The sequence below is a fragment of the Ascaphus truei genome, chromosome 3 (genome assembly GCF_040206685.1).
Source record: "Ascaphus truei isolate aAscTru1 chromosome 3, aAscTru1.hap1, whole genome shotgun sequence".
Lineage (NCBI taxonomy): Eukaryota > Metazoa > Chordata > Amphibia > Anura > Ascaphidae > Ascaphus > Ascaphus truei.
In genome coordinates, this window is record NC_134485.1 from 238,405,527 (window position 1) to 238,477,615 (window position 72,089).

A 72,089-nucleotide genomic window follows, 5' to 3' on the forward strand; every position below is an offset into this window, starting at 1 on the left:
TTGTAAAATATGCCAGTGTTTGCAAATGATTTTTTTTATATCATTTGCATCTTTATTGTAAGGCGTAAGGAATGACATACTGTAGTTAGTTGCATTGTTAGTTGTTTTATCTTTGGTTTTATCCAACAAGAAATTTTGTAGCTCTTCCTCAATCCCTTTCCAGATGAATATCACGTCATCAATGAATCTATGCCAGGAGACGAGATTTGCACCGGGATCATGGGGGGGTATAAACTCCTCCTCCCAAATCCCCATGAAGATGTTAGCATAACTCGGTGCAAATTTCGTCCCCATGGCAGTGCCGCATTTTTGAAGATAAAATTCATTATTGAACCAAAAGAAATTTTTTTCTAAAATAAAACCAATGGATTTGAGTAAAAAATCTACCTGTTCTTTTTTAATTTCTATATCCCTCTCTAGGATTTTCTTAACTGACTCTATCCCATCACAGTGATTGATTGAAGTATACAAAGCTTTCACATCCGCTGTAACTAAAATGTATTCCTCCTCCCATTTTATGTCACCTAAAATTCTTATAATATCAGTAGTATCTTTAATATAGGATTTAAAATCTGGGACATATTTGGATAAAAAACGGTCGATGTATTGGGATAGGTTACTAGTCAGCGAGTCAATACCCGATATAATGGGCCTACCGGGGGGATTTAAAATGTCTTTATGTATCTTAGGTAGGAAGTAAAACAATGGTAGCATAGGATTTTCCTTACATAAAAATTTAAATTCATTATCATTTAAAATTCCTGAGTTTTTCCCTTCTAATAAAAGTTCCTTTAGTTGTATAAAAAAGGGATTAGTGGGGTTGTGTTTAAGGATCTGATAGGTCTTCTTATCACTTAAGATCCTATTGGCTTCTTGTACATATTTAGACCGATCCATAACCACAACTCCACCTCCACTTGTCAGCTGGTTTTATAATTAATTCTTCATTTTTTATAAGACTTTCAAGAGCATCTCTCTCATTTCTGGTCATGTTGTTTTTAAAAGAATCTCGATTGGCTGTGATCTTATTAAAATCTGCTAAAATCATCTGATAAAAAACTTCTAAAAAGTGTCCTTTATTATGGCTTGGGTAAAATGTGGATCTTAATTTTAAATCAGTGTGTTTAAAAGTATCATGGTTACGATTTAATGGTAATAATTTATCGGAATTTCTTAAATCAGTGTTGGCTGATGACTGGTGTAAAAAGTGCCTTTGAATGGTCAGTTTTCTTAAAAATAGGTTAGCGTCTATAAATAGTTGAAAATTGTTTGACCTAACGCTTGGTGCAAAAGTTAGACCTTTTGAAATGACACTTTTTTGAGTCTCTTCTAATTGCACAGAACTCAAGTTAAAAATGTTGTCATACTTTATTGGTATAACATTCTTTAATAGGTTTCGTCTTCCTCTTCTTCCTCCTCTTTTTCCTCTATCCTTCTTTTTTTCTGGCTTTTGTTCGTGTCTAGTGTCTCTAAGGGAGCGAATCTGTTTGAAGTTTCCCAAAGGTCTAGAAACTGGCCTGACTCTAAAAAAGGGGTTTGGGTTAATGGTTTAGCTAATTCTTTTGATATCTCTCTACATTGCTTAAAAACATTTTCCCTATGTGGAATGTGGTTAGATGATGTTTCGTTATCAGAATTTTTGTGATGTTTAGTCGTATGCTTTTGTGGTATTTGTATCCTATCTTTCGGTATTGCTCCAGTTTTGGATACATGATCCCTATGTGAGGTTTCTGTATGGATATTTCTTGGATCTTTGCGTTTATCGCTACCTTTATTTGTGGCCCAATTTTTTATGTTCCCGTTAGCGTAATCTTCCTCATCGCGTTCGTATTTTCTATCCTTGTTTTCCTTTAAAGTATTTTCTAGATTTTCTAATCTTTTTTGCAGCGTTCTATCGTTTCCCCTAAAAACAGGATGGCCCATTAGGGGTTCAATAGTTTCCTTAATGGTGTTTATCTCTTCATCCATAATGGCCATTTTTTTCCTGTGCTGCAATGTTATAAGTTTCATCAATTCAGATGATGCATGATCCACAATGCCTTCCCAGGCTTTCATGAATACAGTATCATCTAAATCAAATGAAGGGCGCTTTTTAATTCTCAAACCTCTGGGGATTATTTTATTTGTTAAATATTTATTCAGATATAGCATATCAAACCATTTCCTGGTATCTTTGAACAAAAGGGCTTCTAATTTTGTGAATTCTCTATTTAGAATCTCCCTCTCACTTCTTGGAACTGATTCCATTCTCTGAGCAGAGAGATTTAGGGCATTGTTTCTTAGCTGTCTTCTAGTGAAGACATTTGAACCTGAATGTTCCATATTAGGTAGCAGTGGATGCAGCCTCTAGTCTTAGAACTAACAAGTATTTGACAGTGGGTGGGGGAGTGGGGAATGTGGATGGCATATTTTACATAATGACCCCGTTCTTAGGGGCCATATTCCTGAGAAACCCAAAATCCTTTTCAAAAGAGCCCCAAATCTCAAAAATAAACTGGCACCAACTACTTTTAAAACCAAAAAAGAAGGCACTGCTAATACTTGGTTGGACAAACCAATAGGTTTTTATGGCTGTTATTCATGCACGGCATGTAAATACAAATCAAAGGACAAGTTTAATTTTACCTCAAAAACAACAGGGGAGACTTTTATTGTAGAAAGTTATATAAACTGCAAATCGGATTACGTAATATATCTATTGCAATGCCCATGCGGGTTACAGTATATTGGTCGCACATCTAGACCAATACGTACCCGCATATTGGAACATGTGGGCAACATCAAGAAAGGTCTCATCAGCCACAACCTATCTAAACATTTTTTAAATTTTCACAACTCTGACCCGAAATTCCTATTCTATATGGGTATAGAACAAGTTAATAAACACTGGCGGGGGGCAATAGGTTAAATAGTCTGGCCAGAAGAGAAACATACTGGATCCACAAAATGCAGACTATGTCCCCCCTAGGTCTAAATGTAGATATTGATATTGGTGCTTTTTTAGTTTAGCTTAAATTTTACAGTCCATTTTAACTGTCCTTTCAATTTATGAGTCTATTATATCTTATTTTATTTTTAGTGTGTTTATTCTCCCTTTGTATAGACAAATATATTTTATTTATTGTAATCTTTATTAAGGTTTTTTATAATATTAGGTTAGAAATTTTATAATGTATGATTGAATATTAATTATGTCTTTCCTCTCTCCTCTTCCTCCATTTACCTCTCTACCTCCATACACATCAAGTGTATTCTTAGCAATAATATTTATGAGCATTTTAGTGGGTATATACTATTTTTAATATATACAACACAAATACCCATATATCATGTTGGTGAAAAAACTATTTTTAAAAAATTATTTTCATATGTAGCAAGTTTAATAAAGATTATTTAACCATGTATAAATGTATGTATTCACCCTATGGGCTTTGGACCTCGCGCTATGTGTGAGCGCTGAGGGGGTTAAAATTAAACACAACTTCTTTCTAACTAATTGATGGGCCTATATATTACACAAGAGCACACCCATACAATCATACTCCTGACGAAGCAGTGTGCGAAACGCGTAGAGTTAGAGTTTGGAGAGAATTTGCTCACTGAAGGACTGGCAATCTACTGCTGACACCAGACCCATTTTGGCTTCCTGCCCTCACCTGTGACGCGAAACCGGAAGTGACGCGACGGCAGAGACTGATGCGGAACTACACTGTGAGGTGTAAGTGAAAGGAAGCACCGGGCAGCAGCCTTACACTTCACCACCCTTCTATCGGCGGTTCTCTCCACCACCCATTGAATTTATGGAAAATGTGAGTTTCCTTAATATTTGTGACTAATACATATTTATAGTTTATACAGTATGCACTATTTGTGGTCTCTTTCACTTGCATATCATCCACTCCACTGAGAGACATCCTGACCCCAGCTACACAAAGGGCTCTAGTCAGAGAGAGATGGATCTCTGACATGCAGTAATACAATACGATTTTTGTGAGTTCATTTCATTTATTGATTATCTTTTTAGCAGTGATCTACCATCTGCACTATATATATTTTTATTTTTTCACATATCTTGAAATTATCCTGCGCTCCTCCTCAACCCCAAGAAAAGAAAATTCTACATCCTGGGACTTGGAACTGTCCCACTAGAGGAAGCTGAGCTGCACTTGCACACTTTTATTTTTATTATCACTTTGTGGTGTAAGGTTTATTGTGTGTATCTAAGGTGTTTCACTTATTACACCAATCAAATAGTAATTGGGAAGCACCCAGTCCATCCACATTCCCCACTCCCCCACCCACTGTCACATATTAATGAAATCCGTAGTATTCTTGATGTACAGGTAGCTGGGCATTTGGATCACTAGAGGCTGTAAATGGAAATCCACAAATTGTGATAGGGGGTGGCATAGGGATCCCCTTGCTGAGATAATTGGCCTCCCCGGTGGTGAAGTGATCGATTTGTGGATCTTCGGTAAGATATATAAAATAGGTATTACCAGATGTGGTTGTGTAAGAAAGGTAGCCGTTTCTTCTGTGATACAACTGTTGTTAATACCCAACTGGATCACCGAATCCACTTCCCATTTGTAGGTAGAGGTGGGGTTGCCATTCAGCATTTTGTACTGTTCAGTGACATTCCGTTGTCTCAGCACCTCAGTATGTTATTGGCTGTAGTCCATGACGCCTATGCCACCCCCCTTATCAGCAGCTTTAATTATAATGTTCTTATTGTCGCGTAATGCTCTGAGTGCCTGCTGTTCAGCTGTAGTGAAGTTAGTAAAACTCCTCTTATACTGTCTCACTTGTTTCCTAGTGTCAGATTCCACCAAACCGATAAAGGTCGAAATATTAAAGTTGTACACTTGTGGATCGAACGTACTGACCTGTCGGAAAGGATGCTTGATTGGTTCCTCCATGGTTGGAGTCTGTGTGTTCTCTGTACTCCTCCCGAAGAAGTCTTTTGAACCTAATTGGCGATAAAGTCTGTATAAGTCGACTTCCCAACCAAAGGGGTCCTTTGTTTGCGTCGGCACAAAGGACAAACCTTTACTCAATACACTTCTTTCAGTCGCCGTTAGCGAGTGTGAAGAGATGTTAAAGATCACTTCCTCTGTGCGCGCCCCTTTGGCACACCCCTGTTCTTGGATTCTCTTCGTAGAAACCTTGTTCCTCCCACCACCTCTCCGGACCGGTAGCCACCGCCGAGGTTTGGTAATGGTGGTTTCGGGTGGGGTATCGTGCCTTGTCCTAAAAACGTCCCAGTAGGGGGGGCGTCCTGACCATCCGAATGGTCAGTATCGCTGGTGTTGTATGCACTGCCCGTTGCCGCTGCCCATCGAGCCCTAAAGATGTTCCTCCTGGAGTCTGTTCTCCCACTTGTGGGCTCTCCGATGCCCAAAAGCCAATTATAGATCCGACGTACCTTGTAATCAGTGTTCACCTGTTTTCATTTGTCCCTTTTGTACTTGAAAAGGCTCTCCCTGTATAGATCAACAGCCATCTGTATTTTATCTAACCAATTGGTCTCAGTGTCAGCTACCAAGGTTTGTTCGTGTCTGTTCTCAATGACAGCAATCTCTTTCTTGATTTTGGTAAGTTCCTTTGTCGCCTGTTCAATGTCCAAAATCATCAAGTCGAACGAACATTTATTTGAAATGCTTATCCAGCGCTTACAAAAGTCTGGATCGCTGCGACCAATTGTGGGTTGGTTCTTAATTCTAAAACCCCTGGGTAGCTGCTTTTCTCGATGATAATGTGACAGGGTCGCGCCGTGAAGAAAATAATCAACCTCCTTCTTCTTAAGTTTCAGGAGGTCATTAAAAACATCAGAAGCTTTCTCGGGTCCAAAAATATCCTCCACAAGATCAATGTATCTGATATTGGTGACTTCCGTTTCACTGTAAATTAATGTATCCGATATGGATGAAAAGATACCGGCAACGTCTGGAAACTCTTTCATAGCCCAAAGTCTCTAAATAAAAAGTGAATATATCTTAAGACGTAAGAGTTGGTAACCATGCGGTAATCACAACCGCAGAGGAACTATAAGCTGGGTGCTCAATTCTTAAAAATAGACAAAGATAGGAACAATTGGCACTCGACAAGTGTATTATGGTAGGTGCTATTTATATATATATATACAGTGTTCGACAAACCTATACATTTGCTCGCCCCGGGCGAGTGGATTTAACCCCCGGGCGAGTAAATATTGGCCCAAGCAGCACACGTTTGGTACTAGGTGGCGAGTATATTTTTTTGTGTGGGGAGTAGATTTTTTGGTGATTTGTCAACCACTGTATATATACGCACCTGTGGCAGGACGGCCTGTAGCCGAGGTCAGGGAACAGTCCACACGTGTAGTTTCAGGATAAATGAAAACGTTCAGTGGCTTTATTTCTCCACAGCAACATAACATGCGGGTACACTGTCCCTTTAAGCAAATAAATCCTGCTCCACGTTGGGAGAAAATGGACTAACACAGCAGTCCTAGCTAGCAGGCTGGCTGGCTAAATCATACCCAAACCGTAAGAGTCTTTTTAAGCAGTCATGCAAACAAATGAAAGAAATCTTACTTTGGCTGCAGTAAGTAGTGTGCTGTATCCTTCTGGCTAGCAGCACATCTATCCATGTGCTCTCATCTGAGACAGGCAGCTACTGCTGGTAACAAGATCCTTATCTACCTTGCTGGCTCTCAGGTGTCAGCTTACATCATGATTAGCTAGCTTCCACCTGAGTTAACCCTTATGAGTGCTGGATGAAGCACTCAGACATATGTATCCCAGGCATAACTGATAGGGGTTGACTTCACACTGTCACATACCTCCCCTGTTTGTGTGTGGCTAGTGTCCCACACGGCTGAAGCCCGACCCTCCACTCCTTCTCTTGACAAAAAATCAGCATTTCCATGGTCTTTTCCAGGTCTATGCTGAATATCAAAAGAGAAGGGTTGGAGGGCCATATACCACCTGGTCAACCTTGGATTTGTGTCCTTCATGGTGTTTAACCACTTCAAGGGCGCATGGTCAGTGACCAGGGTGAAGTGTACTCCGGCGACATAATGTCTCAAGGCCTCAATTGCCCATTTTACAGCGATGCACTCCTTCTCAATAACGGAATACCTCACTTCCCTTGGGAACAGCTTCCGGCTGATGAACAGTATGGGGTGTTCAACACCATCAAATTGCTGAGACAGCACTGCTCCCAGTCCTACCTCTGAGGCATCCGTCTGGATGATGAAGGGCTCTTTAAAATCTGGGCTCCGAAGAGCGGGGCCCTCTGACAGGCACTTTTTTTAGCATGTCAAAGGCGTCTTGGCACTCCCAAGACCTTTTAACTTGGGTCGGGGCACTCTTTTTTGTCAGATCTGTTAGGGGTGCAGATATTTCTGAAAAATTGGGGATAAACCGCCGGTAATACCCTGCTAACCCCAAAAGGGAGAGGACCTGTGTCTTTGTCTGTGGGGTGGGGACTTCCTTTATGGCGGCCACCTTGCTAGCTAGTGGCCTTACTATCCCTCCCCAATGGCATAGCCAAAGTACTTTGTAGTGGATTTACCCAGGGCACATTTTTTTGGATTTACAGTGAGCCCTGCTTCTCTTAAGGACGTTAGGACTGCCCTTAACCTTTTTATATGAGACTGCCAGTGTCTGCTATAGATGACAATGTCATCCAAGTAGGCCGCGGCATATGCCCTATGGGGTCGTAGTACCTTGTCCATTAACCTTTGGAATGTGGCTGGAGCCCCATGTAACCCAAATGGCATAGTGACGAATTGGTATAACCCGAGAGGGGTGGCGAAAGCAGTTTTGCATTTGGATTCTTCCGCTAGAGGTATCTGCAAATATCCTTTCGTGAGATCTAGGGTAGAGATATACTCTGCTTTCCCAAGCGAGTCAAGCAATTCATCCACCCTAGGCATTGGATATGAATCAAATCTGGATACAGCATTTCGCAGATCCACGCAAAACCTCACCTTCCCATCTGGTTTAGGGACCAACACGATAGGGCTACACCATTCGCTGTGGGACTCCTCGATCACACCCAATTCCAACATGTCTATTATCTCCCTCTCTACCAGGTCTTTTCGGCCCTCTGGCAATCTATAGGGACGGGACCGTACTTTTACGCCAGGTTCTGTCTCAATCCTATGGGACACTAAATTAGTCTGCCCTGGCAGCTCTGAAAAAACATCTGGGAACTGGTCACATAATTCTAGTAGGTCTGACCTTTGTTCCGTTGTTAACTGCCCTCCCATGGGAACCTGATGGTCATTGTACGTACTACCCTTTGGAAGCTGCGGACCCAAATCCGTCTCTCCTTCCCGAGGGTGGATGAACAGTGATCTCATCGTTTTCCAGGGTTTCAGGAGGTTCACGTGGTAGATTTGTTTACCCTTCCTGGACCCTGGTTGAGAGATCTCATAGTTCACCTCCCCGGTGTGGCGGAGAACTTGGAAAGGACCCTGCCACTTCGCAAGGAGTTTACTCTCTGATGTCGGTAGTAGTAGCATCACTTGGTCCCCAGGTTGGAAGATCCTCAAGCGAGCATTTTGGTTGTACTGCCTCTCTTGACGTTCTTGGGCAGATTTGAGGTTTTCCTTAGCAAACCGACCTATCATGTCTAGGCGGTTTCTAAGGTCTATGACATACTGAAGGGTATTCTTGGAGGGGGAAGGCTCCTCCTCCCAGGATTCCTTCAGTAGGTCGAGAATACCCCGAGGTTGGCGTCCATATAGGAGCTCAAACGGGGAGAAGCCTGTGGATGATTGGGGAACTTCTCGTACCGCAAACAACAGGAAAGGGAGAAGTTCATCCCAAGCTCGCTTTTCAGTGTCCACAAACTTCCTAAGCATAGTTTTTAAAATACGGTTAAATCTCTCTACCAATCCATCAGTCTGAGGATGGTAGACTGAGGTCCGGACGGATTTTACCTCCAATAACTTTAGGACATCCTGCATTAACTTTGCCATGAAATTTGTTCCCTGGTCAGTTAACATTACTTGGGGAAGTCCTACCCTAGAGAACAGTTCTAACAGCCTGTGAGCAACCTCTTTAGCCGTGGCTGATCTCAGAGGGAAGGCCTCAGGATATCTGGTGGCATAATCTAAAACAACGAGTATAAATTTATGTCCCTTCGCAGAGGGTTCTAAAGGTCCGACCAGATCTACCCCAATTCTCTCGAATGGGACGGCTACCAAGGGCAGAGGAACCAAGGGAGCCGGCTTCTGTCCTTTTTGGCTTGGTAACTGGCATTCAGGACATGTCTCACATAGTTTCATGATGTCACCATGTATGCCTGGCCAGTAAAACCGGGACGAGATGCGGTCCGTGGTTTTATCTCTGCCCAAATGACCACCCCATGGGAGAGTATGGGCTAGGGTGAACACCGTTTTAATCAACCCTTTAGGGACTAGCATCTGTCGAATGACCTCCCCTGTTTGTGTAACCTTATTCACACGATATAGAATGTCATTCAACAGTTCAAAATGTGGAAACACTTTTACACCCTGTTCATCCATTATCTTGTTGTTGACCTGTACCACCTTCTTATATTGTCTAGCCAGAACTGGGTCCTTCCTCTGCCGCTGACGGAAGTCAAGAAGATCCAGGTCTGGCAAAATTCCCGTATCTATCTGTTCCCCACCCTGGTCATCCCCGGCCATGACCTGCAGTCCTTTGGGCTGACTAATGTTACCAAGAGTCCCAGCCTTTCTTAACCAGTCCTCTTTTTCCGCACGTCTCTGTTTACGTGTCTTTGGGACATGGTGTCTACGGGGAAAAATCTCTGGGGAAAAAGGGAACAAGTCTCCGGGCTTCTCCGGTACCAGAGAAGTAGGCTCCGTAGGAGTAGGGGCCAACAATGTTTCGAGGTAGGGCCAGTCTCGGCCAAGTAGAACAGGAGCAGGTAGCCAGGGAGCAACTTCCACTAGTAGGCTAGCCTCTTGATCCTGGATACGCAGTAGAAAGTTCGCCGTCGGGTATCTCTTTGTATAAGGATACACTCGATATTCCAAGGAGAGTCATAAGATAGTCTATTGCTTGGAATTAGGCCCTCTAGGATCAGGGTTTTTCCAGAGCCCGAGTCCAGCATGGTGTTTACTTTTGTCCCCTCCAGAGATGCTGGGACTAACCATGGATTGTGGTCCCCTCGGAGACAAGCTGTGGCAGTGGTTCTGCCATACAGTATGAACAGTCCATCTCATCATCTCCTGAATCCGCAACCTCGGTCGTCAGCGGAAGCTCTCGACGGGGCTCGGTGTTTGGACCTCTCCGCTGTTGGATGGGGTCCTCCCTTTTGGTTGGTGGGGTTATCCTCTCCACCGGGTGGGTGACAGGAGTCCAGGTTCTCGGGGAATACTGTGGGTGGCGGCCTCCCTTGAGTGATCCAGTGGCCTCGGACCCAGGACGGGCGTCTCTGCGGGAGTTTGTACCAGGAACCCTCTGAGATGGGAAAGGGTCTTCCGATCGGGTTGACTGGATCTCCCGAGCTGGTGGGTTGTAGACCCCTCGATTGTCTGCTCTCCTGCCTCTAGCTTCACCGGAAGCAACTTGTTTTTGCACCGGCCGTTCCCAGCTATCCTGTTGGGTGTCGTCACCCAGGAAGTTTTCCACCAAGCGGACCGCTGATCCAGGGAAAATGCAGCGTGTCTTTTTACCCAGGACCGGGAGGAGGGGGGCAGTATCTGTATGAACTACTCGAGCACAAACTGTTCAAGGATCTCTGCCTTGTCATGTTTTTCCGGTTGTATCCACCTGGTACATAAGTCTACTAAGCGGTGGGCTACGACCCGGGGTCTGTCTCTGTTTGTATATTTGACTGTCCAGAACCGCCGTCGGTAGGTCTCTGGAGTGAGGCCTAGGCGATCCAGAATAGCAGCCTTTAGTTGCTGATAGTCAATGGCCTCGTCTGCTAGAAGAGCCTGTAGGCTGCCTGAGCTTCCCCTATGAGGAGTGGAGCCAGAGTCGTTACCCAGCGATCAACTGTCCAGCCGTGGGCCGTGGCTACCCTTTCAAAAGTGATGAGAAATGCCTCTGGGTCTTCGTTTGGCTTCATTTTATGCAGCATCACCGGTGGGTTATTTGGAATCCCTGATCTGCCTGGGGCTGGGCCTTCGGCCAGCAATTGGAGTAGCTTTTCCTCTCGCCGGGCCTGTCGCTCATCTTGCTGGGCCTGTCGCTCATCTTGCTGGGCCTGTCGCTCAGATTGCTGGGCCTGTTGCTCAGCTTGTTTCTCTGCTAGCTGGAGCTGTTGCTCAAGGAACTGAGAAAAAATTGTCTTCATTTTTTTTCCCCTTCTGTGTGTGTGTGTGTGGCCCTTCAGATACAGGGCCCGTCCAACATCCCACTTCTGACACCACCTGTGGCAGGACGGCCTGTAGCCGAGGTCAGGGAACAGTCCACACGTGTAGTTTCAGGATAAATGAAAACGTTCAGTGGCTTTATTTCTCCACAGCAACATAACATGCGGGTACACTGTCCCTTTAAGCAAATAAATCCTGCTCCACGTTGGGAGAAAATGGACTAACACAGCAGTCCTAGCTAGCAGGCTGGCTGGCTAAACCATACCCAAACCGTAAGAGTCTTTTTAAGCAGTCATGCAAACAAATGAAAGAAATCTTACTTTGGCTGCAGTAAGTAGTGTGCTGTATCCTTCTGGCTAGCAGCACATCTATCCATGTGCTCTCATCTGAGACAGGCAGCTACTGCTGGTAACAAGATCCTTATCTACCTTGCTGGCTCTCAGGTGTCAGCTTACACCACGATTAGCTAGCTTCCACCTGAGTTAACCCTTATGAGTGCTGGATGAAGCACTCAGACATATGTTTCCCAGGCATAACTGATAGGGGTTGACTTCACACTGTCACAGCACCCAAGAACGGAAAACATTTGAGCTTAGAATGATAAGATTTTGACACCAAAACAAGTGGACTTAATGCAGTTTATGACACTCTATCATAATTTGTTGTAATGGTGCTCCCTGCCATTGTGCCATCCCATACCTTCACCCCCACCCCCTCCCCTTCCAGCATCCTCTTCCCAGTCTGTGCTGCTGTGGATGTACAGCCCTCATCCCCAATTCTCACCTTCCTTATCTCAGTTTTAACACCCTTCCAGTGCCTGGAATTCTTTATTCTTCCTTTTTTTTCTTCTTTTCCAATCCCTGTCTAAGTCATAGATTCCTTTGTTAATCAGTATTGCTGACCTGAAAAAGAGAGTAAAACTCTCGAAAGCTTGCCCCATGACATAAATTGTTAGTCCAAATAAAAAGGTATCACCAAATACTGAAGAAGTCATTTACGCTGCACTATCTATATGTATATATATATTCCTAACTCACTGCTTATTTTTTAAATTCCCCTCTACTCTACTTCTTGTGTAAAATAATCCATTTGCCATTAGATACAGAGAGTATATTTCTACCATGCCCGAACAAAGAACAGCAGTGAAGTCTCATGCCTAGTTCACACGAAGCACATGCAAGAAGCTGGGATACATTGTCTTACCGGAAGGCTTACAAGTAAAGAGCACCGATGACGGGTGATCTGACAGCCCTTGTGTATTCAGTGCTGCCGACCAGGTGAATCCCTGTACTGGAGTGTGAAATGCAAGCAATGTGACCAGTGATTTCTGATGGCAGTAAAAGAGGGCCAGAGAGCTGACCAGACAATACTGGGGTTGTGGTAAAGCCTTATATCAGTATACCCAAAGGGATTAGGGGATCAGAGTAGTTGTGGTTCTGAACATGCTCGCTATCCTATGAGAGGGGCCCAGGGGCCCCTACAAGATGGCTAAGGTGAAGTAATTTAAGAGCCCAAGCACTCCAGAGCACTATTGAGCAGCTGTTCAATGAGCAGTTGACATGGACAATCAAGCATTACAGACTATCACAAATATAGCTGCCTAATGTAAGGAGCCATGAGTCTCGCTACCCTCGGCGCGCTTCCTGCTTACCTCAGCCCTCTGTTGGGTACTCCGCTCCGCTTCCCCTGCCTCCTGCGGCGCGTCACCTGGGTCATCTACCAGTCGCCGGTCTATGGGCGTGAGTTACGCGCGTCTTCTGTTCTCCTGACTTAGCTTACCTACTATGATCTGCTCCTCTCCATCCCGACCTCGGCAAAGTACCTCGACGATCCTCTCCTCTCCAATATTGACCTCGGCAATGTACCACGATGATCCGCCTCTCTCCAATCAAGACCACGGCTAAGTACCTCCTATGATCCGCTACTCTCCAACACCGATCTCAGCAAGTATTACTGACCTTCCAGACCTCTCCTACCCCGACCCGGCTACCTCGACCAATCTACACCACAGACGAGCCCACGCGGCTGTGGGTTAGTGTAATATCAAATCCCCACCTCGTTCTTGTGGCCACGCCTTGTTTGTGGTGAGCACTCCATTACACCTAAGTTCTGCCTGAAAGGGAGAATGGGTTCACTCACTCGACTGCATTCAATTGCGTTGGTGCCCGAAAATCAGCCCACAGCAGAGAGATGAATATATTAGGTGTGTCCTTGAAATTTAAGGAAGAGCCAGCACTCCAGAGGTCTGGAGTGCCGGATCTTCATTGAAATTCAAGGACACACCAAACATGTTCTGCCTGAAACAGTTGATGTCACTTTCCAGGTATTATGGAGCTATCCGATGTGGACGTCCAGACGTACAGTACCAAGACACTCAAGACTCATTGCAGAGGATTTTCTAGGAGGACATAGGGGATCTCCACTTTAGTGCAGCAGGAGGGATGCATACTGCAGACAAACTATTAGTAGAGTAGGCCACGGAGGTCTCACCACATGCAGGCTATGCCAAGAAGGAAGCTAACTGTTACGCATCTGGCATGAAGAGTTTGGATGTCCGCCAGAGTTGGCTAACAAAGGAAGATCTTCTTGAGTGGAGATAGACCCGACTTCTATTCCTCCCGGAATGGACGTGCTACGGTATGACAGAGTAGGAGAAGGAGGCCCGGATCAACACTATGCTAGATTATCTACCGTCAGGGCCGCCAACAGAAATCATGGGGCCAAGGACAAATGAAAGGAGCTGCCCCCCCCCCCCACAACCCGTAGCGCAAATACCATGAAAAAAATGTTTTTTAGTGCTCAACTTTTACTTAACTGTTTTCTTGTTATTGTTAATACGGAAAAAAACATTACAATGCAATCGGTTTATTTTAATATTTTCAACAAAAGGAAAAGATATCCAATGCTACATCCAATGTGACAAAAGGCCTGAGGGGATTCAGTTTGGGCTTGGGGGTTGGAGTTAAATATGGGCCTGGGGGGGTTAAATATGAGCCTGGGGGGGGGGGTTAAATATGGGCCTGGGATACATTTATATATATATATATATATAATATATATATACAGTGGTTGACAAATCACCAAAAAATCTACTCGCCATACAAAAAAATCTACTCGCCTCCTAGTACCAAACATGTGCTGCTTGGGCCAATATTTACTCGACCGGGGATTAAATCCACTCGCCCGGGGCGAGCAAATGTATAGGTTTGTCGAACACTGTATATATATATATATATGTAAGGGGGTCACCCCCGGTTCCCCTGATTTTCCTTTGCCCCCTGCCATACCCCTGTGGCAGTGGGGGAAGGGGACGGCGACTTCTCCCGGCGGGCACCGCCCTCTTGGTTTTGGCGCGAGCTTCGCCAATGCGCAGTAAAGATCGCACACGCGGTCCCCATAGAAAAGAGCTTTGCCAAGGACTACAATTCCCAGCAGCCTCTGGGGACTGCACTTTCACCCTGGTCACAGGCAGCATTGAAGCCAATAGAGCTGGCAGATTCTCATGCTGCAGAGTTGCAACAATGTTGTGTGCAGACAGGGTTTTTGTCAGTTGGAGCACGTTGGGCAGTCAGAGACTGGAGCAGCCCAGGGAAGGAGGTAGGGTACAGGAGTCAGGGACTCCCTGTACTAGGCCAGCACCCCCAGGGCCCGAGATAGCTCAGCTCCCCAGTAAGGTGAGTGTTGCCAGGGGCAGCCCTCATGTTAGGGACCCTGCCACTTACATTAGTGGGAGCTGGGAAAGAAAGGTTACAGAGAGTTGGAGTCAGGGAGCTGTGAGGGAAGGAAGGGTGCGGGGAGCGAGTGCAGCTCCTGCCCCATATAGGTACCTACACCCCAGGTAGGCCCCAACTCCCCACTAGTTTAGGGGGTAAATGCTTAGGGAGGCCCAAGATAGGGACGCTGCCCTTAGTGTAGAGTGCTGCCTTGTCAGAGGCACGGCTGTTAGTGCTGTGAGGTCTGACAGGCAGACACCTTGTTGCGCAGCACGTTGGCTGCAGCATCCAGTGAGCTACAGCTTGCTGCTGAAGGCGCTGGGACTCGTTAGGTCTTAGAAAGTACAGTCAAGGCTGGGAAGAGTTAGGGGAGTGGGGCAGGTTATTAACCCCGGTAGGCCTCTAGGAGTTTTCCCCAAAGCCACTTTAGGTTGCGGTACCACAGGGACAGGCCCTAGGTTAGGGTTCCTGTCACGTTAGTACCAAGTGTTAGTTAGGGACTCAGCGGACGCTGCGGTTCCTGTAAAGCGGTTCGGACCCACGTTGGGGTCCGCAGAGACTATTCCAGAGGGAGACCGCCCTGGCGGTCTGCGTACAAAGGAGTTCGGTTGGAGGATCAGACGGATTCATCACACGTCTGACCCTTTGCGAAGCCAGTTGCTGATCCGAGTACCGGAGTGCTCGGCAGGTACCATACAGTCATAAGTGCACCAACGGGCCCTTAGTTTAATAGTGACTGCGCAGTCACCCATTGACTCTGTCTGCAAGAGTGCGGGACATTGGGTGTTCTTTGGACACTGGGTGGGATCACCTGGTGTTGGGGAAGCGTCCTGCTGGACGTCGCAGTTAGTGTCTCCTCGTGAGAGGGACACCGGTTATGTGATACCTGTCATGATGTGTTATATTCTGTTCTAACCTAAGTAAATAGTATTAGTTATTATATATCTGTGTATGAGTATTGATTGTTGTGATTGTCCTGCGAGGAACCACTCCCCCTCTGGTGGGAGCCATCGCAGGTGGAGGCGCTGAATTGAGTAAGTGGTTACCCCTAGTATAATTGCCCCAGGTTCCCCGTGGCAGAAGCTCAGCCCTCCTGCGAGCCAACAGGTAATGCACCACACCTATGGTAACACCGTATGTTCCTTGCACCCACATCAGATCTGCGATGGGGGGGGGGGAATACCCGTTACATATATATATATATAACAATACATATAAAACCCACCCAAATACATATAAAAAATACCCTAATGCATCTTAAAAAAGACCCCAATGCATTTAAAAAAGACCCCAATACCCAATACATCTACAAAAGACCCCAATACATTTAAAAAAAGAGAGCAATCCATTAAAAAAATAAAACAATACATATAAAAAACTCTTCTCAATACATATAAAAATACCCCAAGCCCTCCAATACATATAAAAATACTCCCAAGCCCCTCAATACATATAAAAATACCCCAAGCCCCCCAATACATATAAAAATACCTCCAACCCCCCAAATACATATAAAAATACCCCCAAGCCCCCCAAAACATATAAAAAATACATCCTCAATACAAATACAAATCAGACTTACCTTGTGGATGGTCTCAAGTCAGGCCCGGTGGCTGCAGGAGGGCCAGTGGCTTTGGGGGGGCATTAGTACGGGGGGGGGGCATTAGTACGGAGGGGGCCATTGATGCGGGGAGAGGGGGCGATGGCTGCAAGGGGGGGGCATTGCTATGGAGGGGGCTGGTGGCTGCTGTTGCTGCAGGAGGAATGGTGGCATGCGAAGGGGGGGGCGGTGGCTGCTGTTGCTGCGGGAGGGCCGAATATTTAATGGACATGGTAGAACGGACAGGTAAGAGGGGATGGTAATATCTCAATGAACAACAGTATGATGGTTCCTGACAGCATCATGTCATCATGTGGTGACATGATTGAAATTAATAATGGGTCTTGTAATAAAATGTTTGTGAATAATATGTGTATATACAGTATGCACAGCTTACACTATCTAACCCTTGTGGCTGCCTTATGAAGTGCTGTTAAGTGGTTTATATATGTTTTTGTTAACTTGAAGCAGCATTGCCTCTTGCCTTTTTTTAAAATATTTTAATTCTCAGGCTTTGTGTACCATATCCTGTCCTCCGCAAAATAATGACGGGTTTGTCTTTTTTCTTACCCCACCTTCTCTCTCTCTCTTCCCTCTTCTCTCTCTCCCTCTCTCTCCTTCCCCTCCGTCTCCTCCCTGCTCTACACTCCCCCCCATTTCCACTTTCTCTCACTCCCCCAATTTCCCTGGTATTTGTTTGAATGTTGCGGCCCTGTGACCACGGCTAATAAATGGGTTTTGTAGTACTTTGCAGTAACGATAGGCAGTGCTAGTGTGTCTTTAACCGAAATTCAATGCACAGTATTTTGAGGCTATTGCGACAGTAATAAACGTTTTGTACTGTTCTGTGAAAATTAACCAATCCCTTATACCCATACACTCTTTCAATGCTAGGAAACTTCAGAGAACAGACAGTTATAAATTATGAAATATGTATGTAGCCACGCCACCTTTGGCTACTAACCTGACCTACTCCTGACAGTAAGTCCTGGTACAATCAGGCAGCCAGTAGCCAATATGGGTTTTCCCCACTCACTGGAGCTGCACTTGAGTGACAGTGGGAGGCGGTTACATTCAGCCTGAGCATGTCCAATCATGGAACAGACCTTGTGCCCTCCTCCTAGCTGTACTTAAGGGCAGTGCCAACCCAAATTCGGCAGTGCCTCTACCTACTTGAGAGAAGCAGGTCACACAGCCAAGAGCCCGACTATTGGGCCTTCTCTGGTCCTCTTCCCCTAGTGGGAGAGTGAGTGTGTACCGTACTTTTGCCCCTGCTAGAGGGGCAGGGAAGAGCTGGGACTGCTGCGGGTGCCCTTGTCCTGTAGCGAAGGTCCAGGAACCACCCTTCAGTGAGTAGCTGACAGTTGTTGCATTGAGCAGAACCCTGCCGTGTACTGTGCTGCAAAGAGTGAGAGAATAAACTGTTCCTGTTGTTATACTCCCGCCTAGTGTGTGATCTTTTACTGGGGGAGAGGTGATAGTTCTACTATAGGTGATCATCTTCACCTATCTGGAGCCTACAGCAGATGGATGTGCTGCACTGCTAGAGAACCACATGGGTAATATACCCCAGAAACATGATCCTGTGTCCACACTACCATCAGCGTACAGCTCAGCCCTCCTGCTATCAGCAGGTATCCTGCACCACGCGACCAGTAATGGCAGAATCTCCCAGAGGGCGGGGGAAACACTGTTACATGTATTAAAGTAAAGTAGAGAAATGACAATGACTTTGGAAAAATAACACAATTTTCCACCAAAATATTTTTCTCACTCTCTCTCGAGAAGAAACCGAAGCATTAATGAAACTGTGATACACTGCAGCACATGTACGCACTATGTAAACTGTTTGCAACGCATATGCGATCCATTGACTCTGTGCGCGTGCCTGGTGCAGGTATATGCCAATTGAATGGAATGCATACATTACCTTACCTCTGTCTGGCTGGATGTGGTTTCTATATGAAGAAGGTGTTGACACCATCTGTATCTGCAAAACAAGGATTAATACAATGGCAAAAAAAAATGCACACACCCTGACTAAATTAAACCAAAAACTGAATTTATTAAAACATTTCATATTTTCATCAGTCAGTTTAGTCACTAATTACTCCAGCCCACAGTCCTCAGATGCCACAATAGTCTATTAATTGTGTCTGTAATGTTCTTCAATTCTGCAGTAGTGTACTTATGCTGCTTCCCAAGTTCATCTACAATAGCTCTTCTCAAATTGTCCATTATAGCTTCTTACCAGGTGAGCCATCAAAGTTCACATGTCTGGCCTACACTGCATAACGTTGAAAAGGCACATGATGTTGGAATCTTAATTCTGCAAATTTATGTGGCTGTCCCCTGCAACATGTAGCATATATTGGTAAAGTTTTTCTGGGTATTATGGAAAGAGGGATGACATCTACTGGATCCCCACTGAATGGGATACAGATGCATTTATGCCTTTGTTGTTGAGGTGCCACAGGTGTGTTTGGGAAATAGGCACAGGTAACGGATCTGGGATGCCACTTCCTTACAGGTCATCATTCTCAGTAGCATGAGGGGGTGGGGGGGTCATAGACACAATGTTATCGTCGATGAATGGTCAGGACAGTTTGTTTGGGCTATATGGGATTCACTTTGTATTAGACACTACATGATTACTTCTATTCTGTGGGTTACAGGAACCTCAGCCAGCGTAACGGCAATTCCTCCTGTGTTGCTATCTAATAATGTTAATACAGACAAAAACCTGTCAACATCACAAAAACACACACCTACATACATGGCCAATGAGAAAGTTATTAACAGACACCTCAATCGCCCAAATGAACTTATTGGACTGGTAGCAGCCCCCACTTATCAAAAAGAACACCGGGTCCATTTCCACCCTATACAGGGTTGGCCTGTGGTGGTAACGGAAACAAATTTAGACCCATAAGGCAGTAAGCACCTTGAGAAAAGTACACTGCACTACTCCAGACTGTGCCTATGTGGCTTAAATGGGGGGGTGCCCTTTCGCAAGTAACTACGCTTGGGTCTGTAGCGGCCTCCGTCGTGGAGCACTGGGGAAAGGGGCCCCACCTTGCTGGCAGTGGTCAATTCTTGCCTGGGCAGGGCTGCGTCTGTTTCGGGTGAAGAGGCTTTGGTCACGCTGCCTGGCTCCTCGGTGGGCCCGGCTGACGCGGGAAAAAGTTTTTGATGGTTGTTTAACAATGTGACTTTGAGGGGGTAACCAGGCTCAATTATAAAGGTTAAGCCCACTTGGTTACTCCTGATCTGTGTTTTGGGGTCCTAGAGTGTCAGCTCTTTGACCCGGCTGTCGAATATGCATCGCAGTGACTGCGTAAATTATGGCGATAGAGATTTTTTGTGTTTTTACCTTTCCAGGGGTGCCAGCAAGCTGGAATTGCTAGGCTATGAGTTTCAGGGTGGGTTTGACGGAGACAGTCTTTACAGATTGTGGCTATGTGTGGGTTCCTGAGTTACAGGATACCCCAATGATGTACCCAGGAATCAGGTAAGATTCTCGGATACATTGAAGCACAATGCTCCGGTCAATCTCCTACCTTGAAAACGTTCTTGCGACTCACCACTAGGATTCCTGCTGCAGCACAGTCCGGAAAGATAAATGGGACTTAAGGGGTTAATGTATCCCTACAACATACCCTGGGTCCCTAGTGTAAAGGTGGGATGCCTGATATGCCCAGGTCACCCTGTATCCAGTATAGGAGTTCAGAGGATACTCCAGCTAAGTTACAAAGCTGAGAGGTTTTGGTAAAATAACAGGTCAGGTTTTTACAGAGTGTCAGGGATAAGGCTAGTGAGTATAAAGTAAAGATTCTCATTCTATCACTCACACCAGAACATACTTAGTTATTTTAGCCAAGTAAAAGCATATTTTATTAAAGTGTACATTTAATACAGGTATATCCTGAAGCTAGAGTAACGTGTTGAGGTATGAATAGCTTCAGTTAGCTTTAACTCATGTCTTCCCTCTTCCAAAGCATGACAAGTCCTTAATGTCTTTCTTAACTTTATTGCAGGAGTAGAAAACACAGGAACTTGTAGGTGTAGTGTAGGCAGAGAGTGCTTCTCTATGTGGGATGCTTCTATGAGGTTAGACTATGGTAAGAGAGAAAGGCCTTACCAGGGGTGGATGCAGACAGGACTGTACTCACTGTGATCTAGGGTAGAAAAGGAAGTGAGGAGCAGTGTGGGTAAGGGAATAGCCTTGGGACAGACTATCTTAGACAAACAGAAGGGGGGGCAGACTAGCCCATTCTGGAGAGAAAGGCTGGGGCTGCTATGGCAACTCACAGAATGTCTGAGGGAACTACAACATGTAGCATGTCTTTGTTGCATTTTACATGCAGCGTTGCTGCTGGGACAGGGGAAACTGACAGTCAGTTAAACAAGGGAGAAATGGATCCCATAACTAAAGGAAAGACAAAGGAATATGGAATCTAGTTCCAGGACACTCCCCGTCTGGTATCTGGAGATACCACTATTTTAGGTGTATGTGGAACATATGTGCAATGCAACATAAAAAGAATAACATCACATTCTCAAACAATGCAAGAGTTCATGTCCACATAGCGATGTGACACCGGCCGGTATCACTGGTATCAAGGTCCCATGGCCAAGGTTCTTTGGCAAAGGATGCAGGGTGGATACACAGCTCCAGGTTTGCTGGTTGCACCACAATGTCTTTGTGTAAAAGTCTCTGGCACTGTTTTATTTTAGCCTTGTAAGAGAACAGTCTTTTTGTCTCTGTAGTTTTGCCCACAGAGTGCACCCCCTTGTAGGTATGCCAGTCGTGGTAGCCTGTCGCTCTATCACCTGGCGTTTGGCAAAAGGAGATGGCTTTTGGCTCCTTGCGGAAGCGGAACAACACTCCTGGAAGACTGGTTGTCGTGTCTAGTCCAGTAGAGAGGGCGTCGTTCAGGGGGACTCCCTGGAGCTGAGCGCTTGGGCTGAACACTATCCGGATTTGATCGGGTTCCTGAGAGTGGTCGGCCCCAGATGATTGGAGGTACCAGCATTCTTCACCTTCCTTCATTAGAGGTGCTGGCTTTGCATGGCCGGTAAGGAATATTTTCTGGATGAAGGCCACAAAGTTGTTTTTGGTCTCCGGTTCCCTTTGTAGGTCGCCGAGGTGCGAAATGAACCTAGAGATGGCATGTTCTCCACTGTTCAGGAGGCGTCTTTTTGGTGAACAGAATGGTAGCGGGTTCACCCAGCTGCCCGGTCCGTCTTTAACGAGCTCCTTGACTGTTAACCTCGGGAATCCTCTATCTTCCCTCAATGGTGTTTGTTTGTCGTCGTTCCTTGTCGTCTGGAACGCTGTGCACCGTAGGTCGGCGGTGCTTTTCTCTTGTACGAGAACATCTCCACGTAATTTGGTGAAACGCCTTTGTGTCTCTTTGTTGACTGCCCTCAGGAGGTTGTTCTCTCCCTGGACATGACGAAGAACAGTCTCTTTTGTCCTTGTAAATCCTTTTGGGAAATGTCTCTGCAACGGTCTCCCCTTACGTGTGTGAACGAACAGTCCTTTTGACACTGTGGCTTCACCTGTAGGGCGCAGTCTTATTGCGGTTATGCCAGCCGTGACAGCTGGCTGCTTTATCGCTGGATACTCTGTGGAGAGGAACGACTGTACGTCCTAGACGTGCTATTGCTCGCGAGAGGATCGTTCGATTGTTTATTATATTTTGGATGACCCCTTTGTCGGTCACCTTTGGGAGGTTACTTTCTTCCTTTGGTGGAGTCGACTCGTCATCTTTGGTTATCTGAACCGCTAAGCATCTTAGGCCATTGTCACATCCCTCCGATGCAAGGATGTTTTTGTTGACCTCAGGGCTATGACCTTGTCTTTTCTCTTCACTTGGCCCTTCGGTCACTTGGGGATAGCCAAGACATGGTTCAGAGAGAGATGTGTGTCCACATTCTGTTACTACCATTCTGCGGGCGTCCACATAGTCTCGTCCGTGCTCTTTGTCGGTGCACGCGTTGCCCACTATCACCCATCCTAGGTCAAGTCTTTGGGCGTATGGCGCGCTGTGGGGTCCGTTAAGCTGTTTACGGACTTTATGTACCCTCATGATGTCCCTACCGAGCAGTAGCAAGATCTTGGCGCCTTGTTCTACCGGCAGGATGTAGTTGGCTATTCCTCTGATGTGCGGGTAATGGCGTGCCATGTCCGGTGTGGGAATCTCGTCCCTGTTTGTGGCCATGTGGCTGCACTCGATGAGTGTGGGGAGAGCTATCTTCACTCTGTTATCCACTGAATGTATGACGTAACCGCTTGCTCTTCTCCCTGTTGACTCAGTTGACCCTGCACAGGTTCTGAGGGTGTAGGGTGAGGCATTGTTCTGTAAGTTGAATATGTTGAAGAACTCCGTCTTCGCCAATGATCTGTTGATTTGGTCGTCGAGGATTGCATACATCCGAATAGCCTTCTCAGGTTGTCCCTGGGGGTGCACTGCGACAAGGCATATTTTGGAGCAGGACATTTTGTCACCTTCTTTTCCGCAAACCTCAGTGCGCTGAGATGTGACAGATGTTGGCTCTCCTTCTCCTTCCTCCCCGCCATGCTCCGCTACAGAGGATGGGTTGTTGAGTTGGTGGGGTGTCAATGCCTCTGGGTGTAACGATGTCACGTGCTTGTCACGTTCGCACACCGTACATTTGATTTCTTCTTTACAGTCTTTGAATAAATGAGTTGTGGAAGCACAACATTTGAAACAAGCTCCCCATTCCCTGAGTAAGTTCTTTCGCTCCTCTATGGGTTTCATTCTGAATCCGATACACTCGTTAAGCGGATGCGGCCTTCTGTGTATAGGGCATTCATTGTTAAGGTCCCTTGGTTTCTTGTCTCCGGCGATCGACCGATCGGGAGTAGTTTGGGTCGTGGGAGGCACGTTCGTCCTGCGGACCGAGATGGGTGTCTGGGTGTTACCGTATCTCGCCACTGGTCTCTCTGTCCTCAGGCTGCTTGCACTGTGTGTGGTTTGCGCACCTAAGAAGAAGCTGGGGTCGTTCCTTGTCCTGGCTGCTTCGCGAATGAAGCTCAAGAAAACTGAGAATGGGGGGTAGACGACTTGTTTCTCCCTTTTGTATTTGGAGCCTTGTGAAATCCACCTTTCTTGGAGGTTGAAGGGTAGCTTCTCCAGGATGGGTCTTACTCCACGAGCTGAGTCTAGGACGTTGAGACCTATTAAGGAATGGTCTTTCCTTGCGAACTCCAGTTCTTGCAGCAGGTCTCCAAGATCTCGTAACTTCGAGTAGTCTTTGGTTGTGATTTTGGGGAAGCTTTCGACTCTTTTGAAGAGCGAATCCTCGACTGCTTCGGGGCTGCCGTAGGATTCTTCCAGTCTTTCCCACACTAGGTCAAGACCTACTTGGGGTTGGTGCGCGTTTGCTGCCCGCAGTCTATTCGCGTACTCTCTGGATTCGTTCCCCAGGAACTTGAATAGCAGGTTGAGCTCATCCCTTGCTGAGAAGTCCAAGCTCTTTATTGCGTCTTTGAACGTGAACTTCCACGTCTGGTAGTTCTCAGGGCGGTCGTCGAAGCAGATGAGCCCTGCTTGCACCAGGTCGCGCCGGATCATATACTTGGCTATGTCTGTCAGGCCTGAGGCATCGGCGTGCTTGTCCCGTTCTGAGGTAGTTGCTGGGAGGGTCCGTACGGTAGCCTCTTCCTTGGCGTGGACGCGTGATGACTGCTGGTCGGTGTGAGGGGCTGCGTTTCCCCGTGTGGGTGTACATGGATGGCGAGCCCGTTGTAGTGCATCCGTGTGCGCGCTGGCGTGTGGATCACTGTTGCGGCTGTGGCTATCCCAGGCAGCATGTGAAATTGACGGAGCAGCGTCTTCTCCTCGTGGACCTAGCGAGTCTTCGGTGTCTGTGGTGTCACTCCCTCCGTGTTGAGATGGTGCGCTGGTGTTTACGCTGAAGAGGCTCCTTACGTAGTCTTCAGTGCATTGGACTGGATCCTCTGAGGCAATCCATCTGTACGGTTGCTCCCCGCCGTCCTGTTACGCGGCTGCTTCTAAGACTTCGGCTTGGGCTATAGCGGCAGCAGCTTCTCTTTCTTGATTTAGGGCCTCTAGGTTAATGTCCACCTCTGCCTTTTTCCGTGCAGCGGTGGCAGCGGCTGCAGCGGCGGCTGTCTGCTCCTCCTCTTCCAAGCGGGCCCTTTCTAGTTTCATGGCTGCCTCTTTCTGAGCGTATGAGGCCCTGGCATGTGCGGCCTCTGCGGTGGCTCGCGCCTTGGTAGCATTTGTGCTTGCGCTGGACGCGTTAGATTGCGCTGATCTTGCTGATCTTGATGAGTGCCTGGATGTGTTCGAGCGCTGCGATGCGGTCTCCATGAGGAGCACTTTTCTTACGCTTTGCGCGTCTGTGATAGCGGTCCGCACGCGGCTGTCACGTGTAAGGTCAATGTCATTTTGTAAGTTTCTTTCTTGCAGGCTTTCGCTGGTGTTGGCCCTGGTCAGGTAAGTAGTGTATGCTTCTGACAGTTCTTGATAACGCGAGTAATCTGTCCTTAATTGCGTTATTGCCTGCTCGAGCTGTTGCATATAGTTGCCAACGCTAGTAACATTGCGTATTCCCAGTGTGGTTGTGCTCCAGGCCAACTCTAATTTAGCGCGGTACGCTTCAATGTCAGTGTCATATTTTTCGCGGGCCTTTTGTGTCAGTGTGACTGCCCGTTTGGGCCTTGCGCCTGCCTGCGCCTGTTGCAGTTGCGCAGCGGTTTCTGTGTCTGAGTGATCGCTTTCCTGCGTGATGTCTGGTGAGGCTCTGAGTTCTGCCATGCTGTAGGTGTGTGTAGGCCTTTTGCCAGTGCGTGTGGTGTGCGGTCTTTTACCTTGTCAGCGATGGGCGTCTGTCTCAGATGGTGCCGAGCGGTGTCCTGCAGCATGCAGCGTAGGGGTAGCTGTACTCACAGGTGTCCGGTGGCTCTGACCCGTGTCCTGGCGGGTGTCCGGTGGCGTGGCCCTTGATGGCGCTGGCCGTGGGGACGTGCGCAGGGGTAGGTTAGATGGTGGATCCTCACTATGGGGCTGTGCAGGGGGTGGACTCAAAAAGACAGAGAAGGCGATCAAGGCTCTGTGTGTAAAGTGCACTGTCTTTCTGCAAAGCTGCTGCCTTAGGTGTAGGGTTGAAGCTGGCTGTGCCCAGTGTGAATCTGCTGCTTGTCCAGAGACTCTTCTGTATAGCATAAAGTCTATGAGTAGTAGCTCCTGTGTGATTCCCTAACACAGGTCTTTGTTTTACTGTGCGGTTTAAACTGCTGCTTGTTTTGCAGAAAGCTGTAGCTGTTTGCTGTATAGCTGTGTAGAGCTGCACTTTGTAGCATGAAGGCTGTGAATGATAGCTTCTGCGTAGAGCTCTAGTGCACGGTCTCTCTCTTACTATCCTGAAGCTAGGGTCACGTGTTGAGGTATGAATAGCTTCAGTTAGCTTTAACTCATGTCTTCCCTCTTCCAAAGCATGACAAGTCCTTTATGTCTTTCTTAACTTTATTGCAGGAGTAGAAAACACAGGAACTTGTAGGTGTAGTGTAGGCAGAGAGTGCTTCTCTATGTGGGATGCTTCTATGAGGTTAGACTATGGTAAGAGAGAAAAGCCTTACCAGGGGTGGATGCAGACATGACTGTACTCACTGTGAACTAGGGTAGAAAAGGAAGTGAGGAGCAGTGTGGGTAAGGGAATAGCCTTGGGACAGACTATTTTAGACAAACAGAAGGGGGGCAGACTAGCCCATTCTGGAGAGAAAGGCTGGGGCTGCTATGGCAACTCACAGAATGTCTGAGGGAACTACAACATGTAGCAATAATGTTGCATTTTACATGCAGCGTTGCTGCTGGGACAGGGGAAACTGACAGTCAGTTAAACAAGGGAGAAATGGATCCCATAACTAAAGGAAAGACAAAGGAATATGGAATCTAGTTCCAGGACAAGGTATATATGCTTGATGCACTGTATATGAACTGTGGGATTTCCAAGTCCTGGGTTCCGAGACTCCAGATGGCCAGCAGGCTTGGTGCCACTATGTCTACTCAGGTCCCGGACTTGAAAGCATCAGGGATGCAAAGGTGTTAGGGCAGGCGGAGTACTGGAGTTACACTCAAGTACCCCCATCTGATAGCACAAAGTGCTCTCCGGCCACCATTTGCCCATTCCCAGACTTTGCGGAGCCTGGACAGCGGGAGGGCTCAATATGCTAAGAGACAGAGGTGACAGGTTGGTGCATGCCCCATAGCAGAATTGGAATCGGTGCCCACACGGCTTCAGTATACTGGCAAATCGGTGATAGACTGGCAGGGAAATTCCCATGTGCTGATTGGCTGTAGTGGTTTGTGAATAGGACTCCAAAACCTATTAGAAACCTTGCAGCCAATCAGGACCTCAGATTCTAAGCGCCAAACCATCAGTGGCAAATTCAAAGATGCCCTGGGAGAAATAGACGCGAGCCGGCTTCAGAGATTTCATGGCAAGACAAGTCCCGCTTTTCAGGGGCCAAGTTCTGAAAATGGAAAGTCGCGGTCGCGGCTGAAACTGCATGCCAAATTGAGTTTCAGGACTTTTGTGAGTACCTCCCGGTCATTGAAAAGGACTCTTACAGACTTTATTTTGTAGTCATTTGGACTAGGAAAGTTTCGTTCGTTAGCCCAGATCCTCAGTAAGTGTATTTTCTATTGCATATTGTTATCCATTGTGTGTATGTCTTTTCCTGGAATAAATTACAATTTATTTTACTTCCTTGTTTTGCTCAGTCACATGATCCTGGTATAAAAGGTGTTAATAAACCTGGTCTCCTGTGACAAACGACACATATGTTTAGGGTAGCATTTACCAGCCGAGGGAGAGATCTAGGGAGTATCGATATAAAGCTATCATGGCTGACGGGCTTCTTGGAGACGTTGGCGGTATCTAGCTAGAAGGGCGAATATGTTGAGCTTATGGCTTTCAGGGCCATTTGGCAGTGTTGCACCAGACAAGTGGAGGTGGGGTTCAATCTCAGGATCAGAAATTTGGGCACCTATAAAAATGTGGCATGGTCATGTGGATGTTAAAGGAGAATGCGCTGTCGCCAGTACTCACGCCTGGAGCTTTAGCAGCCTCCAGCATGGCTGCTGTAGAGAAAGGGACCCCACCTTTGCTGGCGGTGATCGGTTCTTGCCTCGGTGAGACTAGTAGTGAGTGAGTGAGAGGGGGGGGGTCTTTTTCACCTGCTTCAGGGGTAGGTTGGTGCCTACTTTGGGGGAGAGGTGGCGGTGGCACTACTTGACCCTCGGTGGGCATGACACACAGAAAAAGTCTCATGGTCCGTGGTTTCAGTAATTGCCTAGTGGTGGCATTTACTGGCGAGTGGGCCATGGTTCTTTGTGCTTTGATTACATGGGGCCCATTCTCACAGCTGATTAGTACATCTCTCTGACATCAGACTGGAGTTATATAACATCATGATTCATGAGGCACCTTGCTGCTCTGGAGTGGTTATATAGCCCCATTGGTGGTGGCTGTTGGTGGGTAAGTATGCTTCAACCTTGCCAGATAGAGCTCTATGGTGTGGAAAAACCCCATGGTGGCGAGTGGGCCGTGCCCATTGTGCTTTGGGTTCCTGGGGTCTATTCTTGCTAAATGGCTCAGACCGTGCTTGGTGGGTCTTGTGGGCCATTGATTTGGGTACCACCATTGGCCTTTACCTGGTGGTTGGCACTTATCAGGTTAGTGTACATTATCTGTTTTAATAAATAGCCATTGAAGGTTTATATGGGCGTAACTTCCTGTTTACTAAAAGTGCATTTCTCTTTATCCCTTTAGTGTGTGTGGCATTTTGCACTTCTAAAGGTAATGGCGCGGAGTATTATTATGAGTGCAGGATTGTGAGGATTAATAAATCCCTCCTGGTTCAATCTAGTGTATTACGGCATTCGCACTGATGAAATAGACGGACGTTGTTGGTTCAGTGATTCTAGGATTAACAGGTTTCACTGTTTACTGTTTACTGGATATTATTTGCTGCTGTTTACTTGCAGTAAAATGTTGGTAATTGATAGCTCAGGGATGACAGACCTTGTATGTTATTTGTATTGTAAGCTATTATTTTCAGATTGCAGAATATTTTACTCCAGCCCAGAAAAAATGGCTGAGGGCAGACAGTTTTGCTAGGAGGGCTTAGTGTAGTAAGTATTGTACAAAAATAAAGTTTTGTATAAATATATATTGTTTTCAGAGATTTAGGGATGAGTAAAGCCATCTTTATTGTTTCTAATAGGTTATTTAGGTAGTTTTTTTTTTACTAGAAGACTGAAAGGTCAGTTCATCCACTGAGGTGAAGCCCTGTGAATTGGTCTGTGGGAAAGTGCCTAGCATGCTTGAAAATTAAGGAATCCAAGAGGCTGTACAAGTGACTTAAGTCTATTAGACAAAAGCCTTGTGTCTCATTAGAAAGGATCTCCTGATACCAAACCTCAGAAAATACTCAAGAAGGGATATAACTGTACTCTTCCAAAGTGCCCTTTTCAGATTGGAGCCTGGGGATCCAGATGCTCCTAGATGGGTGAAATGTGTATTTTTGTTCACTGAGATTTTTGTTGCTAATGTAGGATTATTGTTTTGTTGGGCTGTTATTGTCACTTTTAAAAGCTGATTTGCTGTAAGAGAAATATGTATGGCATCTTAGTTCATATAATAAATACTTTTATTTCTTTATTTTTTTAAAGTTCCTGGCGTTATTTTTTTTCTCTAAATCCTTCTCTACTCGTCGTGTAAAAAAATCAATTTGCCATTTTTTATTTTCTCCTGAGAAGATTCTAAACCAGCCTGTAAAAGAGAGTATGTTATAATATACATTTTGAGCCGGGTTACGTTTACATAAGTACCAGCTCCATATATATGTAACCTAAAAAGAATAAAAAGAGAGAGCGCAACCCCATAGCGCAATATGAAATTTATTGGGGAAGGGAGAGGATAAACAAAGGAATCGAGCACACTTACCAAAATCAAATTTAAAACAAGCGTTTGTGCATAATATCAACCGCCAGCGACGTAGGAGGTCTGTCACAAGACTGCATCAAAGCTCCTCCCGTCGCAAGTTAGGGAATGCCCCGATGTAGGTGGATCACTTCACTACTACCAGCCAGGAGAATAAACGCGGTACGATCCGGCCACGATCCGGCACAATGGCGTGACACACTATGTGCATTGTTGCCATTAACTACATTACGCCTATGTGCTATAAACCATGTACACCTAGGTCTAATAGTTCGGCCCACATATTGCGAGCCACAACTACATGATAACATATAGACAATATGAGTACTCAGGCAGTTAACATTTAGGACTGGTTATTTATGTCAGGGGTGAGCAAACTTTTTATGCCGAGCCCCACTTTTCATCCATAAAATTTCTCGGGCCCCCCTGCCTGATGTAATCAAAATCACATGAAAAAAAAAAAACGTTTATTACACGGTATACAATGTAAATACAAATATGTCTAAATACTTATTTCAACAGGTCGCACTTGCAAAATTAGACTGCTGAGAGCGGTGATATCACCAACTCTCCATACATGAGCACAGGGTGTCCTGCATAAGTTTGCAAGTGTGAATCGGGGGCTATTTTTGTGTGTGTTTGTGTGTGGCTGTGTGTGTATTGACTGCTGCTGAGCGCGCTTCAAAGTCAATTTTGTTTGTCTCCCCAAGCGCCAAGCTTTGGAGAGCGTACGCGCACAAAGGCAATCCTTTGGGGGCATTCATCCACCTGTTTGCTACCTCCCTTCCCTCCCCCCCCCCTTTTTTTCCCTTCTCCTCCCTGCTCTTTGGCTTGCTATCCCCAGTGTCATACAAACTCCTACCTACAGTATTATTTATTTTTTCCCGTTTTCAATGTTGTGTTTTCACTATTTTTTTTTACATTATTTCTGTACATTCATAGTATGATTGATATACTGTAGTGACAGCCTACCCTTTCACTTGCAGAGGATCGCAGCGAAGCAGGTTGCCAGCGGAGGAGAGCAGGAACACAGCGCTATTGCAGGGCAGACACCGGAAGGAGGGGCGTTTAACATCACAGCGCTCGGACATGCTCCTCCCCGTACCTTTGAAGCCCCCGCGCATGAGCACACAAATCATCACATGGCCACCACCTGCACTATCCCGTTTGGCCACCCGCGCACATCTTCGGCCGCCCGCGCACATCTTCTTGGCCGCTCGCGCACAACTTTTTCGTCCTCCCGCACAAAGCATCTGCAGGCCCGCGCACACAGATTTTGCCGCACGCCGCCCCCCTAAATAATCTTCTGCCTTCTTGCCCCCCCAGTTTGCGCACCACTGCATTCAATCACAACACACACATAATCACAACACACATACTCAATCACAACACACACCCAATCAATCACAACACACAATCACAACCAACACAGACAACACACACAATCACAACACACACGGACAGCACACACATTCAATCACAACCAACACAGAGACAGCACACAACACATACTCAATCACAACCAACAGACACAACACACACAATCATAATCATAAATCACACATTTTTACCTTCATGCTCTAATCCCTCCCCAACACACGTATGCAGCTGAAAACTGGGGCGGGACACAGACAGCAAGAGAAGGAGGGCTTGGAGAAGCCCCGCCCCCTCTGCAAGACAAAGCAGAGAAGCAGCCTCAGCACGGAGCTTCTAGCCACCTGTGCACAGCTCTGCCCGCCCCCAGGTTTCCCCGCACGCAAACCGCGCCCCCCCCAAATAATCTTGCACCCCACAGTTTGCGCACCGCTGATTTATGTTATGTGTTGTTTGTGTCTTGTAAGTCCTGCTCTGTTATGTGTCATTGTGCATGTTTCTGTTTTTAACCCCAGGTGTGCCTCCTATCTAGTAAGCTTCCGGTATTTCACATATACTGTTTTTTATTTGCTATATTTATTTTTAAGGATTAGTGCTACTATATTTGTATATATCAATGTGTGTGTATGTGTGTATATATATGAGAAAAAGAAGAGATAGCGCACGCCCCATAGCGTAAAATTGTACATTTAATGGTATAAAGGGGAAAGGGGGGGGGGGGGAGGAAATGCAATCACAAGGGTAAAATCAATTCAGGCAATTGTGACATATATCACCACCAATCTGGTCGCTCTGCATCTGTATTCCACAATTCAAAGTACCCTAAAGGCTGTAGAGATAGTGTAGCTGATGCAGGGATCCAGAGGATTAAAATAAGTCTGTTTGAAGTCCCAGAGACTGTCCCCTGTGTTTAGACGGCCGCAATGGTATTTTGCGCTCGATGCGGCACCTCGTGCTCATGCGTGGCGTCGTAGTGACGTAATGACGTTCCCTGACGTGTTTCGTCACCAAACGGCGACTTTCTCAAAGGGCTGATCAGGCTGGAATGGAGGATATGTGTACCTTCCAGCACTCAACCAGTTAACCTGCCTGCACCTTCAGCCTAATTAAGCAGGATTCCTGAAAGACTGCAGGTTAAAAAGATACAGGAAGCTGTGAGACTGAGAGCCAGAACGCCAGTGCCTGCGAGAGAGACTGACCGTTTGCCCTCAGAGAAGGAGGGAGGCAGAAGGAGCTCCCCAGCTAGCAGACGCTGGTTAAAGAAGCTGGTAAAAAGTGAGACACTGCTGAGAGAGCCGTGCTGAAGTAGTGCAAAGATGCTGGCAGAGAGTAAGAGACATTACTGAGAGAGCCTGCAGAAGCAGTGTAAAGAAGCTGGCAGAGTGAGAGACACTGCTGAGAGAGCCGTGCTGAAGCAGGGACATCTTTGCCAGATGGATTAAGATAAGCAAACCCTTTATTGCTACAATATGACCAAAGACTGTGCTGTTTCTTTATTGCCTATGCCAGGGCATGTTTTGGGGTGGGAACTGGCTTAGCTGGCTGCCCGGTAGACAGGGCTGAAGTAGTAAGTTAGATCCCTGACCGGGATAGGTTTTTATTTATGCTTTTTTTTTGGTTTAGCTTTCTTAAAGGGGCAGTGGGCCTGCGAATACGTTACTTAACCCCTGTAAATAAACCCCACGTAAATAGTACTGTGTTTCCGGCCTTATTTGGGATAAAAGGGACCTCAACGTGATGTGATTGTCACAATACATGTACACATACAGCGCTCGACAAGCCCGGTCGCCAGGGGCAACCAGATTTTCCCCAGTGACGATCCCGCCTTAGGCCTCGTCCAGGGTGGGTAGAGGCGCGCTGGCGCTCCAGCGATGCACCCTGCTCGGCCGTGCTTTCCTAGCCGGCTAGGTGCGAAAGCGGCTGAGCGCCGAGCAGGCGAGCCCGCCCGCTCACGCAGGACACGTGCATTGTCGCAACATGTCTACCATGAGCATGCGTGCCCGCTCAGCGCCACCCTGGACGAGCCCTATTGACTGCGTAGCGCAGGCGGTTCTGTGATTGTAAAATAAAAATTCAATCCAGCAATCTGATTTGCTTGACGGGACTTGGCGGGCTGCCAAGATTTCTTTCAGCCAGGCTCTATATAAGGCCACGTAGGCTAATCAGCCTTCCTTTCAGCTTCAACTAGTTAGTACTCCATTGCCTAATTGCATCCTGCAGACCCCTGCCCGCGCGGGGCGGGAGGTGATAGCAGAGGTGTTCCCCCCCCCCGTCCCCGGCACTCCCGCTGCCCGCGCGGGGCAGGACATTGGTGCGGGGGGGGGGGGAGGTGGAGCGGGTCAGTGGTGGTGGTGCTGCTGGTTGCGGCCTTTCCTCGCTTCCTCCTCCCTCCTCCCCCCCGTGTGTGTGTAGAGACAGAGAGAGGGAGAGTGTGTATGGGAGAGAGAGTGTGTGTGTATGGGAGAAAGAGTGTGTGTGTGTATGGGAGAGAGAGTGTGTGTGTGTGTATGGGAGAGAGAGAATGTGTGTGTGTGTGTGTGTGTGTGTGTATGGGAGAGAGAGTGAGTGAGTGTGTGTGTATGGGAGAGAGAGTGTGTGTGTGTGTGTGTGTGTGTGAGTATGTATGGAGAGAGTGTATGTGAGTGTATGGGAGAGTGTGTGTGTGTGTATGGGAGAGAGTATGTGTGTATGGGAGAGAGTGAGTGTGTGTATGTATGGGAGAGAGAGAATGTGTGTGTGTGTGTGTGTGTGTGTGTTTGTGTGTGTGTGTGTGTGTGTGTGAGTATGGGAGAGAGTGTGTGTGTGTGTGTATGGGAGAGAGTGTGTGTGTGTATAGGAGAGTGTGTGTGCGTGTGTGCAGAACAACAGAGGAAGCGGAGCAGTGGTGTTCATGCTGGTTGCGGCCATTCCTCTCTCCCCCCCGTTTGTGTGTGTGTGTAGAGAGAGAGAGAGAGAGGGAGTATAGGTGTATGGGAGTATGGGAGGGAGTCTGTGTGTGTGTGTGTGCAGGACACCTAGGGTGACCATTCGTCCCGGTTTTGCCGGGACAGTCCCGTTTTTTGCTCGGCTGTCCCGGTTGCCCATCCGTCCCGGGAATGTCCTGGTTTTTCTCCCTGGTGCGCGGGGGAGTCGGCGATGATGTGCGGGGGGGGGGGGTGCGCAGCGATGCGCGGGGGGAGCGAGCGGCGGCGCCGAGGAGGAAGATGCGGCAGCCGGGTAGTATTTTTTCCATGTTATAATGCCGGGGGGGGGGGGAAGCTGGGCTTAGAGAGTTGAAGCAGGGGATTGGTTGGAGGTCAGATGATCTTGGAGGCGGGGCTTAGTACCGGGGCCGGATGGAGTGAGCTGCTTCTCAGTGAGCTGCTTCTGAGTGAGCTGCTTCTCTGTGTGTGCGTGTGTCTCTCCCCTGTCTGTCTGTGTGTGTGTGTGTCTCTCCCCTGTCTGTCTGTCTGTGTGTGTGTGTCCTGTCTGTGTGTGTGTCTGTGTGTGTGTGTCTCCCCTGTCTGTCTGTCTGTTTGTGTGTGTCCTGTCTGTCTCTCGTGTGTGTGTGTGTGTGTGTGCTGTCTGTGTGTGTCCTGTCTGTCTGTGTGTGTGTCATAGGAGGAGAGGAGGGGGAGATATGAGGAGCTGAGGGGGAGATATGAGGAGCTGAGGAGAAGGTATGAGGAGGGATGGGGGAAGGTATGAGGAGGGGAGAGGAAAGTAAGAGGAGGGGAGGGGAAGGTATGAGGAGGGGAGATATAAGGAGGGGGGAGATATGAGGGGGGAGAGGGTAGGTATGAGGAAAGGATGGGGAGGGAGAGGTATGAGGAGAGGAGGTATATGGAGAGTTGGGGGAGGTATGAGGGGAGGAGAAGAGCGGGAGGTATAAGGAGAGGGGGAAATATAAGGAGAGGAGGGGGAAGTATGAGGGGGGAGGGGTTGTGTATGTATGTGTGTGTGTGTATCACTGTGTGTGCACGTATATTGGGGAGGGAGGTTGAGTGTGGGGAGGGGAGAAAGATACATGGGGGGGGGGTGTAAGAGAGAGGGGGGGTGTAAGAGAGAGGGGGGGAGGAATGGGTGAGAGGGGGGGAAGGAATGGGTGACTGGGGAGTGTGAGGTTGGGTGAGAGTGAGGAGGTGTGTGAGAAGGGGGGGTTCTCGCAAGGCAGCCGAAACGTGGGTAGAGGGCCCCGGTGAAAACGTTCTTCCTGGGCCCCCGGAAAGCTGTCTGCGGCCCTGCATGGCAGTGATGTCACTGACTGCCACGAGGAGAGCAAGATACCCTATTTTGCAAAGTGTAATACACAGGAATGTCACATTTTTAAAAGTCTTAATTTTAATTAATGCCTACATTTTTTTATTTAATTTTAATTTATGTCAATTCATTATTTATTTAATTTTAATTTGTTAATTATTTTAATTTTAATTAATGTCTTCATTACAGTATTTATATACAAACAAACAAACACACACTGCAGGGCCCACCTCCTATACACACAGACACACACTGCAGCCCCCACCAACGGGACGCATTATTGTGCTGAGGCATCATGTGATGCCACATTGTCTTGGCAACATGTCACCGCCTGACGTCAGTGTCTCGTTGTCATGGCAACGGGGTGCGTCACGTGATGTAATTTGTTTTAAAATAATTTTTTATTGTGTCTCGGTTTTTCATTTTGAAAATCTGGTCACCCTAAGGACACCAGAGGTACCCCCCCACCTAGTCAGTCAATGTCACCCAGTCAGTCATCCCCTCCCCACCTTGTCGGTCAGTCACCCAGTCAGTCACCTCCTTCCCACCCAGTCACCACACCAGTCAGTCAGTTATCCCCCCCTGTCAGTCAGTTATCCCCCCCAGTCAGTCAGTCATCCCCCCAGTCAGTTAGTCATCCCCCAGTCAGTCAGTCATCCCCCCAGTCAGTCAGTCATCCCCCCAGTCAGTCAGTCATCCCCCCCAGTCAGTCAGTCATCCCCCCCAGTCAGTCAGTCATCCCCCCCAGTCAGTCAGTCATCCCCCCCCAGTCAGTCAGTCACCCCCCCAGTCAGTCAGTCACCCCCTAGTCAGTCACCCCCCCAGTCAGTCAGACAGTCACCCCCCCAGTCAGTCACCCCCCAGTCAGTCAGTCACCCCCCCAGTCAGTCAGTCACCCCCCAGTCAGTCAGTCAGCCCCTTCAGTCAGTTAGTCACCCCCCGTCAGTCAGTCACCCCCCCAGTCAGTCAGTCACCCCCCCAGTCAGTCAGTCACCCCCCCAGTCAGTCACCCCCCCCAGTCAATCAGTCACCCCCCCAGTCAGTCAGTCACCCCCCCCAGTCAGTCAGTCACCCCCCCAGTCAGTCAGTCATCCCCCCAGTCAGTCAGTCACCCCCCCAGTCAGTCACCCCCCCAGTCAGTCAGTCACCCCTCCAGTCAGTCACCCCCGTCTCTCTCTGTCTCCCCTCTCTGTCTCTCTCTGTCTCCCCTCTCTGTCTCTCTCTGTCTCCCCCCTCTGTCTCTCTCTGTCTCCCCCCTCTGTCTCTCTCTGTCTCCCCTTTCTGTCTCTCTCTGTCTCCCCTCTCTGTCTCTCTCTGTCTCCCCTCTCTGTCTCTCTCTCCCCTCTCTGTCTCTCTCTCCCCTCTCTGTCTCTCTGTCTCTCTCTCCCCTCTCTGTCTCTGTCTCTCTCTCCCCTCCCTGTCTCTGTCTCTGTATCTCTCTCTCCCCTCTCTGTCTCCCCTCTCTGTCTCTCTCTCTCCCCTCTCTGTCTTTCTCTCCCCCTCTGTCTCCTCTCCCTCTCTGTCTCTCTCTCTCTCCCCTCTCTCTCTCTCTCTCTCTCTCTCTCTCTCTCTCTCTCTCTCTCTCTCTCTCTCTCTCTCTCTCTCTCTCTCTCTCTCTCTCTCTCTCTCTCTCTCTCTCCTCTCTCTTTCCCCTCTCTGTCTTTCTCTCTCTCTCTCTCCCCTCTCTCTCTCTCTCTCTCTCTCTCTCTCTCTCTCTCTCTCTCTCCTCTCTCTTTCCCCTCTCTCTCTCTCTCTCTCTCTCTCTCTCTCTCCTCTCTCTCTCTCTCCTCTCTCTGTCTCTCTCCCCTCTCTGTCTCTCCCCCCTCTCTGTCTCTCTCCCCTCTCTGTCTCTCTTCCCTCCCTGTGTCCCTCCCCTCTCTGTCTCTCTCCCCTCTCTGTCTCTCTCCCCTCTCTGTCTCTCTCCCTTCTCTGTCTCTCTTCCCTCTCTGTCTCTCTCCCCTCTCTGTCTCTCTCCCCTCACTGTCTCTCTCCTCTCTCTGTCTCCCCTCTCTGTCTCTCTCTGTCTCCCCTCTCTGTCTCTCTCTGTCTCCCCTCTCTGTCTGTCTCTTTCTCTCCTCTCTGTCTCTCTCCCCTCTCTGTCTCTGTCTCTCTCTCCCCTCTCTGTCTCCCCTCTGTCTCTCTTTCTCTCCCCTCTCTGTCTCTCTCTCCCCTCTGTCTCTCCCCTCTCTGTCTCTCTCTCTCCCCTCTCTGTCTCTCTCTCCCATCTGTCTCTCTCTCCCCTCTCTGTCTCTCTCTCTCTCCTCTCTGTCTCTCTCTCTCCCCTCTGTCTCCCTCTCTCCCCTCTCCGTCTCTCTCTCTCCCCTCCCTGTCTCTTTCTCTCCCTCTCTGTCTCTCTCTCCCCCTCTCTCTCTCTTTCCCCTCTTTGTGTCTCTCTCTCCCTTCTCTGTCTCTCTCTGTCTCTTTCCCCTCTCTGTTTCTCTCACCTCTCTGTCTCTCTCCCCTCTCTGTCTCTCTCCTTTCTCTGTCTCTCTCCCCTCTCTGTCTCTCTCCCCTCACTGTCTCTCTTCCCTCCCTGTCTCTCTCCCCTCTCTGTCTCTCCCCTCTCTGTCTCTCCCCTCTCTGTCTCTCTCCCCCTCTCTGTCTCTCTTCCCTCTCTGTCTCTCTCCCCTCTCTGTCTCTCTTCCCTCTCTGTCTCTCTTCCCCCTCTGTCTCTCTCCCCTCTCTGTCTCTCTCCCCTCTCTGTCTCTCTTCCCTCTCTGTCTCTCTCCCCTCTCTGTCTCTCTCCCCTCTCTGTCTCACACGAAGATCTGTTCCCAGATCACTGCTCTCCAGTGCTGCGCAACTTTGCAGCCGAGTCCTTGGCATAAACAGCTAATGGGGCAGTGCCCCTAGCTAAGGTCCTGTCCCTATAGCAGCCACAATCTTCCCAGAGGGGCGTCGGGGCCTAGGGGAATGTCTGGCCTAGTGCAGGGGCCACAGTCACTCTGCACGTACAACCTCCCCTTAACCTGTCCCAGAACCGACTGACGCATTCTCCCAGGGCGCCAAATGTATCTATTCCCTGCTGCAGGAAATTCTAGAGCCCTATTGGCTGTCTGTGGTTATCTGGTGCAATCTCTCTAAGCATCATGGGAGTTGTAGTCCCCCACGGAGCCTTCTATCACTATTGCACCTCACGCACCTGTACTGCACATGCGCGGTATCTCGCACATGCGCAACATAGTCCAAGATAGCGGCGCCCTACACAGGGAGCCACTGGGAGCCTCCGGTGATGCGCGCGCCTGTGCAGCCACCGCACACCTCCCGCCGCACTCCCGGCACCCGCCGGACACTGTAGCCCAGCTCCGGCAGCACCCGTAGCTGCCGAGGAGGTAAGGGGACACTCACTGGGAGCCCACGGGGGACCGGGGCTACACAATGATACATTGTAGTTGCTGTGTACACTGACTGAAGGATTGATGGAAACTGAAATTTAGTGAACCCTGGGAAGCAGGATCTGTGCTGATTGATCATGGGAGAACGAATCAATCGGCAGCTTAGGTAATTGGTTTTTAATAAAGGTAATCAAAGGCTGCCTAGTTTAAAAAAACAAAACTAAAAACAAACAAACAAAAAAAGGTTATATATATATATATTATATATATATATATATATAGCATACATTTAATAAAAGCTAAAACTAACTTCACGACAACAGAAATAAAGAAACTACACCATACTATTCAGTTAAAAAAAAAATGAGATCGTTGTAGAGGTGAAACTCATTAAGTGCATTTTTGGCAAAAACTCACTAAATACACTTCCTTAAGTGCCTATTTAGTCAGAGTTCAGAGTTACCAAAACATAAAACTCATCAAGTATGATTTTGAAATAATGTCAAAAAGATCATTTATTCGCCTTTTCCTCAGTACTCAAAGAATGTCGTTAATGACATTTACCTCTACAACAATTATTGATCATAATACAGTATATCACCACTTTACATATTTACACTGTGATTACGCGAGCCCCAACTTTTTAGTTCCCATTGGTGTTAAAACCTTTATAAAAAAATAATACTCAAATGTGCAAAATAATAAAAGTGTAGCTTGGAAAAGGTGGTAATGTAACACATCATTAGTTTGTTTGTGTTATTTCAACGGTATTATTTAATCATTATTTTATCATCAACTGTTTCACCGTGACCTAGTGACCGCTGATGTTTATCCGCAAGTGACCTTACCGCCGGGACACTCAGCCACTAACCTTACACCTTACCCTAAAGCCGCTTAATCTTAACCCCAAATAATAACGCTACCCCCTACCTTAAAAACCTTAACCCCTACCCTAAAATCCCTTACCCTAACTACCAAAACCGGTCAAGGTAACCCCTTACCATAACCACTAAAACCCCTCAAGTTAACCCCTTACCCTAATCACTAGAACCCCTCAAGTTAGCCCCCTTATCTTAATGGCTAAAGTACCTAAAGTTATCCACTTGCCCTACCCACAAAAAACGCTAAATTACCCCCTCATCCTACAACTTACCTTATGATAGAAGTGGTCGTGTGGCCAAAAGTCGTCGGGGACTTGGTCGCGGGGAGATAGCCCCCCTGATATAAAGGTGCACTGGTACAGGTAGGCTGAGAGCACAGTGCCCCCAACGTGCCTTACAATGGCTGAATACAATAACATTTTTTTCAATGTATTACACATCTGGAAGTTTGCACTTTTGAAAAATTAGATACAGCTGATTTAAAATGCTTTTTAGTATATAAGTACATGTGTAGCAGGCGATTTTGCACCTGTGACAAATACACGCGTCTCCATTTATTTGAACTGATCCGTAGCAAATCTCATCAGAAAACACGTGGCAGCAGTAACGCAATATGGTGCTATAATGGGTGCAATAACGTCTGCTAGAGTACTCTATCAATGCCATAAAGATGGTGATATGAATTGTCTTCTATAAACAGATGTTATTACCTCAGTTCATACAAGTTAAAGTACAAAATAATGCATTTAATAACGTGTGTCCTTAACTAATGTTTTCAGTAGCACTACTGTTAAATGACTAGCGCTAAAACAGCACACCACGTACTGTATGCCTCCTGCAAAAGAAAGCACTGTGGGTTTCTCTGCCTGGACTAATATAGATGTTGCTATATATGTACACTGTGAACAATTAATCCTCCAACATTTTGATCCCTGCTGGAGTTGGAACCTTCATAATTAGGATTATGCAATAGCATAACAGTTTATGTTGAGTATTCTATGCTGATATAATACATCATTAGTTTGCCTGGTTTATATTCACTTCAGCATTAAGCTCCAACTGTTCTGTGAAAATGCACAGACCACTTAGGTCCTATAGTCACTGCTATGTATCCATTTAATGTGTATCTCACTGCATTCCATCCCTAGAGTATGGAACCTTTTCAAGGAGTATTACAAACATCATTTTTTTTGTAAATTAATTTTGTAGTATTAGATAATACTTACTGCATTAAAAAAATTAATCAACTCTTATTGCCATTTTTTTATATATCTTTTTTTTATTCATGTATATACACTTACAAGTCATACAGTCATACATGTATTGGTGTTCCCGCCACGTTATATGCATATATATATACACACATACATAAATACATACTGTATACACATATACACACATACACATATATATCACATAAGATACATAGAGAGAAACAGCATATATTTGATATCGTTTTCCGCTATAGAACAATACATTGGGATCTTGGTATGTGTCACCTAATTTTTTCTTTTTCCTTTATAACTCGGGCTCCTAAAAGCCCTGAACACTTCTTCAAACATGGGAGTGCTTATTAAACTAATCGCCAATAGGCGTTAACATTGTTTGGATCATCTCTACATATTATGTTTACTGTGTTTAATTTAGTCTTTGTCTTTAGATAGTGGATTTTAATGAAGTTGTTTTATTTATTTCTCTGCGGGGGGGGGGTCTAATTTCGGGGGTGTCACTCTTCCTTTTGTTTCTCAAGGAATTTAGTCTGGTCCTTTGTTGGGAAGGATGCTATGATTAGGTCCCATTTATTTCGGAATTTATTCCCTGGATTATTTCCTTTCTGGTCTTTATTAATTTTATCTATGGTAATGAGCTTGATTTAGAAGGGATTTAATTAATTCCATACTTGGGGCTTCTGGTTCCAGCCATTTCATCACGATAGCCTTCCTAGCAGTTAGGAGGATAATCTCTGTTGGAAGGAGTGCTTTGTTATTCCTATTTATCCTAATTTGCCATGGTTCCGTGTTGGCGAATAACATGAGTAGCAGGTGTTTTCCCCAGTCCACCTTTGTCACAGACCTTGATAAATTTTAATATCTGATCCCAAAACATAGAGATTTTCTCACAGTCCCAGAACCAGTGTTTGAGGTTAGCCCTCTCGTCTACATTTGGGACATTTTGTTGTGTCTACTTCTACATTTTTCACCTGTCTCATGAAAGGAATGTATGCTCTATGCATTATTTTGAATTGCATCTCTCTCCAGCTTTCAGAGACTATTATTTTACGAATTCTAGTATATCCCACCACTAAATCTTCCATTGTCTGCACTTCCTTAAAATCTTGTTGCCAGGCTTTTAAATTTTTGCTGTTATTTTTCTCCATTTCCTTGTCTCTGGTTCATTTATACAGTTCTGCTAAGGAGTGTTTGGGGGTCCTATCTTGCATAAAGTAGCTGTCAAAGGCGTTGTGTTTCAAAATATGTCTTTTATAGTCGTGGAGGCTTCAGCCATAGTTTAACAGTTGAATGTATGAGTATAGTTGGTTCTCAGGGAGATCATACTTAGTAGCCACTTCCTGAGAAGACATCAAGTCCTGTTTCTCTTCGCTAATAATATGGCCCATGCATTTAAGCCCTTTTTTATTCCATATATAGAAGTTTTTGTTGTCTTTCCCTGGGGGGGAATCTATGGTTTCCTAGGATAGGTAGAAATCTAGAGGAAGAGTAAGATATGTTGAGCTCGTATAGTTTTTCATAATATTTTTAAAAAATGATGCTTATTTTTTCTGGGTCTGTAGTTATTGCTCCCTTTAAATCTTTTATTTGCGCAATAGGTTTTATGTTATTATACCCTCTCATGAGGTTCCCCCAAGAGTCTACCTGATTTGTTCCCGTGATTAAAGAATGTGGTCTCTCTGATTGTGTTTTTCCTGATTTCTTGTTTTTGTATCCAGATTTCACATGCCGCTTTCTTCTGCCTGTAGCTTTCTCTATTACTTTGGGAGTCTTTTGTCTTAAGCATTTTATAAGCTTGACTTAGCTCCTTACTTGGCAGATTGAAGCCTTTGTCGTCCTCCCTCTTGAACCTGCTGATGTATGAGATAGTTTGGCCCCTCATGACTGCTTTAGAGGCTTCCCAAAACAATATTGGATCGGTCTTGTGCGCTTCATTATCAATTTTGAACTCTCTCCACTTATTTCGTAGGAATTCCCTGAATTTTTCACTTTTTGCTAAATAGTTTGGGAATCTCCAAATGTTTGGGCTTCTCATGTTTATATTAATTTCAATTTCTATAAAGATGGGAGCATGATCCGAGATTATTATTTCTCCAATATCTACTTTTGATATCTTGTTTAGTAACCCTCCGCTAGTTAGGAAACTATCAATTCTTGAAAAGGTTGCGTGAATGCTAGAATAGGAGTATTCTTTTTCTGTGGGGTTGAAGGTCCTCCACGCATGAACTAGGCCTAGGGCATCTTTTATTTCTGACATGTTTTTTGTTTGTATATTTGAGGGTGGGGTTATCTACCCTCCTTTTTTTCCCAAATAGTTTAGCATTTATGTATTGTTTTTTTTGTTATCTCAAGTGTTGCCTTTTTATTCCTCCTGTTGATTTCACCCCATTTATATTTATTCCAAATTTTCGGGTTTAGGTTGTCGCTGTTATTTTTGGGTATTGTAAATCGCCCTGCATTAGAAGAGAGATCCTTAATTTGGAACTTAACATTAACATTTCTAAACTTTATCAACTTTATCATATATTGTACTTCACTTATATCCAGAGAGGATGGCCACATTTCTTCCTCCTGTGCAGCCTCTTATTCTTCATGCTACCGTGCTCGTTGGGAGGCTTAAATACCTCTAATCATAGTAAACCAAACAAGAAGATTATTATTATTTTTTGACCTATTTTGAAGTGTTAGAGTCTGCGTTGGGTTTCATCGCGGGGGGAGGGAGCGGGAGGGGGGGAAGAAGGGGAAGAAGGGGAGGGGGGAGGGGGGGAGAAGGGGAGGGGGGAAGGGGTGGGACCAAGAGCTACTGAAAATAGAGTCCCGGTGGATATATACCCTACAAACCCTAAGCCCAAGGGGTCTAAATGAGGGTTTTGTATATAGCCCATTCATATAGTCCATATATGTAGCCTAGTTGTGCAAACAAGCTGTGCACACAGAGTACCATATAAAGACATAGTGATCATTCACTCTAACTATCATCCCTCTGCTGTAATTTCCTACATCCTCATTTTTATTATGGTGTCAGCAAACACATAACCCCTGTGCGCCCTCTATGCAGTCCATGGATATACATGCAACTAATGCTTCTATTGACAACATGACAATGGACACAGGGGCAGCATTAGGTTCTTTACCTAAGATCAGGATTCTATCTCTTATCCCATGGACGCTAAGTAATGAGTAACCTATCAGAGCTCACGGTCTTCTACAAAAGGTGGGGGCAATACACAAGCCCCTCCCAACCTTGAGAAAGCTTTTGCCTAAGCGAAACGTACGTTGGCAGTGACGTCATCACTTCAGAGGGGCGGGACTAACACTCGTGATCGGAGCGCTCCCGGCACCCACACAAACTCCCTAACAGAGAGTTTGTTTAAAGCATTGAGCTTGAGACTTAATTATACTAAGCAGCAACCGTGTATGTACCAGTGAGAACACTAAGCATTAGCTAGTGTGTATACAGCCACAGAACAGAAGCACGGTGCTTGCCTTTTTATGCTACCAGCTTCTCTTGTGTTTTTATTGTTCCTGAGTGTATGTAGACACTACTTGTGTACTACAATTTTTTTTCTTCCTACCTGGACTTATGGTCACTTGTGTACAGCAGATACATCCATCTAGATATCTGCATTTAGGTACAATTCAAGTGAGTGTATGTGAGTGATTTTTTCACCCTCATGGTGGTCTGAATTGCTGGCCCCCTCCCTCAGGGATCAGAGCAGCGAACTGCTGACACAGATTACCTTATGACTGATGACCCTAGTCTGTCCCTTGGGAGCTTATTATAGCAACTACTCCTTGTTTCACTTACCTGCATATACTTGGTGACGTGATATACACATATATACCACTCACTATTAATAGCCACAAGTGGATATACCTGTGACCAAGTACTTACGGACACAGTCTCCAGGAGGCACTGATTACAGAGGTGGCACATTTTATTTGAGTGCGGCTAGCTCCGCAAGCCTGGGGATGCCCCGGCATGCTAGCCGCACTCCCTCGGCGTGACGCGCGGTCACGCGTCATCGGGTGCCTGCGCCCCCTGCACGCGCGTCCAGGGCTCCCCGAGGGAGCCCTGGTGTCCCGCGATGTGGGGGACGGCGGCAGGGGTTTCCGGGGGACCCGGTGGACCCGGCAGCGGGAGGGAGAAAGCCCCGATCGGAGGGCGCTCTTCCGTGTCTTCGGCGCGCGCCCGGCACCCTCTGGCGCGCGCCAGGTTACTGCTGCGGCCGAGAACGGGCAAATGCTCGAATAAACTCGGCCGCAGCAGTACATCTGGCTCTACCCTGCATATATCATCAAGGGCAGCAGACTACACTATACATTAGAGACCTGGTATTTTTTACTTTCGCTGCGCTTTTTTGGCTCTATTGAGTCTCATTTATTTGGGCACCTAGCGTCCTACTTTATTTTAATATTGAGTTAAGACTCCAATAAATGGTTTTTATCGTGTACATATTACTTATCAACACATACACATATCCTTTGTTCTGTGTACTCTGTGCATCTGTTTGAGTGCTCTCCATTGGGGTCCCTTTCTCTCACAAGTATTAGTTCATATCTACCCCAGATAGAAGCACCACAGAACATATTCTCAGCTGTTGCGAGGGTACCCTCTATCCCTACCCCCACCCCCAGCCCTACCCTAGTTTTACCCTTCTTATAGCCTGATCTGTCCATAAATATGTCTTGTACCGCGTTTCAGTCACCTCCCTGTATTAAATTGTTGCATTTATATTTTAGAATTCTTTGTGTCAGGTCTTGGAAAAATTGTGGCTTATGGTCATAGATATTGCCTTTGACATATTCTTTCTCGGCCGTTTTAATTTTTACTATTATCAGCCTGGCTGTTGCGTCCGAATCTGTTGAGATGATCTCCACTGGAATATTTTTCTTAATTAGAATGGCAACCCCTGCTTTTGTATGAATCGCCGGGGAAAATACACGCTGTCCCACCCAGTCCCTTTGTAGTTTTGTAGATTCCTTGATATCTAAGTGTGTTTCCTGCAGTAGTGCAATATCTACCCTCCTTTTTTTTTTTCAAATAGTTTAGCATTTATGTATTGATTTTTATTGTTATCTCCGCTAGTTAGGAAACTATCAATTCTTGAAAAGGTTGCGTGAATGCTAGAATAGGAGTATTCTTTTTCTGTGGGGTTGAAGGTCCTCCACGCATGAACTAGGCCTAGGGCATCTTTTATTTCTGACATGTTTTTTGTTTGTATATTTGAGGGTGGGGTTATCTACCCTCCTTTTTTTCCCAAATAGTTTAGCATTTATGTATTGTTTTTTTTGTTATCTCAAGTGTTGCCTTTTTATTCCTCCTGTTGATTTCACCCCATTTATATTTATTCCTAATTTTCGGGTTTAGGTTGTCCCTGTTATTTTTGGGTATTGTAAATCGCCCTGCATTAGAAGAGAGATCCTTAACTTGGAACTTAACATTAACATTTCTAAACTTTATCAACTTTATCATATATTGTACTTCACTTATATCCAGAGAGGATGGCCACATTTCTTCCTCTTGTGCGGCCTCTTATTCTTCATGCTACCGTGCTCGTTGGGAGGCTTAAATACCTCTAATCATAGTAAACCAAACAAGAAGATTATTATTATTTTTTGACCTATTTTGAAGTGTTAGAGTCTGCTTTGGGTTTCATCGCGGGGGGAGGGAGCGGGATGGGGGGAAGAAGGGGAGGGAGGAGGGGGGGAGAAGGGGAGGGGGAAGGGGTGGAGAGGGGGAGAGTGGAGGGGAAGGGGTGGGAGGGAGGAGCGAGGGGGGAGAACAAGGTTTAACACAGGTAATAGTTTCCTTTTGCTCCCTTTGCATCTCTTGCTTTTAACCTTATATCTATACCAGTGTAGTGGTTGCAATAACTTTGGTACATTTCCTTCGCAGTTTTTGTCGTCAATTTGGAATAATATGACAGTGATATATATAGAGGGTGGTGGTGGGGAGGGGGGGGTCTTGGTGGGGAGGGCGGGGTAGTGGGGGAGGGGATGGGGGTAGAGGGGGAAAGGATGGGGGTGTGAGGGTTAACACAGGTAAAAGTTTCCTTTAGCTCTCTTTGCATCCTTTGCATTTAACTTTATATCTATAACAATGTAATGGTTACAATAACTTTGGTACATTTCCTTCAGTTCCCCCCCCCCCCCTCCCCCGTCTATTCAGGGAGGCGACGGGCAAGAGGGGGGGAAGATGGGGGGGGAGGGAGGGGAGGGGACGGAGGAGAGGGGGCAAGGGATTGGGGATGGGGAGAGGGGGGAAGGGGACTGGGAGGGAGTGAGAGGGGGGGACAGGGAGGAGTGAGGGGGGGGAAGGGACGGGGGAGGGACGAGGGAGAGGGAGACGAGGGAGGGAACGGGGGAGAAGGGGAGGGGGTTAACACAGGTAATAGTTTCTATAGCTAAGTGTATAACATAACAATGTAATGGTTGCAATAGCTTTGGTACATTTTCTTCACAGTTTTTGTCATCTATTTGGAGTAATGCGACAATGATGTATATATTATTGGTGAAAGGTTTGGGGGGGGGGAGGGGAGGATTAGCACAGGTGTTTGTTTCTATAACAAAGTACATACCATAACAGTGTAATGGTTGCAATATCTTTGGTACATTTTCTTCACAGTTTTTGTGCACTGCAGATGCCAGGGGGGGGGAGGGGGTTGTAGATCGGTGGGGTTGGGGGTTTGTAGATGCCAGGGGGCGGGGGGAGGGTGTTGTAGATGCCAGGGGGCGGGGATGTTGTAGATGCCAGGGTTTTTTTTTTTAAGATTTCAGGGGGGGGGGGGGTTGTATTTGCCAGGGGGGGGTTTAGAAGCGGGGGGGGTGTAGATGCCAGGGAGGGGGCAGTGGGGTGTAGATGCCAGGGGGGGAGCGGGTTATGGATGCCAGGGGGCGGGGGGTTGTAGATGCCGGGGGGGGGGGGTTGTAGATGCCGGTGGGGGGTTGTAGATGCCAGGGGGTGGGGGTTGTAGATGCCAGGAGGTGGGGGTTCTAGGTGCCAGGGGACGGGGGGGTTGTAGATGCCAGGGGACAGGGGGGTTGTAGATGCCAGGGGACGGGGTGGGGGTTGTAGATGCCAAGGGATGGGGGGGGTTGTAGATGCCAGGGGACGGGGGGGTTGTAGATGCCAGGGGACGGGGGGGTTGTAGATGCCAGGGGACAGGGGGGTTGTAGATGCCAGGGGACGGGGTGGGGGTTGTAGATGCCAAGGGACAGGGGGGGTTGTAGATGCCAGGAGACGGGGGGGGGGGGGTTGTACTGTAGATGCCAGGGGACGGAGAGGATGTAGATGCCAGGGACGGAGGGGTTTGTAGTTGCTAGGTGGGGGGTTATAGATGTCAGGGTGGGGGGGGGTTGTAGATTCCAGGGGGGGGTTGTAGATGTCAGGGGGGGTTCGGAAGCCGGGAGGTGAACAGTCCAGGAGGGCCGAAGCATGTAACCCGTGGCAGATAGTTCTCTTCCCTTTACGGCCTGACGGGACCCCAGCAATGGTCACGGCATGGGGATGTCGGGGCGGCAAGCTCGCGAGGGCACCGGGGCGACAGCACGAGGGCAGGGGACGGTCCCGGAGAGCACCGAAGGCCAACAAGAGGACCCCGCGGGCCGTCGCGTGCCTCCACCGTCCAGGGCCCCAGACCCTGGTCCCGCCAGGTACCTATTAAAAGGAAGATGAATGCTGCACTCCCCAACAAAGAAAATAATGATAAATACCGGTGCTCCTGGTTCAGGAATCTCAAGGTGATATTCCAAGTGAAATAGGAAGGAAGAGCCTGGGCTTCTGCTTGTGAAAAAAATAATTTATTAAGCCAGTATGATGATGTTTCGGCCCCTATGGCTTTTCTCAAATGCTAATGGCATGATAAAAAACCACCATAACACAGTGTCTTATATACACCCTCCCCATGTGTTCACAATTGTCCATGATTGTCCTCCATTAGAATATTCTTGTCTTCTTGCTGGTCCAGCGACATCTGTGATGTCATCATGGGGCGTCCTCCAGCCTTCCAATGCGTGTAGGTCCGCCTCCTGGATGTTCCCCCTTGCCCTTCCTCTGACATCTCAAGGTTTCTTCAGTCCCTCCAGGCGTGGGGCAGAGCCAAGGACCTCTACATTGCTTCGTGATGTGTTCTTGGCAGCAGAGACCTCCCCTTTCTTCAAAATCACTCCTTCAGTGCATTCATCCATATGTGATGTGGGGGCAGTGTATATATAGATCTGTTATTCCCACGATCACCTTTATATGCCTCCTATATTGAGGATTAGTGAATAAAGAGAGATGTAAATGGCATCCAGCAAGCGCAATATAAAATGAGGAAAAATCATTGAACACACTCACATTAAAATCTGCATTTCTTTAATAAAGATGCTTAACACTCTATAAAATAAAAAAAAACTCCAAGGTGTGATAGCATGATATATCCCTTAAGAACAACCATACAGACCGAAACATAAGCGAGACCTCCAACAGCAGCAGGTACCTGCCATCCGCTCCCCTCCTCCTGGACGGATGCTGCCCCCCCTCAGAGCTGGGGAGCATCTCAGAGGGCAGCTACCTCATTGAAGCCAGGGCCCTCCTTACTCCCATCTAGACGTGGTCCCGCTTCAGCAACCCCCCGGGCATCCAGGTGGAGGTATCGGCCGCTGGGTGTGGGGGCTGTGGTGGGGAGGGAAGGAGAGGGCAGAAGTAAGGAGAGGACAGGAGTAAGGAGAAGGTGGAAGGGAAGCTCAACTGCTCTCACCCCGCTGATCAACCCCATCTCCCGCCGGGACCCCCACGAACATCTCAGCCTTCTGGTGGGATGTGAAGAATTTCACTCCCTCTTCGGTGAAAATTTTTAGGGTGGCCGGGTAAGTGAGGGCGAATTTATTTTTTTGATTATATAGAGTGGTACACACTCTCCGAACTCTCTTCTTTTCTGGGAGACTAGAGCCGAAAAGTCTTGCAATATCATCAGCCGTTTCCCCTCGTATTCTAGCTGTTGTAGATCTTTGAAAGCTCTGATGACATTGACTTTATCGTTATAGTTTAAGAACTTTGCTATTATGGGTCTTGGTTTGGAATTTTGACCCTCCCTTATTTGGCCCATTATGTGTACCCTCTCGACTCTGAGGCTGTGGTCTTTGCTTGTGATCTTGAGCTTGTCCGGTAGCCATTTTTCACAGAAGTTGAGGAGATCATTTTGTCTGAGTGATTCCGGTACTCCAATGATCCGTATGTTTCTCCTGGAGCAATTTTCGAGATCCTCCATTTTTTCTTCAAGTACAGGCGGTCCTCGGTTATCCGATGCAATGCGTTACTCAAAATGGCGTCGGATAGCGAAGCGTCGTAAAGCAAAACCCGTTTTCCCATAGGAACACTGTTTAAATCAAACGTTCCGTTCCTGATGGCATTTTTAATGCTAAAATACACAGAAAATTTTACTCAAGCAATAAGACATGCAGCACAAACAGATTATGATGTAAACATTAGATTGATTGATTCCAGAACTGTAAAATAAAACTATAAAAATAAAACTATGCTGTATTCTGTACAGAAATGTACATGAGCAAAAATAAAAACCCATCAATTATTGGAGGAAGATGATTGGTTGGGGGGATCTTCAACAGACAACCGACTTTTTGGATGTGATGTAGGTGGACTTGAAGGTTTGGGACTCTTGTAGAATCTCTTCATTGAAGTCTGGACAGATCCTTTCTGTTTCTGCGTGTAGATCTCTCTATAGCAGCTGATTTGGTTAGACACCCCACGACTGACTGTTGAACTCCGTTCAATGTTAGGGTCATCGTCCTCAAATATGGCCAGTGCGCAATCAATGTGCTTGAATGCCGCAGCCAACATTTTGGTTGACAATGATTTACGTGGCTGTGGCTGTGCCACATCAGCAGATTGGTGGGCCTCCTCTTCAGCAATTTTTTGCTCTTCTAATTGCATCAGGTCTTCATTGCTCAACTCGTTAGAATGTGAGGCGAGCAACTCCTCAATATCCTTGGTTTCCACCTCCAAGTTGAGATCTCTGGCCATTTGCACAACAGTTTCTGTAACCTCTGCAACAGTCTCTGTAAGGCCTTGGACATCAGACACATAACCAGGGCACAAATTACGCCAAACTCCATTTAAATTGGATTGTTTGACCTCATTCCATGCCTCTCCGATGTTTCTTACTGCATGGAGAATGTTATAACCCTTCCAAAATTCTTTTAAGGTTGGACCTCGTTCCACATCAGTTGCTCTGATGGCCTGGGCAAATGTTCGCCTGAGATAGTAGGCCTTGAAGGAAGCGATAACCCCCTGGTCCATCGGCTGTATCAATGAGGTGGTGTTCGGTGGCATGAACACCACCATGACGTTTGGATGATGGTCATCCAGATACACGGGATGGCCAGGAGCATTGTCCAGGAGCAGCAATGCTTTAAAATCAAGGTACTGGTTTATGCAATATAATTGCACAGCTGGGATAAATTGATGCTGGAACCAGTCCACAAAAAGGCTCCCTGTTACCCATGCCTTATGGTTGGACTTCCAAATCACTGGAAGTGTGCTCTTTGCATAACCCTTGAATGCCCTAGGGTTTTCTGCATCATAAACAAGCAAACCTGCAACATTTGATCCAAGCAGATCCTGTCCTTTGCAATTTTAAACCCAGGCATAGATTTTTCATCTTTTGCAATGTAGCTTCTACTGGGCATTTTCTTCCAGTAGAGCCCAGTCTCATCAACATTGAACACTTGACGTGCGCAATAGCCACCGTCTTCTATAATTTTGGCCAATGTAACGGGGAAGGTTTTAGCTGCCACCTCACCAGCACTAGCAGCTTCACCGCTCACTTTAATGTTATGCAAGTTTGCCCTCTCTTTAAACCGCATAAACCAGCCCTTACTTGCAGTGAACGTTTCCTCAGTGGACCCATCTCCATGCTGGTGCTTAATGTCCTCATAGAGACTTTTTGGAGTAACAGCACTGTGCTTTTTGCTTTTATCAGACATGGTTAGGGCCTAAAATACACCACTAAACCTTCACACAGACTGTTCAGAATGATTTCCCTAACCTGCAGCCTTCTGATTGGACAATTGTAGCAATTTTTTAAAGCGTCGTAAGAGCGTCGGATAAGCCGTTCGGGTGTCGTAAAACGGGCCATAGGGATGCATTGACTAGCGTCGGATAAGCCGTTCGTCGTAAAACGAAACGTCGTAAAACGAGGACCGCCTGTACTTAGTTTTTTTTCTGCAGCTCTTCCAGGTTCTTTGTCAAGGAGCCCAGGCTATCTTCCGTAGCACTCACCCTGTTCTCCACCTCCTCCACTCTGCCAGCGTGTAATGCGAGATCACTTCTAAGGTCTTTAATGCCTTGTTTAATCTCCGCTGAATTTGCCTCCAATTTAGGTCAGAGTTATTTTACAACTGTTTTGGCAATTGTGTTGTATTCTATAATTAAGGGATGACTGGGGATTTTGGGCGTCCCGGTCTTCCTCACTTGGGTCAGATCCCTGGAACTCGTGGCTGTCGGCCATTTTATGATTCTCTTTCCTCTTGTCCCTTTTGTCTGTCTTTTGGGGTTTTGAGTTCATCTTCTTGGTTTTAGATAAGTATTTCTCCATATATTGGAGTCTAGTTGCTCCTCTTCTTTAGTGGTAGTTTGTTTTAGGTAATTTTTCCGTTTTTTTAGCAGTTACTTTGTGCTTCTCCTCAGGAGCCAACGGAGCTAGTTAGGATCGTGCCTCACTGCTCTGGCGCCATACCGGAAGTCCTTATTGCCATTTTTAATGAGGTTCAATGTACTGAACATCTTTTCCTTTGGTTGCTATAGCAGGCTCTGGCACACAACTTTTTGAGCCCAGCCATACAAGAGCTTTGGCAACAAATGATCACAAACAGGGAAGTGTTGCAGTGCTCCCAGCAGGAGCCTGTCGATGAGTTGAAAGCTGTAAAAATAGACAATGTTACTGTAATAATACTGTATAAGGTTAAATTGTAGTGCCACTGACTGAAGTATTGATTGAAACTGAAAGGCGGCCATTAAGTGAACACAGGGAGCAGGATATTCACTGATCAATTACAGGATAACATCGATCGGTAGCTTTGGTCATTTGTTTTCATTGAAAGAACTGAAATGCTGCAAATATCTTTTTTAAATGTAATTCTTTTTTAAAGTGTTGCGAGGAACGCTGCTTTAAATAATCATATTGTAGCGCAGTTTCCCCTACCCTATGGGAGATGTGGCAGCTAGTGTGTGTGTATGTGTGTGTGTGTGGTGCGTTACCTGTGGCTCACAGGAGGCCTAAACCTCTGCTGCTGGGAGCCTGGGGTGTGCCTGATCCATCTGGTGACAGCGCCTTCACCTGTGCGGAATCCTACTATGTTGGATAACCACGTCACAGGACCCAATGCAATAACACACACAATGAAATAGGCCACGCACGGCCGTAACCCCACAGTGCCCTCCAACACAATGTCCACACTTGGATGGGATATCCCCCCAAAGTACTGAGGTGCCCCATGGCACCCAACCATCCTGGTGTCCACAAGAGTCAACACACCCAATGTGTGCGACAGCACTGCCCACAACCCGTGTTAAAGTTGGTGCACTTCTTCGTGTAGGTGTGATACCTGCCGGATACTCCATCACCCAGTAGCACCGACTGACGATAAAGGGGCCGTTCGGTTCCATGCCTTCGTCAGCGATGAATCCGTCTCCACATGGGGTGGTGTCCATGTAGAGAGTCTCTTATCTGTGGGGTGATCTGGTCCCAGACCACTGGATTGCCAGTTTGCCGCTGCATCCTGGCTGTGTCCTTCACACTTGTACTACAGGGCAGTGTCTCTATCTACTGGGATGGTCCCTGCAACAGACACAAACTTAGGGGAGTCAGAGCCTAGCTTGGGCCTAAGGGGGTATCTGGCCTAGTGCAGGGGTCACAGACACCCTACATACACACCCTACCTCTCCTTGTCCCAGCTCAGACTGGCGTGGTCTCAGACACACAAATGTATCCTTTCTGTTGAGCAGGGGATGCTACAGCCCTATTGATTGGTTCGTGCAATGTGTGCTTCAGCCTCAGGGACTGCTAGGGCTTGTAATTCCCCTGCGGAGCAATAACCAAGATGACCGCCGCTGTTCTGGCTCTATTGTGCATGCACGACTGCACTGCGCATGCGCAGCAACATACAAGATGGTGGCGCCCTGTAAAGGGAGCCGCCGGGAGCCTCCGGCGACTTGCTCGCCTTGCTGACTGCCGCGCGTCCTTGTGATTATTTTCATGCACAAACAAAAGTCTTGTGACTGCACACTGGGGCAGTATTGGTGCATTTAACAATAACAAATCTAACAATAAAAGAGATCCATAGACAATTCAAGACTTTTTCTTTGAAAATCTGGTGCTGTTTTGTGCTACATTTTACACTATTTTATCAGCTGAGCGACTCTGATAAATAATCCCTGTTGGGACATACAGTACAATAGAAAATAACTGCTGATAAGGACCATAAAAACTATATGTCCCATTCACTCTATTTATTTTCTGTAGGAATTATAATTTATCATACAGTATTTTGTTCAGGTGTTTTACCTGATGTAGAATCCTGAGAGGCTCGATAGCCTGCGTGACTGAGCTGTGTGACTGAATTGCGGTTTGGTTCAAGTGCAGTTGGATTAAGTGTGGAGTTATAACCAGAAGGAAAGTAGTGTGCACTGTATATTGCTAGCATTAATGTGCCTGGGAGCTTTGAGAGTGTATTGTACAATGTGCTAATTTCTTTTTATTGGTGGGAATTGCACCAAGCAAACTTTCTTTACTGCCTGGTTTGAGAGACTGCAGTGGGTCACACTTGATTGGTGTGTGTCTGAATTAAGTGTAGAGTTATAACAAAAAAAAGGTAGGTATGGCGGTTCACAGCCGTCCGTAGGGTAAGAATGAAGCGCAAACAATAAATAAAGAAAAACCTTTAATGTGCACTAGACATTACAGGATGCCACATGAACACTCTGACGCGTTTCGTCCTACGGACGGCTGTGAACCGCCATACCTACCTTTTTTCTGTCTGACTTCCTGAGGCTGGAGCACGCCGACACTGCACCTGCATCGAGTCTTGGGATCAACGGTATCTGATGGGCGACATCGACGTGTCAAGTCCGTGAGAACCGCGCCCTTAAGGGGCTTACTAGTTGTGCGTAGGACGCCAGGAGTAGTGAGGGTAGTGGCGGAGCTTTGTACACTGACGGGGTTCTCTGCTTGGATCCTTGCACCTTACCACACATTGGCCTCCCTCCTAAGGTATTGATACCATTTCACACACTGTGAACCCGTTTCATAAACTTATTACCAAGTGGATTCTGTTCCGTTTCCAGGGCTGATACAGTATACTTACTTCCATTATTGCAGTGAAACTGCTTGTCATTTTTGCAGCACCAGTTTTGGAGTTCTATCCACCACATACATAGAGTTATAACAAGGAGTTAAAGCAATGATTTAGTTCTCAAATCAATTAGCTAGCACTTAATACTCAATAGTTACAACAATGAGCAGGGTTGAGAATGCCAATCAGTGCACATTTGTCACGGGAGACTCCTGTGGCGGGTAGGATCTCGGTGGCCGGAACAGCAGGGAGCGAAGTAGGGGTCACAAGCAGGGGTCCGAGGCAGGCGGCAGGTAGCGAAGTCAGGTACAAGCAGAGGTCCGAGGCAGGCGGCAGGTAGCGAAGTCAGGAAACAAGCAGAGGTCCGAGGCAGGCGGCAGGTTGCGAAGTCAGGTAACAAGCAGAGGTCAGCAACGAGGAGACTGGAACAGGACAGGGGAGCAAGGACAGGTCTGGGGGCAGGGACTGAGAACAGGAACAAACAGGGACAAGCCAGATTACCAGCAAGGGCTTTTACTGTGAACAGACTTCTATAATACAGGTACAGGTACAGAAACAGATCAGGAATCAGAAGCATGTGCATAAGGAGTCTGACTTCAAGCAAAGGCCAAAACAACAGACAGGAAGCAAGCTATAAAGGACAGAGACAGGAGCAACAAGAAGACAGACAGACAGAGGAACCCAGAGCCAACAGAAGGCAGCAGCACACCCAGTGGACAAGGAAGCTATGGCTAGGCAGGAGGTCTAGGCGATCCTGACAACATGTATGTGCGCTTGGAGCAGCCGGTTTCAGGGAACATACCTCTGTGGGAAGTGTGAGCAGGTGGTGTCTTTGAAGTCTCTGATTTTGATCTATAATTGCAAAATTGAGAGGCATTGGAAATCCTGAAAGCAGTTTATTGCAAACTGGGCTGGGACTAGTGGTGTAGAAGATAGAGGACCAGGAAGATGTAGGTATCTGGGTAACAGTTAGCAGGGAGAAGAGGAAGAAGCAGGCCAGTTCCTACTGCACCGACACACTTTATTCGGGCAAATACCCAGTATGTACCTGGCAGATACCTGGAATGCGCCGCTCATCACCTCTGACAAGCCCCGTTGTGTTTGCCTTCCCAGCCTGGGATCATGCCTGGCTGACGGGTGGCTGATCTGTTAAATGATAATGATTAGGATTTAATAGGCTCTAATGCTTCGCGTGTCTACCAGATGGCATAAATTAATGAATTGTAATGCAGTATATATATATATACTGTGCAGTATTGCAGCCAGCGGGAATAAAATGCTTCAATTCCTGCCTGGAAAATACCTCAATGCACTCGGGCAGAAAACAGTCACAAACCTCAATACACCCGGGTATACCCGAATTCGTGGGACTAGCTGAGCTCGAATAAAGTTTATCGCCAGTGTACCTGACCCATCCCAATAAATTTTCCAGATTGAGAGAAGATGTTGGGGGAGTCAGGGCAGGAATGGCAAGTCTGGCCGAAATTGATTACTTTAACAGCCAATGGAATACCTGTAGTTCCTCCAGCACAGAGGGGACTCGGGATACTCTGAGACAAAGGCAGGTTGTGGTGGTAGGGGACTCCCCTATTAGGAGGGTAGAGAGGGCAATCTGTTGCTATAATTTCATGAATCTAACAGTTTGTTGCCTCCTGGGTGCTCAGGTTCAGCACATTGTGGATCAGGTAGACAGTTTGTTGGCAGGGCCTGGGAATGACCCGGTGATCTTGGTACACTTTGGCACCAATGATAAAGTTAATGAAAGATGAAGGATCCTAAAAAAAGGAAATCAGGGATCTAGGCCGCAAGCTTAAGGAAAGAACCTGCAAGGTAGTGGTTTTTAAAATACTACCAATGCAATGCGCTACCTCAGGGAGACAGTTGGAGATTAGGGAGGTTATTGCATGGCTAGGAAAGTGGCGTAGGAAGAAGGGTTTGGGGTTTTTAGGACACAAGGAGTAGTTCTCTGAGAAGTGCTCTTTATAGTAAGGATGCATAGCACCTCAATGAAGAGGGATCTTCTGTGCTTGGGGGAGGATTTTAAAACATTTAGAGGGGATTTTAAACTAGGAAGGAGGAGGAGAGAAGATAGAAATGGAGAAATAGATTTGGGTCTTAGGCATACTACTAGTACATTTATAATGACTAAAATAAGTGAAAGGAGAAAGGCAGGAGCAGATAAGATAATAATAGAACAGACTTGTAACAACCTTAAATGCATGCTTGCTAATGCAAGAAGCCTGACAGATAAAATATGGGATCTTGATATAATACAACAAAAGACAGGGGTGCCCAATGCTACATCCAATTGACAAAACATACTGTATATGGCAATAAGTATAAAGTACAAATACTTCAATAACAATATTTTATTGGTTATTTAGTTAAACCCTTTGGCCAAAGCGTCATAAGCCTGCATACCAACGTCGAGGTATAACCAAATTGGCAGGTCCTAACACTAAACTGTGAACCTTTCCTTTTACCTCTGTATGAGGGGAAACAACCTCAGTGGGTCTTGTCCATACAGCAAACTGAGAGAACCTTCCAAGTTAAAAAGGTGGGGTGACCTCTGGGAAGAGGGGCCACCTACCTCCAAACAACTGTTGGCAGTTAGAAATTAAATTAACACACACACATTCCCAGTAAGCTCGAACACCAAAACCCACCACATTATATATATTTATGTCCAAAGGAGAGCTACTGAGCGTGGCAAATGTATACAACAAAAGACAGGGGAGCCCAATTCTACATCCAATTGGCAAAACATATATGGTAAAAGGAAGGGTTCACAGTGTAGTGTTAGGACCTGCAAATTTGGTTATATCTTGACATTGGTATGCAGGCTTATGACGCTTTGGCCAAAGGGTTTAACTTAATAACCAAGAAAATATTATTATTGAAGTATTTGTACTTTATACTTATTACCATATACATTTTGTCAATTGGATGTAGCATTGGGCACTCCAACAGTTTTCAGGCTGGCACCTGGAAACTGCAACAAACTAACTTACCAGGGATGAGGCGCACACACATGCTAGGCCATTTGAGAGGGGATTAGCCCCAGCACTGCCTGCTGTTACCAGGACTTATAGTACTAGGGCCAAAGAATATAGTAACCAAAGGTTACATGACTATATATATATATATAGTCATGTAACCTTTCGTTACTACAGTATATTCTTTGGCCCTAGTACTATAAGTCCTGGTAACAGCAAGCAGTGCTGGGGCTAATCCCCTCTCAAATGGCCTAGCATGTGTGTGCGCCTCATCCCTGGTAAGTTAGTTTGTTGCAGTTTCCAGGTGCCAGCCTGAAAACTGTTGGAGTGCCCAATGCTACATCCAATTGACAAAATGTATATGGTAATAAGTATAAAGTACAAATACTTCAATAATAATATTTTCTTGGTTATTAAGTTAAACCCTTTGGCCAAAGCGTCATAAGCCTGCATACCAACGTCAAGGTATAACCAAATTTGCAGGTCCTAACACTACACTGTGAACCCTTCCTTTTACCATATATGTTTTGCCAATTGGATGTAGAATTGGGCTCCCCTGTCTTTTGTTGTATACATTTGCCACGCTCAGTAGCTCTCCTTTTGACATAAATATATATAATGTGGTGGGTTTTGGTGTTCGAGCTTACTGGGAATGTGTGTGTGTAAATTTAATTTCTAACTGGGTGCACATTGTGGATCAGGTAGACAGTTTGTTGGCAGGGCCTGGGAATGACCCGGTGATCTTGGTACACTTTGGCACCAATGATAAAGTTAATGAAAGATGAAGGATCCTAAAAAAAAGAAATCAGGGATCTAGGCCGCAAGCTTAAGGAAAGAACCTGCAAGGTAGTGGTTTTTAAAATACTACCAATGCAATGCGCTACCTCAGGGAGACATATATATATATATATATATATATATATATATATATATAAATAAAAAAATATATATATACAGTGGTTGATAAATCACCAAAAAATCTACTCGCCACACAAAAAAATCTACTCGCCACCTAGTACCAAACGTGTGCTGCTTGGGCCAATATTTACTCGCCCAGGGGTTAAATCCACTCGCCCGGGGCGAGCAAATGTATAGGTTTGTCGAACACTGTATATATATATTCAGGGTCAATACAAGGAACTTTCAAAAGAACTATTCATCCCAAATTACCAAATTAATAAAGGGGACGGACAATCTAACTTATGAGGAGAGGCTAGCTAAATTACTTATTTACATTAGAAAAGAGGCGTCTAAGAGGGGATATGATAACTATATACAAATATATTCGGGGACAGTACAAGGAGCTTTCAAATGAAGTATTCATCCCAAGGGCAGTACAAGCGATAATGGGTCATACCTTAAGGTTTGAGGAAAGGGGATTTCACCAGCAACAAAGGAAAGGTAAGGGCAGTTACAATGTGAAATTCATTACCCATCGAGACTGTGATGGTAGACACAATAGATATCTTTAAGAAAAAGTTAGACATATTTTTTAGAAAGGTATACAGTTGTGTACCACACAACTAAGCATAGGATTTATGTTGATCCAGGGAGACATTTTATGCCATTATTGGAGTCAGGAAGGAATATCTTTTCCCACTTATGAGACATAATTTAATGATGTTTCACTGGGGTCCATCTGGATCAATATACTGTACTGTAAATACAAATATTCGATAAAATATGTCGCCTAAATTTAACATAGGTTGAACTCGATGGGCATGTGTCTTTTTTCAACCTCATCTACTATATACTGTAACTATGTAACTATTTAATATAAAGTAGAATAATTTTGATCCAATAAAAGGTATCACACTACTCTATCTACTCCTTCTCCCTCCTTTGTTATATTTTTTATGAAGTTCCTCCTCACACTTCCATCCCTCTTTTGCAAATATATACCTATGTCAATCTTCTAGTATTTAGTGCATACAGTACATCAGTGAATATAAAATATATCCCCATAAAAAGGGAATTTGTTTCCAAGATATAGAAAGAATATGAAACACTGTGAATGTAAGGCATGCCATATTTATTTGAGTATTTTTATAAGAAGGAACATCAAATATATTTTAATACATATATCTCTTCATTTTATATGCTCCCTTGCCTTGTTAGGTACTATTCAGTGGTTTTGTTAATAAAATTTTTGCTAGATACAGGGTTTTTCTAATTGATCAAATGTTATCATTGGGAAATAAAAAGCAGCCCTTGTGTGTTCAAACCACAACCTAATAGAGGCGCTACTTAAGTATATATTTATAAATGCAGAAGCACAAACTTATACTGTAACTATTAAATATATGTGAGACAAAAAGGGGCCCAGGGACCAGTAAAATAAAGGTTAATCCTGGTCCCTGGCCCCTGTCAATCTGTCCTGGGGACTCACCTGACCATCACGAAACCCATAGAGCTATTTAGTCTTAATGTACTGTGTTGCCCCCTGCATACCCTGTAACTGTGATTCTTTCATTCCTGTTATGAAAATGTATTGAAAGTATAGAAATGTGCTTTGTGTAATGATAAAGTGGAGGCACAGTTTCTGGACATGCAGGCCTGAAAAACCCTTTTGTGCAGTCTTCATGTCCAAAGAAAATGACTGTTGCTGGGACTGGAGGGAGAGGAGATGTGCAGGGGACAAAGGAGAAAGTGTCCAGGAATGGTGATCGGTTCGGGGGGGGGGCATCCACCCAAAAAGCGGAGCAAATTGTTGCCATCCCAGACAGAGCGGCGCCAGTCTAGGGGAAGACATTGTGAGTGCCTCTAGTAGGTGTTGCTCCCATTGGTCTATTTGTATTTCCCTCCACAAGTCCTTTAACTCTCTAAACCACCCTGTTTGGCCAATGTAGGTGCGCACTTGCCTCCTCTATAATACTTTCCTATGGAATTGGGGAATTTAGATAAGGGGAAACCGATCAGTGCTCCACAGCTGTAACTTTTCTGACTACAAGACGACAGGATATGGACCCGCAGGGCAGAGGTAGGGAGTAGTACACTGCCCATGGCCTGGGATCTGAGGCCTGAGATGCCAGGGTAGTCAAGTCCAATTCCGGGGACAAGGCAGGCGGCAAGCAGGGATAGTCACGTCAGAAGTAAAGCACAAGTAGGCAATTACTGAGGCAAAGACAGAGCTCAAGCAGAACCAGGTACAGAGTACTTTGCACAAGTAAAGTCAGTTAGCAACTGCCTGCTATTTAAAGGCCAGAAGCAGCTGCTGTAATGAGGGCCAGAGAGAGGCTCACTTCCTGTCAGGAACTGAGGGCAGGAATTGCCAAGAAGCAAGATAGCCACGGCAGCTTCAGTGAGGGTGTGAGGTTACTTCCGGTTGGTAGCCATCTTAGGTATCCAGACAGATCCCTTATAGTATCCCCCCCTTCAGGATCGAACTCTGGGTCGACTAGGTCTTAGTTTATCTGGCTGACGATGTGGAACGCCTTGACCAGGGCTGGAGCATGAAGATCTGAGTCTTCACCCAACTCCTCTCCTCAGGACAATACCCCTTCCAGTCCACCAGATACTGAATCAATTCTCTGGAGTTACGAGAGTCATGTATCTGTCATACATCATATTCAATTTGAGCCTCAATGGTTACAGGAATAGGAGGGGGAGGATCCTTTGAAAAGCGATTCCTCACCACGGGTTTCAAGAGAGACACATGGAAAGTGCTGGGAATTTTTAATGAAGAGGGCAACTCCAGCTGAATGGTGACCTCATTGATCTTCCAGATGTTCCTGTATGGACAAATGAATCATGGTCTAAGTTTAGCGGAAGGCTGGTGTAAATGCATGTTTCGTGTTGAGAGCCATACCTTTTCCCCGACGGAGTATGGGTGTGATGGCTTCCGCTGTTTATCCGCTGATTTCTTTTGTTATTAGGGACCGAGCAAAGAGTAGCCCGAATCCCCTTCCATGGGTCCAGTAAATTCTGTGCCCTGGTAAAAGCGGCTAGAACACCCTCGGGTGGAGAATGAAGGGGAAGGGTATGGGGATGGTAACCCCATGCTGCGAAGAAGGGGGAACAGCCTAGAGAGTCATGAGATAGACAATTGTGGGCAAACTCCGCCAGTGGTAGGAGGTCTGCCCAATCATTCTGATGCTAGTTAGTACAGCACGTGAGACATTGTTCCAGGGATTGTTTGGTGCGCTCAGTTTGCCCATTAGATTGTGGGTGGTAGGCAGACGTGAAATTAAGATCAATCCCCAATTGCCTGCAGAATGCCTTCCAAAATTTTAAATGAACTGAGACCCACTATCTGAGACAAGCTGTAATGGCAATCCATGCAGACAAAATACCTCCTCGGTGATGATGTCTGCAAGTTCAGAAGAGGAGGGAATCTTCTTTAAGGGTACAAAATAAGCCTGTATCATCAATCGGTCAACAATAATGAGAATACCTTGAGAGGGTGGAAGCTCCACAATAAAGTCCATGGATAGGTGCATCCAAGAACTGGAGGGTAACGGCAGTGTCTGCAGAAGCCCAAAGGGCATTGTTCGAAGAACTTTAATTCAGGCACACATACTGCAGGCTAAGACAAAGTCCTGTACCTCTGTCTTTAATTCTGGCCACCAAAAAGTCCTCTTGAGGAGCTCTCATGTTTTCAGAACCCCCTGGGTGGCCTGTGAGTTTGGATTAGTGTCCCCATCGTAGGACCTCCTGCCGAAGAGAAGGGGGAATGAAAAGTTTGGATGGAGGGATGGCTATTCCAGCGGGCACCTGTGGTTTGGGCTTTCTGAAAACGTTGAAGAATATTAATAGCGGACACAATCATAGATGGGGGAATGATGGGACCCCTGTCCTTAGAATCAGTGTTATCCGTGGAGAACTGGCATGATAGAGCATCTGCCTTCACATTCTTGGATCCCGGGTGGTAGGAGATCACGTAATTATAGCGACTAAAAAAAGATGCCCATCTAGCTTGGCAAGTGTTTAGCCTGCATGCTCCCTCGAGTTACGTTTTTATGGTCCGTAAGAATCGTGACTGGCACGGCGGTTCCCTCAAGAAGGTGTCTCCATTCATCCAGAGCCATTTTTACGACTAGCAGTTCATGATTGCCCTCATCGTAGTTGTGTTCCGCAGGAGAACATTTCTTTGAGAAGAAGGAACACAGGTGTAACTGAACCGGAAACTCACTTCTCTGTGACATGACTGCACCTGCTCCGATGTCAGAGGCATTAACTTCAGCAATGTAAGGGTGGTGAGGATTGTGATGTTTCAGGATGGGTGCAGAGGAAAATAGCTTTTTAAGCTTCAGAAAAGCCGCCCAAGCCTGCTCATGTGGTCAGCAGTCAGTTCATGTGGTCTGCCTGCTTTTTGGTCATGGCCATGATGGCTGCAACAATTTTGGAGAAATCCAAAACAAATCGCCTGTAGTAGTTTGCAAAGCCCTGGAATCTCTGGATAGCTTTGAATCACTTAGGTACTGGCTAGTCCAGAACAGCAGCAACCCTGGCAGGATCCATTTCTAGGCCGTGGGCAGAGATGATGTATCCGAGAAAAGAAAGACCGGATTTCTCGAATTCGCACTTTTCAAATTAGCGAAGAGGTTGTTCAACAGGAGGCACTTAAGGACCTCCCTCCCTGATGTTGTTCCAGGGTCTTAGAATAGATGAGGATATCATCAAGATATACCATAACGGAGGAGTCTAACGGGTCTCTGAAAATTTAGTTCACAAAGAACTGGAATACTACATTGCATCGCATAAGCCGAAGGTATTCGTTGTGCCCATCGCGTGTGTTGAAAGCTGTTTTCAACTCATCACCTTGCTTTATCCTTATAAGGTTATAAGCCCCTTTTAAATCGAGTTTACTGAAAACGGTTGCCCCTCGTAGAAGGTCAAAGAGTTCGGTGACCAGGGGAAGAGGATACCGGTTCTTGATGATAAACTTGTTCAAATCCCGGTAGTCAATACAAGGCCTCAAGGATCCGTCCTTCTTTGTCACAAAGAAGAAACCAGCACCAACAGGGGAACAGGACTTACGAATGAATCCAACTTCCGATTCTCATCAATGTATGTCCTCATAGCCTTGGTTTCGGGTTAGAAGGGGATACGTACGTCCACGAGGAGTCATCCCAGGAAGAAGATCGATAGCACAATCAAAAGGTCGATGCATAGGTAATTCTTCATCCTGTACCTTGTCGAAGACCCGACTTAGGTCAGAATGACAGGCTGGGAGACCGAGTAAGTCTACCAGTCCAGGTAGTAGAAGAATACCCACAGGATGATAGGGTGAAAGACATTTGTCATGGCAAATAGTATCTGTCCTGAAATCCAGTCAATCTGGTGATTAAGGGTACGTAGCCAAGGAAGTCCTAGAACAACATCGATGGCTGGAGAATTGATAACGTCCAGCTGGAAGAATTTGTGATGCAAAACACCGACTGTAGTTTTCAGTTGAGCCGTCTCTTGTGAAACGACCCCCGATCCCAACGATCTACTGTCAATGGAGGAGATACCTTGGAGCACGTCCTTTCTCTGGAGAGGAATATTGACTCGCTGAACGAAGGCTCTATCCATAAATATACTGGCGGCTGAATAGTCCACGAAGGCCTTGGTTATAACGGAATGGTCCTGTCAAGATAGGGGAGATAGGGAGAAGATACAGCTACCCAGAGGAAACTCCCCTATTTGCGTTTGGTACAGGCGTTTCCCAAATTCTTTAGGACAGGTTCGTACCATGTGGCCCTTCTCACAGCAGTAGTGGCACAACGCCAAGGAGCGATGTTGCTGCTTCTCTGTTGGGTGAGACGCATATTGACCAATTGCATGGGCTCCGTCGGTTCTCCTGAAGCTTCATTGGGAGGAGCCTGAAGAGGTGGAGTCAGTGGTAGATGCCGGAACCTGTGAGAATGATCCTGCTCCAGACGTCTCTCCCTCATCCAAAGATCAAGGGAAATGCAAAGGGCGATCAGGCCCTCCAGAGCCACGGGCAGATCCATGTACATTAATTCGTCCTTCAGTCTCTCCTCAATGCCCTGATGGAAAGCAGCCTTCAAAACCCCTTTGTTGCAGTTGGTCTCTGCTGCAAGGTCTCTGCTGTTGGTCTCTGCTGCAATAGCATATTGTCCCATGGTGCGACAGCCTTGTTTTATCTGCAGGAGTGAAAATTCAGCAGAAGGCGCATGACCAGGAGCATCAGAGATTGTCCAGCGACAGAATCATCTAACAGAGGGGAACCTTTTTCATAAAGAGGTGATGCCCAAGCCAACACTTAATCCGTGAGGAGAGAAAAAATGTATGCCACTCGAGTGTTGGCTAGAGAAGGATAACGGTTGTGTGTCAAACTGCACCTGGCACTGGTTCAGGAATCTTCTGCAAGCTGAAGGGAGCCCTCCATAGTGGACAGGAGTAGGGATCCTGGGTTCCCGTAAGACCACAAGTACTGGTGCGACGTTATTAGCTAAAGGCGCGGGCGTATACAGTGCTACCCTGGGGGTACTGAGGTGGCTGAATAGGATCTTTAGCATAGAGGAGATTGAGTCCAGTTTCCGATCCAACATAGCTAGTCGGGTGGCATGGGCTCCCAAAAGCTGGCCCTGATGGGTTACGGCATTCGCTACCTCTGCAGGGTCCATGGCGTGGCTTGTGCAACGTGTAATGTTGCTTACTGCAAGACAGGATACGGACCACAGGGCAGAGGCTGGGAGTAGTACACCGACCTTGACCTGGAATCTGAGGCCTGCAATGGAGGTGTAGTTAAGTTCAATTCCGGGGTCGCGGCAGGGATAGTCAAGTTCAATTCCGGGGTCGCGGCAGGGATAGTCTTGTTCAATTCCGGGGTCAAGGCAGGTGGCAGGCAGGGGTAGTCTAGTCCAATCAGAAGTAAGCACAAGCAGGCAATCACTGAGCAAAGACAGAGCTCAAGCAGAACCAGATACAAAAGTACTTTGCACAAGCAAAGTAATGGAGCAACCGCCTGCTATTCAAAGGCCAGAAGCAGCTGCTGGCAATAAGAGCCAGAGAGTGGCTGACTTCCTGTCTGGAACTGAGGGCAGGATTTGCCAGGAAGCAAGATGGCCATGGTAGCTTCAGTGAGGGTGTGAGGTCACTTCCTGTTGGCAGCCATGTTAGGTATCCAGACAGATCCCTTATAACAGCTCATTCGGATCCTGACGTGCAGACGGACTAAGTAGTGTGCTCTGAGGCTTTGCTGGAGATACCAGAAAAAAAGACTGAGAGACTTGCCATCTGGAAATGTTAAAGTGCTTTATCCTACGGGACTGTAGCTGTATCGGAGAAGCGGAAAGCAGGACTTTTCAGAGGGACTTTTAAAAGTGCTCTTCCATGAATTTGTACCAGAGAGGTCTGGATAGTCTACCCTCATGGAGAGCGGAAGCAACCCCTGGGTAAGCCTTCAATGTGGCGCTCTAGGATTCCCCCGTACTCCCTGTGTTAGTGAGTATAACTCACTATTTGTGCTTTTGTGTTGTGCTTGCGGGCTCCGGCTGGAATAAAAACTTTTTATTGAACTTCTTTGGCCTGCCTGGTGCCTTGATCCCTGGGTTAAGTTCTGGTGTCCCATGACAATATGCAATAAGTAAAAATGGTAATAGTTCCCACATTTTAAAATTATAACCGGGATTCAAGTGACCACAAAATAATATATATGTCACCCTTAGCCAAAACTATTTAACTTTTTATAATTCCATGGGGCTTCTGAACCATTAGAACGGAAATTCTTAAAACCAGGGAGCGCAACCACGTGAATCAAGATGAAAAAGAATAAAACAAAAGATGAATATACTGTAATCCTTCTAACCACTTTTATAACAGAGCTGTCATAGTTTGTATGAAGCAGTGGACCATTTGAACTCTTTCAACCATCAAGATTTAAATGGCTTCTTGGCAAAAGTGGGACTTTTTCTTTGTATATTCTTATTGATTTATCGCTGTTGTTAATATTTTTTATTCAGTTATTTTTAAAGTTTTGCGTAGAACAATCTGGTGGTAATGTTTATGCACAGTAAAGTAGCAATATACTTGTATTGTAAAAGCCACATGGTAACGATGAAACCACTGAGATGAAGATAAGACATGCTGAACAAGAGATGTGCGCTATACTCGCTTACGTTTGCACACCAGGTGAAATCTACAATTTATTCTTGCAAACTTTGAGGGGGGGGGGAATCACCATGGGCCACATAACCAATGACCCTTTATATACTGCCATTTACTCTGAATTCTTATCTCTTATTTAAGATACATTTGACTCATTTTAAGATGCAGTTCCTCCTTTACTATCTCTCCCCCCCTTTTTTTAACATGGATGGGCATCACTTTAATTTCAGTGAAAAAGAAAGTTTGGATGTTTCAGGGTGCGTGTACACAATGTTGAAAATACTGTATGATAATATCGTCTAAAGTGGACCGCAGCGACCACCACTCACTGTGCCTGGGCTGAAGAGATCCCTCCTAAGGCTGAGTACATGGTGACTACAGCCGTGTGGAGGCGCGCTGAGGCTGAGGGAAAGTGGGTGCTTTCCCTGGCCTTAGTTTGCGTGCCGTCCGGGGGCGTGTCGGGGGACGGGCCAGTGACGTCACGGAGCTGGTTCGCCCTCATTGGGCGAACCGCTCACGTGCCCGGCCCTGAGCTCCCGTGAGCGCCAAAACTAAAATGTCAGCTACATCTCCGTACGCGTGCGTGAGCCCCTGTTAAAGCCGCTCTCATTGCGGTTGCAGGGGCTCACTGCCGAGCATAAGCGTGCCTAAGTGCTGACCATGCCCGAGGCCTTAGAGGCTGTCCGCTTCCCTCAGTCCTGGCTCTCCTCCTCCCTATGTAGGCTGCTGTTACCCCCATCTGTACTTCCAGATATGACGCATGTGTGACGTCAGAACTACAGTGGATCAGCAAGGACACCCAACAGCGAATTTCGGCAGTGCAGAGGGAGCCTGAATCGGAGTGCAGCCCAGAAAGAGAGCCTGGGTAGCAGCAGCCTACAAAGGGAGGAGGAGAGACAGTTATATTTTGGCGACAATTATAAAACTACTGTACGAATCATTGGAACATTTGTGTATGATAACAGTAAGTATAACCTGTATCTCCACGGACAGAAACTATTGCATTTCAGATATAGGAATCCTCTGCTTTTCATCCATCGCAAAAGGAGAGTAGTGATTTTGGGGAAACTGCCCCTCTAAGCCCATTTTTACTTCTCTTCAGGCAATGTGAATATGTTGGGAAATTTTGCGAAAAATTTGAATGTTAAGCAACATTTTCCAAACATTTCTTGAACCAACGTTCAAGGCATTTGCACATCTCCGCCATTAACTTATTAAAACATACAGATCCGACTTTAGCCATTCTAGTTTATTTTAATTGTGTGGGATTTTTTTTTTAAATAGCAATTGGAAGAAAGTTTATAATTGATGACATTGATTAGAAGTTCTGACATTTAAACTAATACATATTGTAATCAATGATTTAGTAACATAGTATCTATAAAAGTGACCTTGTAATTCAGGTACTGAATGACCTGATAACATTTAAATCCTCTTCCTCCCGCCTTTACCATAACACTTGTCATATCTGTGGGCAACATGCAGCCTTCCAGGGATTCACCTGCGGTCACCAACTTCTGGCTCACCCTCTCTTCCCAGAGAGACCACATACTGTATGTTGTTGATGTGGATCTTAGCTTCTCTACAATCCCTCAGCTGCCTAATGATAGTGCACTGATAAATACTCCCTGCTCCTCTCCTGTGCTAATCACTAGTTTCCTGTGTACGATGAGGAGCAGTACAGTATTCACCAGAGTGCCAGCATTAAGCTGACTGGAGCGGGGAATAACTCCTACCCATGGCTGCAATGTCCCTTCTGCCTTTGCAATGTGGATAATTGTGAGGGGTCAAGGTCTGCACGTGAGGCCGTTGAAGTGTATCATGTTGCTGGCCACTGACTTATATGGTTCAAAGCTAAGAGCTGCTTGCTTCGTGGCAAAAATAAATGTACAATGGAAGACATTCAAAGCATCCCCCAAATTTTTTTTGACATCAATTATTTCTTTAAATTTGAAAATAGAATACAAGAATAAAAAATTGAGCAAAAATGTAATGTTTCCATACTTTTCTGACTCATTAAGTGAATCTACACGTTTTATCAGATATTCAATGCGGTATGCTGGGAAGCTGCTTCTCCGTGTTAGGCCGTGGGGCATGGTCAGCGCTTAGCCACTGACCCGCGCTGAGCCGCGCTCACGCTTGTCAGTGAGCCCCTGCAGCCGCAATGAGAGCGGCTTTAGCAGGGGCTCGCGCACGCTTCCGCAGGCGTGCGGAAGTGTGCTGACTTTCACCCGACAGTCGGATTTTAGTTTTCGCGCTGAGGGAAGCGGAGGGCCGGTCACGTGACCGGCAACAGCCAATGGCACTCAGTGACGTCGGTGCCGTGACGTGGTGTGCTAGCCCCTCCTCCCGCCCGCCTCTCAAGCGCGCTCGCTGACGCTCATGCCAGGACACAAAAAAGCTCCTTCTTGAGCAGGAGAGCATGAGCGTCAGCACGGCTCAGCACAGTATTTTTTACCATGTCCCAGGCCTTAGGTTAGGTCTGTGCTCAATACAAATGTCCACAGTGTTGTTCTATGTTTCTTCAAAGAGATAATAGAGACTATTAACAATTTAGTTGAACGGAGCTCAGAGATTTCTGGCATGGAGAAAGAAACACACAGCATATTGAATGAGATTTTTCATAATGTAAAATCATAGGTCAATTCAGTAAATTATCTCTAGAGGTTTTCTGGCACCGCAGGGACACCGTAGCAGTGGACATTCAGTGGTGACGTCAGCGAGCGAGCGGATCGTGTGTTTTCCAGGAAGTAATTAATCACGGAGCACAGAATTTGATCCCCCGACAGCAGCAGACGAATTGCACCCCAAGGCAAGCGGTTGATCCGGCGGCAAAGACCATAAAACCAGTGCTCATGACCTAGTCACCTCTGGTGAGTAGGTTTTCAGTTTTAACCAGGCGGAGCAATTACAAAGATCTTGGCTAGTGCTTAGGATCTTGGTTAGTGCTTAGGCACTCATTTAATCATTATTTTATTTCATGTATGTATAGAATTGTCTTTTTAACGGTCATTTTTAATCCTGTGTAATAAATTGCTCTTCACATTTATATCTTTGTTATCCCTGGGTAATGCACCATTGCAGGCTTCCTGCATGTTTTGTCTTTTTTCCTGAGGTCACTGTTTAACAGAAGAAATCCGAGTTCATCTATCTACATCCTTACCTCAGCGCCAGAGGAGGTTGCTTTTTTCTACATATCCAAGTCTGGGTGGAAGATACCAGAACAATCTCTTTAGGCAGCTCCAGGACTACCATTTGGACATTACACTTAAGGTTGTTTCTCTATTTACATATTTGTTGTTTGCAGAAGCGCTGGTTTTACACCTATTTTTTCACCAAGTAAATTATCTCTACTCATAATAATGGAAATCAATAATATACTCAAACAATGAAGTGGAGACTCTTAAAACAAAATGCTTGTGCATTGCTTGATCTCAGTGTGTGTCCTCCTATATTTGACATTAGTATGAACTTATATACTAAGAGCTCTATATACCTGTCAGCAGCATACACACCAGTTAAAGAATATTTATTTTAAATAATGATAGTTTTTGCTATAGTTGAAGGTGAATTAACTATGGTAAAAAAATATATATTTTGAGATCAAATAACTGTTTACAGTATGGTAAAGACCAGATGAAGACCTTAGACACTTTAGAAATACATTACAGGCAGGAAGGTTAAAGTATAATTATTGCATTGGGATGGTTTCCTTCTGTCATTACGAGGCATAAACTGTCGATAGAGAAAGGCGCATTCAAGGAATGAACCTGTGTAAAGGGTAGATCCAGGGCTGTCACGGTCCAAGCCCTACTGACCATGAGATACGCCTTCTGAAATGTGTAAGATCAGCATTCCATTTTGGGGAAGATTCCTTCAGGTCGCTGGTTGTTTTTGTTTTGATTCCTGTTCTTGCTTGTGACACCAGCTCTGTGATCATGACTAAGTGTCCTTCTCTCAGACTACCTTTGTGTAGGGTCCTGGTTTATGACCGCGACATGAGCATTCTCAGTTCTTTCGGTGATTGGCTGGTGCAATACTGATGGACTGTACTGTAAGTGCATAAGGATATTCCCAAGCGTTAGAAAAGAAGGCACGGCAGTGACAGCTTGACTTGATGTACAGATGCGTAATAATTTGTATCCTGTACATGTTAAATTTAGCATCAGTTGAAGGCTTTTAGCACAAGTAGTCAAAGTGGCTTAACACTTTTGCTGCTAGAGGAGTTTGCCATGCATTGCCAAGCACTGCAATGTGTTGTAGATGCCCATGGGAGCGAAAGGGTTAAACAAAAGTTGTTCGACTGTGACGAAGAAAAAGTGAACTGTATTAAATATTGGGGAAAGTTCTTATATTATGTATTTTAGAAACATTCACACATTATTTATGGTCTATAAACCAGAAAAGGGGGAGTCATTCTAAAATAAGCACCTTTTTTATTTAAAATGAAAATGGAAGTATGTGTGATATTTTGTACCATCACACTTCAACAGCTGTATAGCTCTTACATTTAGTGGTAGAGAAATTCTAATAAAACAGTAGAAAAGGCAAACCAGGACAGCTGCAGTTTTGCAGCTATGCATGCAGCATCCTAACAGAATCAAAATCATAATCTCTCCTTTCCTAGTTTAATGGTTTGTGTCAGCCATTCCCTTCTGTCACCCAGTCATTCATTAATAATAAGACAAATTTGATATTTTAGATTAACAGTTAATACATTATCTGACTTCTCCAATCACCGACTTTACGAAAATGGTACTACCTTTTGACAGATTCATTAGAGTACAGTATCCAGGCCTGATAGAATATATTCTGCTCTGATACTACCAGTGGTTCATTTTCTTTAGTTGTCTTTATTTTAATTTCTTTTCCCTTGTTGGAAAGACACTGTCTATTGCAATTACTGTATTATCATTTAATGTTGTACAAGCCATGTATTCCAGATATTCTTGTGGTTAAATGATTAACTGCTGCTATTGTGACTAAGATGTTTATCAGTTGGGCAA